This window comes from Pteronotus mesoamericanus, unplaced genomic scaffold, assembly GCF_021234165.1.
Source record: "Pteronotus mesoamericanus isolate MK-2021 breed Mesoamerican mustached bat unplaced genomic scaffold, CSHL_Meso_final scaffold_54, whole genome shotgun sequence".
Lineage (NCBI taxonomy): Eukaryota > Metazoa > Chordata > Mammalia > Chiroptera > Mormoopidae > Pteronotus > Pteronotus mesoamericanus.
Window position 1 is genome coordinate 28,558,641 of NW_026555321.1, and position 56,388 is coordinate 28,615,028.

The 56,388-nt window shown below is 53.7% G+C and overlaps 1 protein-coding gene and 1 pseudogene across 1 annotated transcript; one reads left to right on the top strand and one right to left on the bottom strand.

Annotated features, from left to right (window-relative positions):
* Positions 1–652: 652 nt before the first annotated feature.
* On the bottom strand, positions 653–41,842 carry GRIP2 (glutamate receptor interacting protein 2). The gene is made up of 24 exons (XM_054595206.1): positions 41,739–41,842; positions 27,644–27,724; positions 27,236–27,371; positions 26,196–26,341; positions 25,412–25,498; positions 24,788–24,863; positions 23,409–23,554; positions 22,428–22,575; positions 22,148–22,317; positions 20,975–21,100; positions 20,491–20,640; positions 17,768–17,954; positions 17,154–17,299; positions 16,462–16,542; positions 14,024–14,090; positions 13,776–13,921; positions 12,739–12,883; positions 10,529–10,668; positions 9,725–9,904; positions 8,550–8,718; positions 6,750–6,855; positions 3,170–3,298; positions 2,247–2,393; positions 653–1,244 (listed from the first exon to the last, which is right to left on the bottom strand). The coding sequence occupies exons 1-24, from the start codon at positions 41,776–41,778 to the stop codon at positions 1,086–1,088; spliced, it is 3,108 nt and encodes a 1,035-aa protein (XP_054451181.1). The 5' UTR covers positions 41,779–41,842; the 3' UTR covers positions 653–1,085.
* An 11,333-nt stretch (positions 41,843–53,175) lies between these two features.
* Positions 53,176–53,918, top strand: LOC129088063 (ubiquitin-40S ribosomal protein S27a-like; annotated as a pseudogene).
* The last annotated feature ends 2,470 nt before the right edge of the window (positions 53,919–56,388 follow it).

A 56,388-nucleotide genomic window follows, 5' to 3' on the forward strand; every position in this document is an offset into this window, starting at 1 on the left:
TCTCTCCAGTCTGTCTCTCTCTCCCCATCTCTCTGCTTCTCCCTCATTCTGCAGCTCCACTGAGCTGGACGCCATATTTCCGTGACTTCCCATCTTCACTGAATGGCAGGTGAATGGAGCCCCAATTTTGTCCCCAAATGACACCCTCCTCAAGGAGGGGCCTGTGCTCAGAGGGATGTATGCAGATGGGTCAGTGGCCACACAACCTTCGAAAGAAGCAGGAAGGGCTGAGAGACCAAAGCCTGCCACCAAGCTGCCCAGTGGGTCCAGAACAGCAGTTTCACAGCTCAGAGGCTTCAGACCAGAGACGCCAAAAATGAAACAATCAGTGAATTTCATAGCAAAGGGCTGGCCCTTCCCAGATTCCAGAGTCCACAGCTCAGAGCCTTCTAAGTGGGGACATCAGAATCAGAGAACCTCGGGACCAGCAAGCCCCAAACACTAGAATTCGGGAGAAGGAGGTGGGCTCCTATCCCAAGCAGCACCCTTCCTGGCAATCAGCTCTCCAGCTGAAGCGGCGCCCTAGCTTCCCCCTGAACACCCCTCCACCAGGAAACTAACCCTCTGAGCACATGTGGATGCATCACCAGGATGCCTCCCACCTCAGTCCACAACCCACTGGGGTGTCCAGCTCCTGCTTGCTTGCCTCTGGTGACGAGGAGCTCATTCCTCTGTGGCAGCTCATTCCAGCTCCACCACTCTTCTGGGAGCAAGTGCTCCCTACACGGAGCTGGGCTTTCCCCACACCAGTTTCTCTTCTGAGGAAGCCCTGTAGGGACCAGAATCCACCTCCAGGCTCCACTTCTTCCAGCTGAGCAGCCCGTCTCTACTGAGCCAGGCACCCCTGGGCATCTTGGAGACCCAAAGAGGAAAAAGGCCTTGATGCCACTCCAACTGGGACAGGGACCTCACTGCCTGGCACCCCAGTTCACAGAGCTGGAGAATAGAGACAAGGTCCTGTCCACAGCTCAGAGCCAGCCAGAAGGACAGATGGATGAGTGGGTGGCCACGTCTCCAGGCCAGCTACAGGTCTGGGAGCCAGGATCTACTGGAGTGGCCCTTTGGGTGTCTGGACCACGCCGACCTCAGAGCATCCGGGGGCTGCTGGGGCCTGGCACTCGTGGGGTCCGGTTGCTCTGTGCCAGTGGGTTGCGGCTGATCACCAGCTCCAGCACATCGCCCGCCTCAACCAGGAGCGGCACCGCCAGGCAGCAGTCAAAGTCCCGCGTGCGAACGTGGTTGACCTGCACGGTGCACAGCCAAGGGGACAGACTGGCCTCAGCTCAGCCAGGGCTGCAGGGGTGGGAATCATGGGATTTCCCAAATGTGGGCCCTGCCCCGACCGAGACACCAGCAAATCTGGAGCTGGCACACAGAGGAAGTCATTCTTCATTTAACTCTTTCAGTCCTCCCGGTAGGTTTAGTCAAAGAACAGGTGCCAGCACATCCTTTACACCCCCTGACACCTGCTTCTCTCCCTTTTTATGTGAAAGGGCATGCATGCACTTAGCCTCTTGCCTAGAATTTTGTAACCACACCTTGTTTCTATTTTATTTGTATTTTATACTGGCCTTCTATTTCAAGCAAACAGTTTTGGGGTATTTCCTAACTGAGTAGAAGAGTTTTCTTTTAAAATAAATTTAAGTTGAAAAAACACTGTCAATGTAGAGAAAACATATTCAGTAAATTTAGCACAAATATGGCAGAAATCACAGCAAGGGAACAAAAGCAGCTAGGGCAGGTGGCTGGGCCAGGATGCCCATAATTTCCATCTGCTCACCTACATTTCCCAGCCTCCCTTGCAGTTGGTGAGGTCACATGACTAATCTGGCCAATAGGCCATGAAGGCAAGAGACAGGTGAAGGCAGAAAAAAACCATATGCGATTTTCCAGTCTGGTTTTCCCTGCTGTGGTGTCTGAGGCAATGACAACAGTGTAGAGCCTCCATCAGCCCAGGTGGAGCGAGGCTCATGCCATTCTGCAGTGGACGCATGGTGTAAGCAATAAATAACTGTTCCTGTGTATTAAGCTGCTAAGATCCAGGGGTTGTAACTTACTGCACCAATACTGAGCCTAACCTAATACAGCTGGTGTCATCATTCCCTTTGCACAGATGGAGAAGCGGGGGCTCAGATTGCAGAGGCGACCTGCTCAAGGCCGCCCAGCCAGCGTAGAAGTGACGGTCTCTCCCTGCCCTGGGGCTCGGAGAGAGCACTGCGTCCGGGGCACCCCTGTCGCAGCATTACCTGGAGGACCTTGTCGAAGGGCTGGAGGCCCCCGCGCTGGGCGGGCCCATCAGGACGCACAGTGTGGACATAAACACCCTTCTCCAGGAGGCCATCCGAGACGCTGAATCCAAAGTCATTCCTCACAGGGTCCTTGTGCAGGGTCACCTGGGAGCAGAGGAGGAGGAGGTCCCTTGAGTGCTCAGATTTGTCCCCAGCTCCCACAGTAGCCGGAATCCCTCCGTCTGGCATTCACAGTCTCTGGGACCCAGCCCCGGCCCCTTGCCCAGCCCCATTGCCCACGCTTTATTGCCTGTGCCCGTGTGTCACGCGCTGCCTCCCCTCTGCGCCTCAGCAGTCCTGTCCCCAGTGCACAGCGCTCGGTCCCCGAAGGGGCCCCCAGGAAGCGCGCTCCTTTTCAGCTCTTTCCAGTCCTCCCAGGAGGTCTCAGTGCCCGTGTGTTTTCACTCCCCCCAACGCTTGCTCATCTCCCACTTTGTCACATCGCTGGCTCCACGCTCAGAGTTTTCTGAGGGCTATTGGGTGAGAGGCTTTCTTTCTCCTCTATGTTTTTTATCTGTATAATAACCTATAGATGGCAAAAAATGCTGGCTTTTTATTTAAGGTAGTAATAAATATATACACATAATACACATAATATATAGAAGCTTTTATATTTTATATATAAACATATACACACATACACACAATAACTGAAGTTGGGAGAAAGTGAGTTTACTTAAAAAAAAATTAGTAAGAGCCCAGTGTGTAATCACAGGGGGGAGTGTGTGCGATGGAAGTTTGGGGAAACCAGTGCGAAACCCCTCTTTCCTGGTGGAGGAGAACAAGGGCCAGAGAGGGGCAGGCCCCTCTGGAACACAGGGCGAGTCCCGGCGGCACCAGCACCCTTGCCCAGGCCTCCTGCACCCACGCCCAGCACCCACCTTGTGCATCTCCAAGGGTGTCGGCATCTCTTCGGGGGAAGCTCGTCCCTCCCGACCCCTCCGCCGGGGCCGGTGGCCAGGCCTGCCCTCGAGGGCCACGCTCTGCACGGTGCCTGTCATGATGGATGCCTGTGAGGACACAACCCTTCACTCAGAGGCTCAATCTGTTCGCAGTCAGCGTCTTTGGGCACCTACTATGCGCCAGCCCTCCAGGCCACAGTGGTGAGGAGCACAGGCATGATGCTGCCCTCCCGGGCTCTCAGGGTCGATCGATCACAGTAGCAATCAGAAGCGTCACCACTGGCCCCGAACTGGCACTAAACTCTATGCTAGGCTCAGTTCTAAGCATCTTATGTACAGAACTCATTTTATTCTGTGTGATGTTACAAGACTAGCAAACACCGTTATTATTTTTCTTTTTCCATTTTACAGATGAGGAAATAGAGGCTGAGAGAGATTAAGATTTGAACTTAGAGTCTGGCTCCAAAGTTGAGGGTCTTAACCACTCCGCCACCTTGCTAATTGCAAAAACAAATGAGATTAAAATCACATGCGGCAGTAAAAGTCAAAAAGGCCAGGTACATGGAAGGTAAGGGCCTAGGACAATGAATCTGGTCCAGTATGAGGAGTCAGGGCAGCTTCCTGAGCTGAGATCTAAAAGATGAGCCAGGAGGGCAGTGGGGAGGAGGAGAGAACCTGGCTGGCAGAGGGAACAGCGTGTGCATAGTCCCTGCGATGGGGGATCCGGAGGAAGGCTGGCGAGGGTGCACGCAATGAGGCTGGGAGGTGAGGGCATGGTCCCGCATGGCCTGTGGACTGCAGTGAGAAACGTTAACTGTATCCCGAGAGCAATGGGGACGCTGAAGAATTTCTGCGGCGGAGAGGAGTGTGGTGCAGGATCAGATTTGTGGATTTGGTAGCATCTTCCAGCTGCTGGGTGGAGACCGGACTACAGAGGTGGGCATGGGAGCCAGGAGGGAGACCTGTTAGGGACCATGTAGTTGTCCAAGCAAAAGATGACTGGGGTCTGGATAGGGATGGTGACAGTGGGGAAGGACAGGAAGGAGCAGAGTTAGGACACGTGTCAGAGGTGAAGCAAAGGCATGTTCAGGGAAGGGCCAGCAGTCTTCGATGCTGTGCTCTAAGCTGAGAGCAAGGTGGTGGTCCTCAGGGAAACTTACTCATGTTCAGACTGGGAAATCGTAGATGGGAGTAGGGGGTGCTTTGGGGGCTAGTGGGTTGGGAGGATGTATTTCTTTCTTTCTTTCTTTCTTTCTTTTTTTTACTATTTTATTTATTTACTTTCAGAGAGGGGAAGGGAGGGAGAGAAGCATCAATGTGTGGTTGCCTCCTGTGCGCCCCCTACTGGGGACCTGGCCTGCAACGCAGGCATGTGTCCTGATTAGGAATCAAACCAGTGAACTTTTGGTTTGCAAGCCAGCACTCAATCCACTGAGCCATACCAGCCAGGACAGGATGTACTTCTTAGACATGATATTATACAGTTTCTTAGGCACAGAGGTATCTCCCCTGCCTAGAAACTTCTTTCTTCCTGCCCATCACATTATCTGAGTTTCTTCTGTTAATGCAAGGCTCTATCTGACATTGGGACTGGGAGTTGTGGTCTTTTAGAGATCCCCTAAGGGAACACAGATTATGGCAACAATTGTCTGGGGGCCAAAGGGTTGGGTTGGGGTAGGAAGGAAGAGAGGAGAATGGGAGAGGACATTGAACAAAGAGGCACAGAGACACCTTTTTCAACTCCTACACCTGATCTTCACCTGCCTGGAGAGCCAGGGCCCAAAAGGAAAGACGAGATGCTCAGAATCCTGGGGTCACAGAATCATTAAAAAAATGAAATCAGGGTGCCATAGTCTCTTGGACCCCTAGAATTGCAGAATTCTAGAACCTCTAATTAAGATGCAGACTGAGCTCAAACAGAAAGCTCACATCTCCCTCCAAATCTTGTGGTAAATTAAAAATTTAAAAATAAACACTTTCAGCCCTGACTGGGTAGCTGAGTTGGTTAGATCATCATCCTGATACAACAAGGTTATGGGTTCGATCCCCAGTCAGGGCACATAAAAGAATCAACCAATGAGTGCATAAATAAATGGAATAACAAAACAAAAGTTGGTGTTTCTCTCTCTCTAAAATCAATAATAAAAATAAACACTTTCAAAGCAAGAAAGAAAAATTTAGAGACAGGCACAAGCAGGAGCAGAACCATTTTGGCCTGTGGAACCAGATATGCATGTTAGGAGTGGGGGTACCCATTCAGGGAAAAGCAGAGAGCTAGTGGAGTGCCATCCCCTTTGAATGAGGACTAGAGGTGTCTGCCTGCCAGCACAAGGGTTCAGCAAGGAGCCACCAGGACTGGTCTGGGCTGGTAAAACCATTTATGAGAAACCAGGTACCCTCACGTGACCACTGCATAAGCATGGGCCAGCATCTGACTTCCATAAATAGCATAATAGAAACATTGAGCTGAGAAATTAATGTGAAAAACTGGTCTGGAACTGATGAAGATCCAAAGCCCCAGCAAAGACTTGTGAGACTCTACCTCAGACATGCTTCAACAACATCCTGCCTTCAGGAGCAATCACTGCTGAAGGTAAGCACAATGACGAAATACAGAGTCCACCTGCTCACAGACACAACAAGCAAATAAATTTGCACCGAAGAAAAATGAGGAAAAGGAGACATCTAAAGAAACTTTAAAATAAGTCTGCTTAAAATGTGCAGAAAAATAAGAAAATGAGACGTTAAGAAAAAAGACTGTGAAGGGTTGAAAAATAATGAGAAATTATAGAAATAAAAGATATAGAAATTAAAATACAATATTTAGGAAATGGGGTTGAGCAGTAGGCTAAATACAGCCAAGGAGAGTATTAGTGAATTGGAAGACACTAAGGAAAGCAACTAGAACACAGAACAGAGAAAATGTGAAAGCACAGCAGGAATTTTCATGATTGCTCTCCGAGTATGAAGGAGCTTCTGAAGGGACCCAGTCAGATCCTCCCTAGATTCTCCCAGGCAGCCTGTTCCATCGTGGGCAATGCTGACCTTGCACAAAGTTCCATTCACCTCTCAGCTCCTCTGGCTCCTCAGCTCCCATGTTGTAAATGATGTTGACATCCACACGCTTCTAAGGATGTGCCCACAACCATACCCACATATGGCACATGCACACACACACCCCAAAACTGCCCCTAGGCATCCAAATATGCACACTTGGCACACATAATCTAAAAAGACACTCCACAGTTGTGCATGCATGAGCGTGCTCACATGCACGCATACGTACATGGTCCCAATGCACACAGTGGTGCCAGGCATGCTCACGTGTGCACATACCCCAATGTGCCACCACAATGCTCTCAGTCACACTTGCACACATGTCCATGCACATTCTGTACGTGTGTGAAGACACCTTTACACAGAGGGGACTGGGTGAGTGCACACCTACAATTTACACGTGAGCACAATCCCATCAACATGCTTGCCCCCCACAGGCACACACACCAGTGTGCCCAGATGCAGGTGACCCTACACAGGCCTGCAGGGCAGGTGGCCCTACCTCCAGTTCCCTCAGCAGCTCTGACTGACCACACGACTCCAGGTCTTCGAGGGCTTCCCCAAACACACGCCAGAAGCCCTCCTTGTGGGCAGGGCCGGGGGCCGGGCTGTAACGTAGGAACCAGAGAGCGTCAACTCCTGGTGGGCGGGTGGGCGGGCAGCAGGCTGGGGCCTGAGGAGTCTTCTAAATGGCCATCAGCGTTGGGCTCCAGGGGCCAGAGGGTGGGCAGGCAGGCGGGCAGGCGGGCATCCTCGGTGGCAGTGCTGGGGCCCCGGGGCAGTGGTTGGTGACACAGAATGGGGGGAAGACGCAGTTAGGGGCAACCAAGGCTGCCGGTGGTCAGTTAGAACAGGGGCAGATGAGACGGGGTGGAGAGCGGTGACACAGGACGCCTGGGAAGAGAGACAGAGGGACGGACAGACAGACAAAGAGGAGATCCATGGTGTAGCCCCAGAGGACAGCTTCCGGACCCACCCAGACACATGGCATCATAGGACAGTGACAGGGACAGAGCTGGAGCCAGCAAGGACACAGATGGACGGGGAGGATGGAGTATTTGTGCTGGGGGAGGGGTTGAGACCACTCTGTAACTTCCATCACGGGTTGTGCGAGCCCATTATCTGCCCTGAAACTGAGTCTCATTAGAAAGGTAACAAGTCATATTTTCACGTTTCAGGGTTCACAAAGCCGTCTGCCCTCTACAAAGCCCTGGCTGTTTATATAATATGCTCTGGCTTGCAAAGTGCTTTCTCTCTTCCGACGGCATGCAGGCTTTCCTCTAGGGAGCCTCGGAGACAACGAGGAGATACAGTTGCCTCCTACCCTTCCCATGTTAAGATGAGAAGACTGAGGCTGAAGGACATTCTCTCCACTTAAGTCAGTTGTACAAACAATTGGTCTGTGGAGGTGAATGGGGGTAGCCTTGTTCTCAGGGAGCCGAGGATTTAATCACAAAGAGTGTATGAGCACCTACTGGGTGCCAGGCACCGAGCTGGGGTGCCACGTAGAAGAGCCAGGTCATTAATCAGGTAGACACAAGGCGGCCAGTGCCACTAGGGGGCTCACCCGAGCAGCTGTGAGTACGGTGGGGGGGGTGAGGGTGGGCGGGGGGGGGGGGGGGGGGGGGGGCGCGGAATGTCATCTGCCTGAGAAGGGAAGCATTCCCGAGGCTGGGGAACTGGGGCTGGGTTTTGAAGGATGAGCCAGCGTTGGCAGGAGAAGAGCGGGAAAGGTGTTCTGGGCAGAAGGAACTGCCTGACCCAAGCACCGACGTGGGAAGCGGGTGGCTGAGGTGAGACAAGGAACAACGTTCCTCCTCCACAGGCTCATTCTTGGCAGGAGCCTCCTCCTTTCGGGGGAGAGGCTGAGTCCTTCGAAGCCAACATTACAGAAACCACCATATCCACGGCCCAGGGCTGGTGCCCATGACCCAAAGGGTCCTCGCAGAAGGCCACCAAGCAATCCGGGCTAAGTCAGGAGGGTCTGGGTTCGAGTTCTGAGTCTGCTGCTGCTCTTCTGAGAAGTGGGGACTACCAGGCTTGGGAAGGGCACACCGGGCTGCTCCCCCCACCCCCCACCTGTGCTCCTGCTGTGCCCCGGGCCCGCAGGCTGTTCCACCATCGCGGCCTGGCTGAGACAGTCTGCTTGATGCTTCCCCTCCTCCCCCGAAGGGCTCCTCCCTGGGGGCCAGACAGCACTCTTCCATTGCCTCCACTGCGCTGGCTCAGGGACAGGCTACCCTCACCCATCCCAGCCCGGAGACCACGGCTGTCCCTCCTGTGTGGCGATCCCACCACAGACCTAGTCGGTGGCTCCCAATCCTCCTCCTCCTCGGGGAAGCTCTTGTCAGCAGGGGCCGGGGTATAACTCGTCCTCCGGGGCTCGGTGGGTGGGGGGCTGCTTCTCCTCCGGCTGGGCTGCCACTCCTGGGGGGTTACAGTCCGGGCTGTCATCTGCGGAGTGTAGGGACCTGGCAGGTGGAGACGAGGGATGTGTGCGTCCTCTCTGTGCCCTTAGCTCGCCCTCCTTCCAGGTCTGTTTCCAGCAGTGCTGGGTGGTCCTGAATAGATCTTTGTCGTCTCGGGGCCAGCACGGCCACCTAGAGTGCCCTGAGGCCTCCTGCCACTGAGGTTCCTACGCCAGAAACCCCTGGAAACCCTGATCCTGTGGCAGAAGAGTGAATGCTGTGGCTCCAGGGCCCTGTCTCAGCTCCACTGGGCTCGGCTGGGCGGATCCCCTGCCTAAGGGAGAGACTCAGTACATCGACCGCCCTTCCCTCCCCGCCTTTGAGGGCTCTGAAGGTCCTCCCTGGGGCTGAGCTGAGACATGCTGACCAAGTGCCCAAGATGGGGAGGCTCAGGCCCAGAGAGTGAAGACCAGGGCTGGGGGCCACCCAAGGTCACATAGAGGCCTCACTCTACTAGTTCCCTGAGCTGGGCCTTGAGGAGTCCCTGTGGCTCTGGGTCACAGAGGCCAGGAGGGCAGCCACCGGACTCAAATGCCCCCTGCTCCTCCTGAGGCCACCCCTGGGTCTCAACATGAATGGACAGGGGGATCTGTGTCCTAGGTGGGCACCTTGGAGGTCTCCACCCCAAGCAGGATTTTGTAGGATGGGACGGGATGGGGCCTTCTGCCTTCCCATATTCAATGGGGTGCAGGAATGGTGACTGAGCACCTGCTGTGTGCTGGGCACCAGGCAAGTGAGATGAACGTGGTCTCTAACTCACGGTGGGGTGCCGTGGATGCTAATCAAAAGACGTGTGAAGGCCTGTGGTCTGTGCTTTGCAGAGTGAGGGTCTCTGAGAATGGCTAACAGGGCCCAATCTGGCCTGCCTTCAGGGAGAGTGTCCCTAAAGGATGGAGCTAGGAGAGAAGGCGTAAGGAGGACTAGGCAGAGGAAAGAGCCCTGCAAAGGCCCGGCAGCTGGGGAGACCCGGAGAGAGCGTGTTGCTTGTCCAAGGGCTCTGAGCTGTTACCTGGGCCCCCGAAGCCACTCTCCGTGGCCGAGCTGTCCCAGGACTCCACGGCGCTGTCCACACTGGGCACAGCAGGCGAGAACCGGGCTGCCAGCAGTCCTCCTTTGAGCGCCTCTGGTGGGTCCTCATCTGCGTCGCTGGGCTCGCTGAAGCTGCCTGACTTGCGGGGTGGGGGCGGGCCTTGGGGGAAAAGGGGGTGTCACTGCCACTGGTCTCCAACCTTGGGCGTACAGAGATGCTTAGCAAGCCTCAGTTTCCCCATTTGAGTCTGGTTTGGGAATTCACAGGTGCTGAGCCCCACAGGCCCGCTGCTGGGCAGTCTGACATGTGGGAGGCGCCACATGAATAGACTAACCCATTTCACAGATGGGAACACTGAGGCTTGGGAAAGCTGAACAACATGCCCATGGTCACACGGTGAGCAACAGTGGAGCCCAGATTAGAAGGAAGACCCCAGAGCTCAGGTTCCTTCCACTGTACATGGTGGCCTCTCTACAGAGGCACCGGGGACAAATTCAGGGGAAGCTGAGGAATGTACAAATTATGACCACGAGGCGCAATAAGCAGTCTGATGAGGCAGAAAGTGATGAAGAACAGGGTTCAGAACCAGGCTCTGCCCCACACCAGCGGTGTGACCTTGCGCCCATCAATCCCTCCCCTGGGTCTTGTCTCCTCAGCTGTCCCCGGTGTCCTCCCACCTCCACAGTGGTTTCTGTGAGATGCCGCACCATCTGACACAGAGGCACAGGGATACCTCCCTTCCTGAATGGGCTGAGTGGCCCTAGGGTGTAAGGTGAGGCTCACGGTCTAGTTGCTTCTTGATCTTCAGTGTGACAGTCTCGCCAGCCACCTGCAGGAGGTGGATGGCCTCGCTCAGCGGCCTGCCCTTGAGGCTAACATTGTTGATGGCCAAGATACGGTCCCCAACATGGATAGCGCCGGTCCTGGGAGGAGGGAGAGGGCAGTGAATGGGTGTTAGACACACAGGGTTTCCAAGGAGGTGTCTATGCTTGGGAAGCCAGAAACCCCAAGGCAGAAGCCTGGCTGGCCTCAGTTAAGCCCAGCTGTCACAAAAAGAGCAAGTGTGATCTTGAGTTGCATTAATAGAGGTATAAAGCCTGGAATCTGGGAGGGGATTATCCCACCTAACTCTAAAGTTAAGTTCTGGAACCAGTGTCAAGCATGAATTTTGAGTGTGGTTTGAATCCCACAAACTAACTGCCAAATTCTAACTACATGATCTTGGCTTAGTTTCTTAACTTCCCTCAGTTTCTTCATCTGTAAAATGGGGGTGATAATACTTATTTCATCGAATTACTATTAAAGGGTGGATGAGTAGAATAGATTCATGTTCCCATCCAGCAGAACTACATGGGCAGTTGCCCCCCTCCCTGGGCCTCAGCTTCCCCACCTAGAGAATGAGCACAATCCTCGGGCCCTGCGGTTTTCTACCTCGATACTACTAGGACGGCCTGAGGAACGTTTTAAAAAAGGCAGATGCCTGGGCCCACCCCTGAGCAATTAAATCTATGGGACTGGGGCTAGGGAAGGTGATTCTGAGGAGCGGCCAGGACTGAGGTGGGGACAGAAGTTGCAGCATCTGCTGAGAATGCGCTTGACCCAGGTAGGGGGAAAGAGGCAGAGGGTTGGGATGGGAAGGCCTTGAAACCTAAATGTAGATGTTGCTCCCAGGTGGGAGCTCCCAGAGGGTCCAGCCCCTTATCCCCTTATCTCTAGCTTTGCCCAGCAAGCTCCCCTGGGGACAGGGGAGGGGGTGAGTCAGGGAATGGCAGATTCAGGGGAAGGAGGAGGTCAGAGCTGGGCCACCAGCTGCCTGTCGGTCCTGGGCCCCTGAAATGTGCCAGCCTGAGTTAAGATGTGCTGTAAGTGTAAAATACACACCAGATCCTGAGGATACAGTATGAAAAAAAGAATATAAAATACTTTGTTAATTTTTGTGTTGATTACATGTTGGAACATTGAAGATTTATTTTGTTTCTTTTTACTTTTCTAATGTGGCTACTAGAAAGTTTATTCAAAATGGGTGGCTCGTATTATATAGCAGTTGGACAGCCAAGCTAGACCGGCCCGACAAAGGCAGGGGAAAATGTGCAGTCCCCTGCGTGGATTACTCAGTAGGTACCAGTAACTGTGGGAGTGAAGACGTTTGAGGTCAGAGCCGTCCACACTGGCCTCTGCAGTCTGCCATATGTCCAGCAGGGGGCGCTCGAGGAGCAGGGACACAAGCAGGGAGCTGTCCTGAGAAGCGTCAGCCCCAGAGCCCTTCCCATCCTCCTGCCGCACCCTAGCACCCTGGGACCCCTCCGGCACTATGTCCTCCTCCAGGGACCTATCCTGCCCCTGCAGCCTGGCCTGTGTCCCCATTCACAGCCAGCTCCTCTCAGGGCTGGGAGCTCACTGCACAGCTGAGCAGGGGAAATGCTCCCTCTCGGCCAGAGGATCCTGCGGGGCACTTTTCACTTCTGGGCCTCAGATCCACCTGGTCCCCCCAAAACCAGAGAACCTAAGACACCCCCCCCTTTTCACAGCTTTCTCAGCTGCCACAGTTTGGAGGACACTGTCCAGGGGAGAGGACAGCAGGGGGCAGGCCCCCAGTGTGCCAGGACAAGCCGCAGACTGTGCCGGGACCCCAGGGCTGGGACCCAGGTCCCGGACACAGCCCCTGTACTATGAAGGCACAGCAGGTGCTCCAAAAAGCCTTGCAGTGCTGATTTTCCAGAAAGGTAAAATCCCCCCTCCAACTCCAGGCAGGGAGTGAGCAGAGGGAATAGCACACATTCACCCAGCCCTGATCTGGAACTGGGAGGTCTGCAGGGCGCTGGCCCTCCTCTGCAGAAATGAGACTCAAGAGAGGGAAGGGACAAGCCTGACGTCCCTCAGAGCATAGGGTAGGAACAAAGGTCAGAATCCAGTTTGGTTAACCCCCAAACCCAGCTCCTGCTCCAGGAGGGTCCCTGGCCCACCCTGTGTGTCCCTAAGGAGCTCTGGCTCACCTCTCAGCCAGGCCACGCTTGGTGAGGCCTGAGATGACAATGGGGTCAAAAGGCTCCTCCGTGCCTGAGATGGTGATGCCCAGGGGGCCCCCGTAGCGTTTCAGCTCCACTGTGTAGCTGATGGCACCCGTGGTCTCCTGCTCATCTGCAAGGGTGATGCTGATCAGGGTGGGGTCCAGCAGGGCAGGGCCCAGAAGCTGGGCACCCACAGCCCCTTGAAACCTTGACGCACTTACTCACTTATACTCATACTCATCCATTCACTCATCCATTAATTCACACATTCATTGGTGCTGTGACTTCAGATGGTGCCATCTGGGGAACCTGAGGCCATCTTCTGCCTCCAGAATGTTTTTTTCTACCCAAACACCATTTAGAAAAAGAAAAGAACCACGACACAAACATTTTAAAATGCAGATTTCACACACCACACAAAATAACAATAATGATGGTGATAATGCTAATCATGATAAGAAGAAACCAAATTTCCAAGTTACCTTTAAAAAAGAAAAAGAAGAAATGGGCCCACAGGTGACTGTCTTTCCCGGGGTAGGGGTTGGTGACTGTGCTTCTGAATGAGGGATTTGTCCTCCAGTGGCCTCAGTTCTCACCTCTCCCTTTTGCCTCCTGAGCTGTGCCATTTTTCTTACCTCCTGTCAGGTCACTCACTCACATCAGCTGTCTGGCCTCAGATGTGTCCCAGTTTACAACAGTTGCTTGTTCACTCACACGCCCACCCACGCAGTGGTGCATCCCGTCCTTCATTCACGCCCCACCCCTGGGGTCACAGCTACTCCCTGGGGGTCTCCTCTGCTAGGCTTTGTGTGGGACATGGGGATCCAGGCGGTGACTTGAATCCCTCACAAGAGTCCTAGAGGCTCAACTCCAGGGACAGGGAGAAGCCTGCAGTGCGGTCCCTCCCTGCATCTGTCCATTCCAGGAGTCTCCACCACCAACACCTCTCCGCCAGAGGGAACCCTGAGTCACGAGCAAGGAACCCGCTGGTCCAGAGGGTGGCAGGGATGAGCGAGCCATACCAGAGTTGTCCTCGTCCTTCCGGATCTTCAGCTTCACCAGGTCCTCACACTGCCGCAGGATCTGCACGGCGTCCTCCATGGCACAGTTGTCCAGGCGGATATTGTCGATGGCCAGCAGCTTGTCACCTGGCTCAAGGGTGCCGGTCCTGCATGAGCAGGGGCAGGGGGCGTGGTGGAGCCTGGCACGTGCCAGTGCCCTACCACCCCCATTGCCTACTCACCCCGCCCGGGCCCAGGGGCACCCCTACCTGTGTGCCACACTGCCTTTCTTGATGTCAGAGATGGTCAGGGGCTCCCCTCGCTTCCTGCTGGCCGCTGGAGGAAGAGAGGCCGTGTCTCTGACCTGGGAGGGTTTCGGCCTCGGGCGGGGTGACCCAGGATTGGGGCATGGACTCAGAGCCACAAGCCCTGCTCCCCCTGATGCCTGGTTGGCTGGCTATGAGCAAATCGGCTCACTTCTCTGTGCCTCAGTTCCCCCTCTGCAAAATGGGGATGATGCCGCAGACCTCACAGGGCTGTCGTGAGATTAAACTAGATAACGCAGGCTCCTGGCACATAGCAGGCGCTCCATCCGCATCAGCCATTTTTTCCTCTTGCCCATCCCCCAGCAAACCGTGAGCTCCTTGAGGGTCCGTGTCTGGCTGGTGCCTGTGTCCCCAGCCCAGCACCTGGCAAAGGGCTGGGACCCAGACCTGGGTGATTCTGCCCCAGTGGAGTTCTTCCTTCCCTGGCTGCAGGGAGTGTTGGCTGCAGAATCCCATTCTGGGAACCACCTTTGGCTAAGGGAGCGGCCTCACCCAGGGTAATGCCCCTCCGGGGTGCAGCTCACAGGCAATGACTGGTCTGTGAGCTGATGCAAAGGCCTGGCTCCCAGCCTCAGCTCAGGACCACTTCCAAAGCCCCCGCTACGACAGCTCTCCAATGGGATTGGCTGAGCCTCCATTGCTACTGCATCGCAGCCCAGCTTCTCTCAGTGCCCCGTCCTGTGTCCCTCATCGCTCATGGCTGTTGACCTCAGGAGGTTTCCTCAGTAAACTTCCTGCATGTAACTCCTTGTCTGAGAAGCTGTTTCCTGGGGAGTATGACCTAAGTTTTCATGAAAAATAGAATCCATTTGGGCTAATGGGTTTTCCCATTAATGACCAGGTAGTAGGATCCCCTTTTAGCTGTTTTGGTATCTTTGCAGGTGAGATAAAGTGCCCCTTCCAATCAGTCTACTGAGAAAATGCAAGAAAATTGTATGTTTACCTTGAATGGGCACCCTTGTCTCATGTACAACCTGTACAACTGCAGCCGGTGGCCCTGCCCAGAGGTTCCTGGCCTGCAAGCAGCTTAAACTCCCACTTCCGTGGGCTGCAGAGCCTGGGGCTGGAAGGAGCTGCGGCAGCAGCCCCTCTGGACAGTTGCCCCTCCATCAAGCCCTGGTGGGGGCTGAGGCGCATCCCACACAGGGACCGCAGTGCTGGTCATCTGGCCTCAGAGACGGTCCTTGGGGAATGGTGTCCCGGCATCCCCTGTCTGACCTGGGGTGGGCACACCCATGTGTGGGTGCTGCCCTGGCCGGGGGCGCACCAACCAGGAGGCCACCTCAGCAGGGCAGTGGGGGTAGTGACGCTGTGGCCAGGTGGGCGGGGTCTCCACTCCCCTCAGGATCCCCAGGTGAGAGTCGGACTGAGCCAGGCTCTCAACGCTCGGGTTCTAATCAGCTTCATTCTCTGGACTTGTTAATTCATCCTAGAGTTGTTTATTCGTTCATTTATTCAATAAAAATTTACTGAGTCCCTGCTATGTGCCAGGAAGGAAAAACAGCAGTGAACACAACTGACAAAGATCCCTTGCCTTCCTAGAGCTACCCATCTAGTGGGCATCACAGATAATCAACAAAATTGAAAAGTGGTCTGTCAGATGAAAAAGCGTGCTGTGGGGGAAAAGAAAGAAGGGCAGGGACTGTGTGTGGGGAGGGGGGGGGCAGTGCAGTTTTAAACCAGGTGGCAGAGAAGGCCTGCCAAGGTGACATGTGAGCGAAGACCTGAGGGGGGAGGGGAAAGGGGCAGAGGGAACAGCCAGTGCGAAAGCCCTAGGCCGGAAGGAACACAGCCTGTTCGGGCAACAGCCGGGAGGTCAGCAGTGGCTGGAGGAGTGTGACCGAGCGAGAGGGCAGGAGGCAATGTCAGAGGTCACGGAGGGCGTCCTGGGCCCTGAGGACTCTGGCTTTTGGGCAGAGTGAGATGGGAGCTCTGGGCGGGTCCCGAATGGCCTTCTGCTTATGGAGCCCACTTTTTGTCTTTCGTTCTGCAGTCCTCACTTTTATTCCTTTGACAAATGTGAATTTAAGCACTTGCTGCGCCTCAGGCCTTTTCGGGGCACTGGACCCACAGAGGCAGACAGAAAACCAATCCTGGCCTATGTTTTGGTGCCTTGCAAGCCACTTCACCCACTGGAAGACCCACAGGGCCTGGAGGCTCCCACTGCGCAGAACAGGACAGCGAGGCTTTGAGATGCTCCAGTTTTGCTTGAGGAGGGAGCTGGGCAGCGCGGGACGCAGGGAACCCATGCCAGCCAGTCCTCCCGCTGGGAACCTTTCCCCTGGGCCAGGAGGTGCATTCTTCCCCCCAGGAGGTTGGCTCATTCCCAGGGGCAGGCAGGGACAGTATGGAGGGGACAATATGGCTGGGAGGGGACTCACAGCTGATGGTGATGCCCAGCTCCACACCGCGCCTCTTAGGCAGCTTCACGTGGAAGGTGCCGCTACTCGGGATGACAGACTCTGGGTACAAACAGACATGGGCCCCTGTGAGACCCAGCCCCACAATCCTGGGCCAGTTGGGAGGGGACCCAAAAGGTCACTGTCCCAAACCCATCCTCCTCCTTATACCTGACAGGTGAGAAAACTGAGCTAACAGATTGGGCCAAGACAATCGATCTGCCCCGACAGAGTGGAACCCAGATCTTGTGACTGCCAGCCAGGGGTTCCACCCAGAAAAACCCAACCCCGTTTGGATCCAGTGACAATTTCCTGAGCACCTACTATGTGCCAGGCCTCAGGAGGATGTTTTCACGTGATTTCTCTCATTTAACGCAAGAAACATCCCCTATGGTGAAAAGATTCTATTCACTGTTTTACAGTTGGGGAAACTGTCTCTTGTCCAAGGTCACAGATTGTCCCAATCATGAGACCAGAATCCTAACCCGAGTTCCGGCGCAGAATCCCTCATCCACCCTGACACTGGTGTGTGGAATTCCTTCCTCCCCGGCCAGTGCCTTCCTTCCCAAGGTTAGTGCTCGGGCATGCGCTTTAGCACCAGGCAAGAGCAGGATCAAGAGAGGAAGAGGCGTAGGTTCCAAAGCGTGAGGAGGAGGTGAGGAACATTCACTCACCCGCCACATCGAACTCAATCTCCAGCACGACCTTGCGAGCCAGCGCAGCATCCCGCAGCAGCTGGTTGGCTTCCTCCAGCGTCCCATCCTCAGTGGCAATGCCGTTGATGGACAGGACACGGTCCCCCACCTGCAGCAGCCCACACCTGAACCCCAGGCAACCCAGCAGAGAAAAGCAGCTCCATCACCATCACAGCTCCACTGAGAGACAGGAACACCGCGCCGGGGTGTGACTCAGCCCTGCCCTGTATGAGCTAGAGATCCTCTGGCAATTTACCATGTGACTGTAGCAAGGGCGTCACCTTGGTGGACCTTAGCTTCTCTGTATGTTCAATGGGAATGATGCCGTGTCTTACGAGATGTTTCATAGAGGACTCCAACCTCAGACAGACAGGGCGTCAAGTCCTGGGTTACGTATGAGCTGTGTGACCCTGGGCACGTGAATCAGCTTCTCTGTGCCTCAGTTTCCTCATCTATAAATGGGGCTGATGATGGAGTCGATGTGATGGTTAAGTGAGATAACTTGTAAAGCCAGGCTTGGTGTGTGACTCAGTTTCCCAGACTGTCATGAGTTTCCGTTGACGAGTGGCCTGCCCAGTGGGGAGGGGACTCACCTCTCTGCAGGGCTGTCAGGCTCAATGAAGCGCACCAGGGGTGGGGAGGACAGGGTCTCAGTGGCGAAGATGCCACCCTGGAGCTGGAGGCCGAAGCCGCTGAGGGGGTCACCGCAGAGCACGACCTCCGTGATCTCTGTGTGCACGATCTGCCCGCCTGGCCCCACTGTGCTGGAGGCCAGAGACACTGTGGGGCAGGTGGGCACGGCACTCAGTGAGGCCGAGCCGGCCAGGTCTGCCCGTGGCAGCCAACCCACCCCCGGGCCAAGGACCTGGAGTCGGAGGGGCAAGGGGGTGGGAGTTCTGGCTCGCCCTGGTGCCAGCCAAGTCATGGCTCATTCTGAGCCTCAGTTTCCTCATCTGCACAACGGAGTTGTGATTCCCGCTTGGCAGGGCTCTGGCAAGGATTAAGGGAGACAACTCCTGGGATTGTCATGTTGGAAAACAGCAGTTCTGAGGGTCAGTGATATTGTCATGTCATGCTATGTTAGGTTAGCTATGTTATAATGCTATTATATACTACAGTATGCAGTATGTTATTTTTTGTAACAGCTTTTTTGAGATACGATTCACCTCCCAAAGTATTCACCGATTTAAAGTATACAATTCAATGATTTTTAGGATATTCACCAAGTTGTACAACCATCAGCTCAAAAAAGAAGCCCTGTTCCTGTTCCTTTTATCTATAGGCCCAAATCCTCCCATCTCTCCCAGCCCTAAGCAACCACTAATCTATTTTCTTCTCTAGAGATTTACCCATTCTAGACACTTCATATCAATGGAATCACATAATACGTGATCTTTTGTGTCTGGCTTCTTCACCTAGCACAATGTTTGCAAGGTTCATCCATATTGCACAGTAGCATATATCAAAACTTTATTCCTTTTTAAGGCTAAATATCCCCTTGTATGAATATACCACGTTTGTTTATCCATTCATCTGTTAACAGACATCTGGGTTGTTTCCACCTCTTGGCTAAAATGAATCATGTGCTATGAATATTCATATATAAGCCTTTGTGCGGGCATGACATACAGCTTCCCTTCTCCTGGGCAAATGCCTAGATATAGAGTTGCTGGTTCATATGATAACTTTATATATAACTAACGCTTGATATATTATTTAATATATATTGTTTTATGTTTCATATATAAAATCCATTTGGGTTATTAATATGGATATTGGAAGGGACTAAGAAGTACAAATTGGCGGTCACAAAACAGTCCCGGGGAGGTAAGTACAGCGCAGGCAGCGCAGTCAATAACATTGCAGCGACTGCGCGTGGTGTCAGAGGGGGCTCGGCTTACCGGGGGGTCACTTTGGAAAGTACATGATTGTCTAACCTCTGTGCTGTACACCTGAAACCAACACAAAATACTACTGAATGTCAACTGTCATTGAAAAAAAGAGTTTTGAATTTAAAATATGGGCATTAAATACGATTTATTAAATAAAATTTATTTTTGGATTTCATTATATTACTAATCATATTATACTATTATGTTTTTATACAGTATTGTGTTATGTTTCATATTACACATTACAGTATGGATAATATATTATGTTGTTGGGTATATTGTGTTACTATATTTATCTTTATAATTTTTTTACTATTGTATCCCTCATGGTAAGAATGGTGCCTGATACATACACAGGTGTTCAAAAATGTCATTTGACTAGTTAATTAATTGTTATTATCAAGAATTAACAATGGTAGTTTTATGAATCACCCATTCTAGGAAGCAGGTAGCTGAAGGGTCCCAAAAGCCCCCACATCCACATGCCCCTACCTGTAAACAGTGTACCTGAATCTTTTCCCTACATACCCCTAGCTTTGCCGGTGGACAAAGGCGGTTGGTAAAGGTGAGCTTTACTTCTCAGTGGACTTTGAAACCTGCTTCCCTTTCACTCTGGCTGCCAGAAACCTCACAGCCAGAAACCTCAGGTGCCAGGTGACTGGACTCCTCCTTTCCCTCCCCTGGGTCCGCTCCAAACGGCCCACTTTGACCTTCCATCCTTCTCGGAGCCTCTGCAACTCACGCGGCAGGAGGCTGGGTATAATTTTTACATCAACGAAGGAAAGATTCTACCCCTAGGAAAGATTTTAAAATTCTGGGTGTTCTTGTGATTTTTGCTACTCCACATGACTCCTACATTTTCAGTCACTACTATTTGCCTTTACATTTATTCACTCTTTATAATATTAAAATACCTTCATAAATAAAAAGTCTCTAATCAAAAGATAAGTAGAAATATATACACAGATATAATAAAAATTGTTACATTCCGGATGGTTAGTCTCAGGCCTTTGTGTCTTTGTCTTAGGGAAAATGTTTTAAATGTCAGAGAAGTGATAAAGACACAGTTACACCACGCAACTGAGTAGATCAGAAAGGACTGAATGAAAAAAATGAAACAGAGTTACTGTGAGACCTGCTTGCAAGTCTGAAAAGGCATCCTGTCCTCAAGAAAACACTTTGTCCCCACCTGCTGGGAATTTTCCCTAATAAACATACAAGACTAAAACGTAAAAAGTAACTCGGACGTGTCCTCGTGCAGCACACAACCTGCCCGACCGTCTGTGTGTGCCATTCATGCTATTTAACGACTCCCCACCCCACGCACACTCCTAAGGTCCTGCCCAAAATACACCCGCCCGTCGGCAAACCTCTCTCTCAGGCAGGCAGGCAGCCCAGAGGGGAGGGAAGAGAGCGTGGCTTACGTGAACTCTTGTGTTCCCTCCTTCGCTGCCTCCTCCGCCCCATTGTGGTCCGGGGGCTCATGGGCTGGGATCCGCGGGGAAGGGTGCTGGGGTTGGTGCAGGAGAACGTGTGGTTTGTGATCGGCGAGGAAAATGGAGTCGAGGATAAGGCTGGGGAGGTGAGAGCGCAGGCCCGTGAACTCCGGCAGGGCCCTCCCCCGGACAGCACAGTGGGCGCCAGGAAGCCACCCGACCACAGGGACACAGAGGGGTGCCTTCCCCCATTCCCCTTGACCACTCGCTGTATGACCTCAGGCAAGTCTCTCCCCTTCTGGGCCTCAAAGACTGTGGGGATCTCATGGACCTGGAGAAACCCAGCTGCCAGGACAGCAGCCCCTCTCATCGCTGATGAGCCAGGGGACACTGGGCAGACCCCCTGATATCTCCGAGTCTAGGTTTCCTCCCCTATGACACATGCACAGCCACAGCGGAGTGGTCATGTTACATCGGCTCTGATCTTGGCCGGCAGGCGTGGCCCAGGTGGGTGTCCTGTAGAGGCCGGGCCGGGGGCTGTGGCAGGAGGGCACACAGGGGTCCCAGCGATGTGGTTGCTCACTTCTCTGCACCTTCACTGTGGCCAGCGGAGAAAGAGGAGAGAGAGGTGCAGGGGTCAGGGTCTGAGCAAGTCTGAACTCACCTGACCCCAGGCTGCACTCCCCTCTGCAGATGAAGTGAGGAAAGCAGGACCAGCAGATCCTGAGCTTCCCTGGAGCCAAGGGAGGCCGTCAGGATTCTGCTCATGTGTCCCCAGCGCCTGTGATGTGCCGGCTGGGCACTGTGTTCGGGGCTCAGCCTTGCAGCAACAGGGACGGGGGAGGAAAAGCAGGCCCAGCCAAGGCCCAGAGCAGGAGGTGGTGGAGAAGGATTTGAACCAGGCCGACTGGCCCCGGAGCCTAAGAACTGACCTGGCAGCTTTGAGGAGTGCAGCTGGTAGAGGGCATCTGGCCACAGCATCTTGGGAACCTGCCCCAGGGCCATTGTCCGGGCAGCCTCGGCTGGGGGCTGAGCTCTAGGGGTCCCGCCCTGAGCCCTCGGCCAGGGCCTGGCCATTTCGGCCCCATGCTGGGCTCTCGGGGGCGGTCTGTGTGCCAGGGCTTCTGGTGGGTTGGCTGATTCTTGCTCAGCTCGGCATCGTCCCCCTTCAACCTTTCACAGGCCTCCCCCGACCAGGGAATTCTTCACACTCACACTCCATCTGGGCACCTGCGTCCCCGGGGACGCCAGAGAGCTGCCTCCCCACCTGCCCGACCTGATCATCCACACTGGCTGCCATGCAACACTTCCTCCCAGACAGCCCCAGGTCCCATCTGGCTCTTCCTTCTGCGGCGGGGCTTTGAGGGGTCCACCCGGGGACGACGTATCCTTGGAAGGAAGGGTGAGGACCCAGCGACTCAGCCCATGGAGTCTTCCTCCCAGTGCAGCACCTCCGCACTCACACAGGGCGTGGCCGACTCTGCAGCCAGCTGCCAGGTCACTGGGACAGTCACTCAGCCTCTCTGCGCCTCACTGTCATTATCTGTACAATTGGACTAAGACAGTGGCCACCGACTAGGATAATGGGGAGGATCAGAAGGAGTTAATACACACGATGCTCCTGAGATCCTCCAAGGGGACCCACCTGCCTCGGAGGGCTTCGGGGGCCGTCGACTGTGGGGCGCAGGCAGGATCTCCAGCTGCACTTTTTCTGACACATTGGCCAGGAGCTTGGTGGCCTCAAGCAACGAGCAATGTTCCGTGCTGGTGCCGTCGATGGCTAGGATGTGGTCTCCAGCATGCAGCGCTCCACTCCTGGCCGGGCAGGGTGGTGAAGCGGGAGGCTGGTCTGGCCAGGCAGAACCCGGGTGGCCTCTCCTCCTGCCTACCCCCTTCACTGTGGCAGTGCCCAGGGTGTGCCTCACCTGTCCACCACACTGGCAGGCTTGATGCGGTCAATGGTGATGACTGGCTTGCTCCGGTAGGAGCCGGAGGTGAGCGAGATCCCCAGGGCGGACCCCGGCGTCTTGGTTATTTCCACTATCAAGGGCCCTGAAGCATTGGCCACAGTGTCTGGCCCATGGAAGGAAAGAAGAGTTTAAAATGCAAATAGTGAGAACTTTCGTCCCTAGCCTCACTCTGCTGCCTCTATTTAATCCTTGTTGCCAGAGAAAGACCACTGTATCCATTTTACAGACTAGAAAACTGAGACATGTGGAAGTAAAGGCTTTGTCCCAGTCCACAGAGCCACTGTGCAGCAGAGGAGGGCAGGGATTCAGCTCTGAGGGGCTCGGCCGCAGGGCCGTGGGGGACAGTGCTGCTTTGCTCACATTGATTGAGAGCCCGCTGTGTGCCAGCACTGAGCTGTAGTGTCCACGGCAACCCTTCCCCACCTCGGAAACTGCCGCCCTCATGGACCCGCCCAGTGGCTCAAAAACAAGATGTAGTTCTTTCTGCTCTCAGCCCCGCCACCATGTCCAAAGGTCAGCACATCGGGCCAGCTTGACCTCCACCACGTTTCTTGAATCCGACCCCAACTGTGTTCCCCCCCAGGCCCCAGCCTGGTCCAGCCACCATGGCCTTTCTCTCGCCTGATGGCTGCAAGTCAGAGGGCACTCCGTAGCCCTTCCCATCTCTCTCCCTAATTTTTTATAGCACTACTGCCATCTGACACTCTACTGTCCATCTCTCCCCACCACGAGAACAGAGGCTTTGTGTGCACTGCCCTCAGCAGAATCCCCCAATGCATCAAATAACGCCTGGTACATAATGTGTATTGCCCAGATAGGCTCAGAGGGGCTGAGCGACTGGACCAAGGTCACTCAGCCTTTGCAGCGGTGAGGACCTAGGCCCACTATCTCTTTCTCCCGTCCTCGGGCCTCCACCTCCCCAGGCCCCCAGCTCACCTGGAATGGCCACATCGTACTCCACCTGGAAGAGGGCCTCCTGGCTGCACTGCCGCAGAGCGGCCAGGGCCGCAGCGTGGCTGGCCCCTTGCAGTGGGATCCCATCAACGCTGAGCAGCCTGTCACCCACCTTCAAAGAGCCCTCCCTGCAGGGAAGGGCCTGGTCAGCCAGCCTGGCCCAGCGTAAGCCCTGGGCACAGCCCTGCCAAGAGGGCATTGGGAGAGGTGGGCACAGAGGACAGAGGAGGGGCGGGGAGCGGGTGAAGGAGAAAGGGACGGAACAGATGAGCGAAGGGGTGCACGAGTGAGGGGAAGAATGAGCCACTATGAATGTGCCGCTGAACGCGGGAAGCAGGCGAGTGAGGATGGGCGTCGGGTCAGCTCTGACATCTCCCCCGCCACTTGGTGCTCGAGAAATTCAGTCCTATCTCACCCCTGCAATGGCAGAGCTTGGGATGGCCCTCGAGGTCACCACCCCCCTCCTGCCCTGGACGTAGAGGAGAGTGCCAGGGTCCAGAGAGGGTGGCAGCCCTGCCAGGGCCACACAGCGCCCGTGACGGGGTGATCGGGATGCTTCTCACTGCTCACGGAGAGATTCCCTCCCACTGTCCCCACCCTGGCTGCTCAACAGTGATTCTGTCCTGGTGACAAATGTGCCTGGGAACCAATTCATCAGGGGCCCCAGGGTGGGGCCCGAGATGGGGTTCACTTTGGTTGAGTCAAATCCCTGCCCTGGAATGCCTGCCCCAGCAGGTGGCCAAAGCTATTCTGGGAGGTTCTATGAATAGCCTGTCACAGGGCGCTGTCCCAGGACGGATTTAGATTTCTGACAAGGCTGTTCCAGGCTTCTCTTAAAATGGCCAGGAATCTCCCACTGGGGACATCAGGGGCTGGGAACTGGACACATTCCTGCCCCACATTTTCTCCTCCTGGCGTCTCTGGGCAGGGCCGGGGCGGCAGCGCAGCCAGGACTCGGGGAGGGCGCTGAATGCACAGGGCCACGGAGACACGGATCACCGTGCCCCAAAATCTTTTACAGCAACTCTTAAGGGCTTCAGTGTCAGGCCCAGTTCCCGGAGGGGAAACTAAGGCCAGGGAACGGAAGAGCCACGTGCCACCAAGCCTTGCTTGTCCCCTTGGCCCCCCGAGACAACAGAATGTTGGGGATGAAAGAGCTCAGGGTCTCTCTCATTTGGAGTTTAGTCCTGGCTCCACCAACCACTCCCTGAACGACTATGGGCAAAGGGCGTCCCCTCTCTGGACCTCAACTCTCTCCCCCAGAGAAAGGGCACGATGGCCGCTGCCCTGCCTCCTTCCCTGGGAATGGGGGCTGGTCAGTGCAGTGCGAGGCTGTAAGGCTTCCTCTGGCTCAGGCTCACCTGTCAGCCGGGCCCCCGGGCCGCACGTAGGTCAGGACAAGTGGGCGACACTTGTGGCTGTCTTCATGGGCACCTCCTGGACCGAGTTCAACGAGACGCGGAAAATCATCTATCCTCGCCTTCCCTGAGGCCCAGAGGCCCTGGCCCAACCTCTAAGCAGGCCCCTTAATTAAAACTGTTTGAGGACCCTGTCAGACCCTCATGTGAGATACCAACAGCGAATCCCTCCTGCCAGCCAGAGCTGGGGCAAAAAGCAGGGAACGTGACTAAAGTCCTCTCCCTGTTAAATGGTTCGCCCGCCTCCTGCCATCTCATCCTAGTTCCCTTTTTGCCCTCTTGGCTAGACAGCTCCCAACGTTGTTCCTGACCCCGGCGGCAGCTTTCACCATTATTTTCGGGTACAGTGTTTCCCTCACACTCCCCTTAACCACGCACACTTCATCGCTTGACCAAATTTTCCATTTTATACTTGGCTTAATCGTGCTGGGTTCTTTACGGTCAGAAACAAGATATATATGATATATCAGATTTATATATAGATTCATCGAAGCAACACAGAACATACACAGACTTAGAATTAACCACTTTCCCGCCCCCTGGCCCAAGGGTGACTGTTACACTGACCTCTGAGGACAAAGCCAAAGCTATTGCCCTCCTTGCAGAGGGAGACGTCCACTGTCTTTGAAATGATCCCCGGGGTGTTCTCAGGGGCTAGAGAAAGATGCAGGACTCCTTTGAGTCTCTCAGTCCCGTCGCCAAGCTGGCCGATGTCCCCACAGCTCATTCCGGGAGAGTTGGGTGACCAGTCACAGAGATTACAGGGAGGGCAAATTTTCCCCCATTTAACAGGCAGGGTGAGTGGGGTCTAGAGGGACGCTTTTCTAACACCCACTTAGCCCGTCACCTGGAGAGGGGAAAGGGCCTGCCCCAGGCTCACGCAGGGACGATGACAGAACTCCAGCTTGAATCCATGGCTGGTGGGCCCGGGCCGGGCTTGAATTCCAAACAGTTACCCAATTTCAAGACTTTAGACCAACTTTGAAAATTCAGAGCTAGGCCAAACCCTAGGCCACTGTACTCAGTATAGGATGGTGGGGAAGGGAGCGCGGTAGGGCAGGGAACAGTTTATTCAGGCAGTGTTCTCAAAACTTGTCCCCATAAAGGGAAAAATCTGGAAACTAAATATGCAGCATGACGGCGGGTTATAAACAGGGCCCTGCCACCTCCCGGTGACAGCACACTGAGGCTGCGGGCAAAGGCCCGAGGGGGTATGGGCATTTGCAGCCAGTCTCCAGGTGCCACCGACCCCATGTGGCACCATCCCCACCACCCAGGTGCTGGCGGGGAGGCAGATGTGTCCACCCACAACCAAGGCAGTGGAGAAAGTTCCCTGTCCAAGGGCACCCACCGGGCGGGGGCAGCTCATACTCCACCTCCAGCACCACGCGCTCGCCCACGTTCTTGAGCAGGGTGATGATCTCGTCATGGCGGAGCCTGGTCAGGTGGATCCCGTTCACTGACCGAATATAGTCCCCCACGTTCAGCAGGTCGCTCCTGGGAGCAAGGAGGCCAGAGCACATGCACGGTGACAGGTGCCAGCATTGACACCCGCCCTCCACTGAATCCTTATGTCCCCTGGATCCTCATTTTACAGATGGAGAATTTAGGCTCAGAGAGGTCAGACCATGTCCAGGGCCACACAGGGAGTGAGTAGGAGAGTGCGGATTCTAACCTAGACCTGCCAGACACCCAGGCCCGACGTTTCCCCTGATGCTGGTCTGTCTGCTTTTCCTTCTGCTCGGGGGTCACCCTCAGAGCTCTAAGCAGCCCCAGCAGAGGCCGCAAAGAGGCCAGATGATCCCCTCCTTTGCTAGTCCCTAACGCTGTTCCAGGCTTTCCACCACTCACCCTTCCCGTTCAAATGAACACTTCCCGGCACCTGCCCTGTGCAGACCCAGAGAAGCAGCGACAGAGAGGCGAACTCCCAGGTTTCATGGGGCTCATGGTCCAAGGGAGCCACAGAGGCAAAACAGTAAGGAAACCCAGGGCCACGTGTGCAGAAGTGGCACACGGGGCTGTGCCGGCAGAGCGGCCGCCCCAGCCTGGGGGTGGCGGCTGCCCAGAGGCAGTGTGGAGGGGTGGAGGGAGGGCTCCGCCAGGGGGGTGTCATGGGGGAATGGGACCCCCAGGCAGAGGGAACTGCATAGGCAAAGGCCTGGAGGGCCTGGCAAGATGGGGCACTGTGGCCAAGTCAGCCAGGGATGGAGAGGGAAAGAGGAGGAACCGGGGCCTAGAGTGATAGCCCCCACTGGAGGGCTTCCTTCTGCAGACACCAAGCTCTTGGGCGCTTCTGGAAACAGCTGCCTGATCACTTTACCCAAAGCCCGAGAACATTTTCCACTGGTCTCTAGCCCCCTCCTGCTGCCCCCACCAAGCCCCACGTCTCACCTGGCCGCGAGCCCCCCAGGCCTCAGGTTGGAGACCCTGGGCTTCCCATCCTTGTCAGTGCCTCCTGAGATGGTCAGGCCCAGCGTGCTGCCTTCTTTCTTGATCAGCTCCACCATGGTGACCCCTCGGAACTCCTCTGCTGACATATGGGGGGCGGTGAGGGGGCAGCAGGGGGCAATTTTGGGCCCCTGGTTCCAAGACAAGCGAGGCTAACACTCAGTAAGCAGGGTGCTCGGCAGCGTTACGCTGGGTGAGATATCTCCTTTTTACAGAGGAGGATCAGAGAGGTTATGTGGTTGCTCTAAGGTCACAGAGCAAGTTAGCAGCAGAGCCAATGCTGTCTGACCCCCCACCCAGAGCCTCTGTGCCTCCAGGACAGAGAAAGAGGAAGGACAGGGGGTTCGTTACCTGGAATGCTCTGTCTGCGGCAAGCCAGGGCCACATCGGCCCCTCCTGCATCCTTGCCTCCTTTGGAGTAAGGCCCATCGTCTGCAGGCAAGAGGGACAGAAAAGGCCCTGAGTTCCATTTTCACTTCCATTCAGGCAAACCTTTATGCTTTGGGAATCCTCCACATCGTGGATACGGCCTGTAAGGGGGGTTCCTTCCTGCCACCAGCTCCACCTATGTCTCTGCTGGGGGATTCTTGGGGGTTCTGCTCCTGAGGGAGGCTCCGTCTCTTCTCTTGGGCTTAATAATACTCTTTTGAACACTAACCATATACTGGAACCTTCACAGCTGTTCTGCATTTAACCATCTGCACAGCCCCACGGCTGGTGTTATTATTACGGGTAATATTACCCCACTGCACGCATAAGGAAGCTGAGGCCCAGAGAGGGACAACTCACGCCCATGGTCACACAGCTGGGGAAGTGTGCAATGTGGGTCAGAACCCAGGTCTGCTGACTCCCCACCTGGAGCTGTGCTGGGACACCTGCTGGGACAGGGAGCTCTCTCACATCCAGGTAGGTGCCACAGCACATGTAAGACAGTGCTGACCATGCATGAACTCAATCTGGAGTGGGCCAGATTCATGCTCCTTCATGAGGACAGCACTTCACAGTTTACGAGCCATATTCTCAGACATTCTACACAGCCCCAGGTAAGTCTGTCTCCTTCAGCTTTAATTCTAGACAATGTTCTCCCATTATTTCTTCAAGTATTGTTTTCTTCATCTCTCCTTTGAAACACTTAAGAGATGTACTTTGGAATTTCCACTTTAGCCCCCACAACCCTTTACCCACCTATCATATTCCCTGCCCTTTTTTCCGTCTTGGGAAAAAGATTTTTCTAATCTTCAATGAAATCTATCATTTTGGGTTTTTTAACTTAGAAATTCTTCATACAATTCAAGCATAAGTACTAGAATTATATAAGGCAGAGGTTCTCAAAGTGAGGTCCCAGACCAGCAGTATCTAGCATCACCTGGCAAGTTGTCAGAAATGTAAATTTTTGGGCCCCACCTAAAACCTAGTAAATTGGAAACTTTGGGGATGAAGTCTAGCAAGCTGTGCGTGTGTGTGTGTGTGTGTGTGTGTTAGTATATTAATCTAACATTTTCCTCCACTTTTAAAAATGTATATGAGGTCTGTCCAGAAGGTATCCAGCCATATATTCTGAAAAATAGAGACATTTATTGAAGAAGATACATGATACAAGAAACACTGTACATAGGACAATGACGTCTCAGTCCCCCTCAAAGTAGGCACCCTAGGACCTCACCCAATTCTCCCAATCACCTACCCAGTTGTATTTTCCTGAACCTCATCAATGGTTTGATATCGCCTCCCTTTCAAAGATGATTTTAGTTTTGGGAAAGGCCAGAAGTTGCTGGGTGCTAAATCTGGGCTGTAGAGGAGCCGAGTCACCTGGGTGATTTGATGTTACACCAAAAAACTCTGCATGAGACATGATGTGTGAGAGGGCATGTTGTTGTGATAAAGTTGCCAATCACCAGTTGCCTGTAGCTGCAGACTTCTGAATCATCCAAATAGTTTCCATGGAGGAATGTTCAAGCTTAATGGAAAATTTGATGCAGATTTGTTGCTCTACTCGATCAGTCATTTTGAACGAGATGGCCACACAAGTACATGTGCTCACTCAATGACGTCTACTGCCCCTACTGACCAGTACAGTGAAGCCATCATTGTTCACGCATGCGCATTCCAGTCCACCCTCCTTGGCTGCCAGGCTACATCGACATCCTGCAAACCTTTCTCATCATATTAACAATGGCTGGACTTTTTCTGGACACACCTCATATACATTAAAATTAATTCTTTCTGGTGTGTATTTCTGTGGGTTTTGGGAAATATGTCCAGCAATCAAATTTTAGAACATTTCTATTGCCTCCCCCCCAGATTCTCCTTACTCCTGCTTCGTATCTAGTCCCTCCCCCAATCTCAGCCCCATAAGCCCCGATCTGTTTTCTGTCTATATAATTTTGCCTTCCCTAGAATGTCATATAAAGGCAATCATATGATATGCAGATTTTTGAGTTGAGTTCCTTTCATTTAGCACAATCTTTCCAGACCTATCCATGATGTTGAATGTATCAGTAGCTTGCTTCTTTCCATTGCTGAGTAGTGTTCCATTGCATGGATGCATCAGTTTGTTTGGCCATTCTCCTTTTGAAAGACATTTCTATGGTTTCCAGTTTGGGGTGATTTTTAAAGCTGTAAGGAATATTTGCATAGAGGTTGTTGTTTGACTATAAGTTTCCATTCCACTTGGGTAAATGCCCATGAATGGGTTTCTGAGTCATATGGTAAGGATGAGGTTAATTTTGTAAGAAACTGCCAAACTGTTTTACCAAGTGGCTACACTATTTTGCATGCCTACTAACAATGTGAGAGGGTTCCAATTGCTTCACATTCTCACCAGCACTTGGCAATGTCAGGATTTTATTTTTTAATTTTAGTCATTTTAATAGATGTGTGGAGATATTTTAATATGGTTTTAATTCACATTTGCTATGACTAATGATGAACACTTTCCCTTATTTGCCATCCATATATCTTCTTTGGTGAAGTGTCTCTGCAAAGCTTTTGCCCATGTTTAAATTGCATTATTTATTTTCTTGTTATTGAATTTTTATGTATTCTGGTTACAAGTGTTTTGTCAGATGTACTAATTTATGTTTTGAAAATCCAAGTGATTCGGTGTCACACTGAAGTCTGAGAGCCACTGGTATGAATTGTATTTACCCAACATCTAGTTTTAATAATTATTAACAATTTGTCATGTTTACTCCATTTATTTTTATCTATGCTGAAATATTTTAAAGCAAACCCTAGACATAAAAAAATTATACCTTTAAATATTCCAGTATGCATTAAAAAATAGGAACATATTTCTTACATAGCAAAATACCATTATCACACCTTACCACATTAAAATAATTCTTTAATTATTAATTTAAGACCCATTTCATTTTCAAATTTTCCCAATACAAATGAATTTTTATTTTTTTTAAAAATTTTATTTATTTTTAGAGAGAGAGGAAGGAAGGAGAAAGAGAGGGAGAGAAACATCAATTGGTTGCCCCTTATATGTGCCCTGACCACAAGCAAACAGGTGACCTCTCGCTTTGTGAAATGACGCCCTACCAACTGAGCCACATTGGTCAAGGCTTGGTGCCAGTGAACTTTTAATTTTAACAAGTAAATTTTTGGTTTTTGAAAGTTCTGTTTGCTTATTTCCTTGTTTTCCTCTTGTTTTCCTATGTTGTTCCTTCCTTGTCTCTTACTGTTTCTTATGCACTTCTAATATTAAAAAAATTTTCAATATTCATCTATTACGGTATGTTTCTATTACCTCATACTCTTGAGAAGTACTGCTGCTGTCTAATGACACTCCCTCACGATGGATTGCTTCTTCCTGTGTTTGGTAATTATTGGACTATGAGCTCATCTCTAGTGGAGCTTTATCTGTGGGAATTTTATTCAGCCTAGTTAAGGGCAGGTCCCCCCAGGGTCCAGAGAGAATTCGTAATTCCTTCCCCTGGGTGCATGCCAAAGGGTCATTACTCTGCCACCAATGTTCATATTAAGTTGTTGGCTCCAAGATTCTAGAGCCATGGAGGTGGTGTAAATTATAACCTTCAGCAAAAACAAAGGGCAAACCCCAGATCAAATTCTTAAGGGAGTCCACTTGGGGCTTAGTCAAGATGGAGAAGCTTTTGTTTTATCTCCTCGGTAGATGAGTGGATATTTTCCAAGTCCCCCTTTCACTAAGGGTATACCATTTTTAAAGTTCCAGCTTTAGGCTGGGTTATCAGTTCCAACTAGGGAATGCACAGGGCATCCTCTCCTGTTTCCCTAAACTATTAAAACCCCGGCCCTTGGTTATCGGACCAGAAAACACCCCCATGCATGCTGCTACCCCCACAGGGAAGCATCAGCATCAGCTTACACTCATCCTGCTGGTTTTCAGTTTTCTTTTCAGTTTTTTATTGGAAATGCATTGAATATGTAGATCAATTTGTAGAAAATGAACATCTTTAAATATTGAATTTCCCAATTGATAAACATAGTATATGGTATCCTCCATTTATTTTTGTTTTAATTTCTCCCAAGAATATTGTGTACTTTTGCAGGTGAAGGCCTTACATCTTTTTCATTAAATGTATTCCTAGATATTTGCAGTGTTTTAATGTTATAATAAGTGGAATTGTTTTCCAAGTTTCATTTTCTAATCATTTCTAATAATTTTCTAATTATTTCTAATTACATAATAGTAGTTGATTTTTATATTCTGGCCTTTAAAATCCACGTATTAACTGTAATAGTTTATCTATAGATTCTTTTGGATTTCCTGTCATCTGTGAATAATGGCAGCTTTATTTGTTACTTTCTAAATGTTATACTTTTTATTTCTTTTGCTTGCCTTATTGCACTGGCCACACCTCTGTTACCAAGGTGATAGAAGTGGTTACACAGACAATCCTTATCTCCTTCCTAGCTCACTCTTTCCATTTCCTGTGAGTGCATCTGTGCACTTCCAGAGTCTGAAGCTAGTTTTCAAGCTACCTGTTCTGTGACAAGGCCAGTGCCTGACTCCCTGCAGCAGCCCCTTGTTTTATGCACTGTGCCCTGGATTCTCCTCTGTCCCGTTGGGACAGAGGAAGGAGACTCGTGTGGTGTACCAGCCAAGCCCTGTGCACACCACCCACACTGTCTCCTTTTTCTCCTTCCCTTCTCACAGTGACCCTGGGAGGAGGTAGGTGTTCCCCTCACGCCCATTTGACAGATGAGGACAATGAGGCTCAGAGCAGCACAGCAAAGTCATCGGCCAAGGCAGTCTTTGCAAAGAGCCAGGGCCAGACCCAGGCCCTTTTGCCCACCCCACCCCGTGTCAAGGCTTCTTTGACCAGCTTATTTTTTTCATATTCCTTCTCCAAGTCCTTTCTCAGCACTGGACTAGATGGGCAAGGACAACTATCAAACCATCGAGCTGATGAGCTTCCCATGCTGCCTCAGGGGACCACCCCTCCCAGCTACCAGCTCTACATCATGGGCTTCTGCTGCTTCCTCAGGTCTCACCTGAGCCTGGACAACCCCCCCAGCCAACTCCCTGGCCCTTGAAGAATAACCTGCCTGCCACCTCCAACCCTGCAGCTCCAGCTGGGCCTGGCCTTGTGATCATGGGCTCAGGGCCCAATCTGGCCTGAGCGTATATCCTGGCTCAGTCATTCACCAGCTGTGGGAAGATCACTCTTCTCCTCTCTGCCAGCCTCCTGGCCACAGCAGGACCTAACCCACAGGACCCAGCGCCCCTCCTCCCTTCTCAGAGGGACATGAGAAAGAAGGGCTGGAGAGGCATCAGCCCTGGCAGGGGGCAGAAGCTACTTACTTACCCATCCCAGCCAGTCCTCCCCTGAAGGGAAGATCAGATGAGAATTCAGTCAGCAGTGGAGTCAGCCTGGGTCAGGATCAGGACTCAGCCTGGGTCAGGGTTGGGGCTCCGTCAGAATCAGGAACAGGGTTCAGTCTAGAGCAGGCTTCTCAGCCTCCACACTATTGACCTTTTTTGCTGACATTCCATGTGGTAGGGGGCTCTCTTCTGCCTCCTAGGCTGTTTAGCAGTATCCCTGTCTTCTGACCACTAGATGCCAGTAGCACCCCACCCCAGTAGTAACAACCCAAAATGGCTCCAAAGGTTGCCCGGGGCCACTAAGGGAGCAACTTTGCCCCCCTCTGAGAATCACTGCTCCAGAGGCAGGGTTGGGGCTCAGGGCAGGGTCAAGGTTGCAGCTCAGCTGGGGTCTAACAGCCTAAGTACTTCTGCCACCTGCAGCTCTAACTACTGAGAAACGATCTCTGCTCCCCGCTCACTCCACTCAGTGGGATCAGGTCCAGGCTCCCTTTGCTTGCCAGAAGGTGGTAAACAGCAAATCAAGCAGCAGTTAAACCCGGGATCATTTCTAAGGATCCTAGAGTTGGGCCCCCAGCAGCTCTGCTCCCTCCCCTTTCCCCAGGCCCCCTGTTCACATCAGCCAGCAACGATTTAGGCAACACCCCATTAAGTATAATGCCTCCCATTACAATTCTCTAACTCGCACTTCATTTGGATTCAACAAGATGTTTCTGAGCTAATAAAATTAATAAGACTGGGTTATATCAACTGTGTGATAGCGAACTTCTCTGCTATTTCATGAGAGCAATTCTGGAATGAAAATCTGTCTTGCCCTGACCAGTGTGGATCAGTTGGTGGGGCATTGTCCCGCAAAGCAAAAGGCTGCAGATTCGATTCCCGGTGGGTTCACATGCCTGGGTTGTGGGTTTGGTCCCCTGTCAGGGTGCGTACCAGAGGCAACCGATCGATGTTTCTCTCACACATCTATGTTTCTCTTTCTCTCTTTCTCCCTCCCTTCCCCTCTCTCTAAAAATAAATAAAATATTTTAAAAATAAATGAAATAAATAAAATCTGTCTTATCCGGTGCCAATGAGATTCTGCCACTGGACAATCCCTCTGTCCCGGGCTGTCCTGGGAAGATTAAAGGTAACTTTGCTGGCTCCAGGTTTATGAGCCTGGGGATTGGGGAGGGGGAGATTATCTCTTAAGAAAAGAAAGAGGAAGCTGTGGATCAAGTTTGCCAAATTCAGAGCAGTAGGATCCCGGAGAATAGAGTAGAAAAAACAGTGGGTTAAAGATGGAGTTTTGAGACCTGATACAAAAAAAAAAAAAAAAAAAAAAAAAAATTCAGAGACTTAGACTGAGGAGCAATGGGATCTCCAAATGCAGAATTCTGAAGCGGAAGATGTTGGATGCTGGCTGCTGAAGGCCAGGACCCATCTCCTGAGGTGTCTCTGTGGAATCCCCCAAGAGTGTCCTCGTCCATCTTCCCTCATCCCAGCATTCAGATCTTGCTCTAGTGAACTACTCAGTGTGAATCGAGCTGCAATGATGCCCTCGGGGCAGCTGAGGTGCATGGGTCTGCTTGTCTTAACACTGAGTGGCCCCAACTCCCTTCTACAGTTTTGCTGGCTTTGAGCTCGGGCTGTAAGCTGTCTCTTCTCCCAGCAGCCAGGTGGGCCTGACAGGGTGCTACAAACCAGGGTTCATACCCCTCTGTGCAAGGAGCCCGTGGGCAGTGAGTGAGGGCTTGAGAGGCTCTTCCCTAGGGAAGACACATGCATTTCGGGGCATGGCTTTGATGACCTCCCCAAATAAGACTTCTGGATATCAAAGACCCGCCACCACATTCTGAAAGTCACCCATAAGATGCTACAATGTTTGCTGAGTCCTGTTCAGAGGAGACAAAGCATCCCGCTGTCACCAGCATCCCCGGATGTGGGTGAGGCAGCCTGTAAACCAAGTATCAAAGCAGGGCCAGCGTTACCCACTGGCTCTGTGACTTAGGTCTCTATTTCTCCACCTGTAAAAAAGGGTGTTTATCCCCACTTCCCCATCACTGGCTCTAGCCAGCCTATGCTTGAGAATTTTGAAGAAATTATTTTATTTATAGAAATCCCCATGGGGGTTCAGGCCCCGGTCCCCCTCCCTCAGAGAACATGCTCACTCTTTCCCACTCTCTCTTTTTTGTTCTGGGACCTGGTAATTACATGCTTAAAGATGAAGGCTTTTCAAAAACATCTTTCCCACCAATTTTCAGCTGGAAACATGCATAAAAAACAAGAGATATTTTTATCCCCATGTTTCTTTTTTCCTGTCTCCTCCTTCCAGCAATGGGCAATTATGAGCTTTTGCCTTCAGTCCATCCATCCAGTGAGAACTCGCTTCAGAGGGAAATTCATTTCCGCAGAGATGCCAGCCAGCCGTCCCGGCAAATGTGGGCTGGGTGAGTGGGGGCGCAGGAGGGAGAGGTGCTGTACCCTGCACAGCCCTGTACACCTGGTCCCCAGCCCCACGCTGGGCCCAGGGTGGGTGGGTGGGTTTCTTTTTCATTTCATTTCTCCTGAAAGCGTTGCTAATTTGCCTTCATTATCTCCATCTCTCTGGAGCCCCAGGGAGCTATTGAGCTTTGACAAAGGAAAAAGGAAGTCAGCCCCCGGCCAGGCTGCCTCTGCCCCGACCCGCCTAAGGAGGAGGGGGGTGCTGGGAGCGGCTGTAGACAGCCTCGACTGACGCCTGATTCTGTGGGCCTCCAGAAGTAGCATTCTGGGCGACCTCTGAGAAAATAAACGCTTAGAGGCTTAACTTGAAATGAACAGGAAATGACAGCGAGCCACCGGGAGGGCCAGCCTGTCCCTCTGTACTGATGAGGAGCAAGGGGCTCCCTGGTCGCCCCTCGATCCAACCGTCACAACTGTGCACCGTGACCCACTGCTGACTACTCTCCGAGGGAGCCTGCTACAGCACTCCATGCGCTCGGCCACTGCTCGTTCAGTGGAAGGACAGACTTTGGACTTAGGCCAACTTCAGGTTCTGGTTGGAAATCTGCTGCCGACTGGCTAAGGGATCTGGGTCAAGTTACTTCCCTCTGACCCTCGGGCTTCTCCTCTGCACAGTGGGGGTGCCAGTTGCCCACCTGAAAGGTTAGTGAGAGGAATAAAGGAGATACCCATGCGGTACCTAGGAGCCATGAAACATGACAGTGCTCTCTTTGCCCCTTTCCTCCCAGCGTTAAGAGGGTTTTCCTAGATTAACAATGGCGATGAGGCAGGATAGTAAGAAGCTAGGGAAATTTCTTGGCAAGTGTAATGGGGAAACTGAGACAGAAGCTGGACAAACTGGTGGGGCAATTTATAGCCAGATACAGAAAATAACATCCAGGCCTCAGTTGTCTTTCAGCTCCAGACCCAGAAAAGCAGCAAAAGCCAGGCAGTGATGCCACGGCTGACCTCAGGACCAGCTTCGAGGACGAATGACCCCCTGCCTTGTGCCAGCCAATCAGCGGAGACACAGCCCTGAAAGGACACACCTGAGAAGCTGATGAATAGTCTCTTGAGATGCTCCCCAACACCTCCCCTAAGCTACCAGCATTTAAAACCCTCAAGACAAGGACCCGGCTTGTGCTCTCCCTGCAGGGTGCACACCTGCCCCTTTCCCTGCCCCCTTTTCCTCCCCCACAGGCATGCATCCCCTGGACTCTACGGGACCCCACGAGACTTGCAGGCAGGGGAGCAATGAGCACCAGCAGCTCCTCCTGGGCTACCCCCCCCCCCCCGCCCTGAACCTGTCTCCAAGCCCCCTTTTCTCTGACTTCTTCCAGCCACACCAGCGGCCCTGCCTAGTCTCTCTCCTGTTGCTTCTTCTATCCTAGGCCCTTCCTTGTTTCACTGCCCCCAGCTTTAATAAATGTCCTCTCAAAATCACCTGGACTTGCGTTGTGAAATCTTTCCTGCACGAAGAACCCACAAACTACAGGCCAGCCCAAGGCAGACCTGCTAAGGGCTGGGTCCCCTTTCCGGTAACAGTAACACCTCCGACTGATTAAATGCTGGGTATTGTGCTATGTGCTTCATAAGCATTATTCCATTTAGTCCTCACCACTTTCTGAGGTGAGAGATGGGGAAATTGAGGCACAGAGAGGTTAAGTGACTTCCCACTCTAAGGAGCAGGGCCAAGATTTGACCCTAGGCCATGGTCTAAGAACTTTAAAATTATTATTACCACTTTATAGACATGATATAGACATGATAATCTTATGCAGTAGGTACCCTTACCATCCCGATGTTACACATGAAGAAACTGAGGCACAGAAAGGTTTACATGCCCAGGGTCCCATAGCTCCGAAGTGGCAGAGCCAGAGGGCCCATTCCTGCCTCCTCCCCGCCTCCCCCCCGGGAGACACCCCTGCGCAGACTCTGGGAGAATGCCAGTGGGCTCAGCTCCTTTGGGGACTCCTCATGAATAACGTCCCTCTGGCCATCACAGCTGGGCCAGGGCAGACAGCTGGATGGAGATCTATCTTAGCTGGTTCTGCTTAAAATGACAGCCACCCCCCACCCCAACCCCAGCCGACAAGCCTCCCTATAAGCCAGCCTCCCGCGGGAGAGGGAAGCATGGAAAGATCAACGATGCCACAGGGTGACCCCTCATTCTGTTCCATGTGTGCTTTTCAGGGAAACCAGAGGGAAAAATATCAATAGGTTTTAAAAGTAGACTCCTGATCCACTCGGGGCCAAGGAGTGCAAAAGAAACTGAACATGGAAAAGGGGCACCGGGTGCGGGGCCCTTCCCTGTGCCAGGCCCGCTCTAAGCACGTTCCGTGCCCCGAGCACGGTGGACTGCACTGGGGGGGCGGGGGGGGCTGTCTGATGGTCCCGTTTACCAGCCGAGGAGACTGAAGCCCAGAGAGGTCACTCAGCTGGTGAGCTGCAGAGGGAGGACTGGGATTCAGGACTTTCTGGACCCGGCAACAGACCACATCCTCAGCCCTCAGCTTTGCTCTCTCTTTTTCACAGTAGCGTAAGGGATCCCAAGTGCAGGGCACCCTGGAAGACAGCGCTGGCCTCCAGGAGGCCCCCACCCACCTCCCGCGCCCCGCCAGGGCTCAGGCACACACAGGCAGGGCACGGCGGGGCTACCAGGTGCCGTGGGCATGACCGGGAGAGCTTGCTAGCCCGGCAATCCCCCATCCCCAAGGTGTGTGGAGCCCCGCACACTGGGCCCAGAGCCACACTTGTGCTGACACGCCCCTCTGTGGGGCCACAGTGGCCCCAGCATCATGTGCGATAAGATGCAGGCTCAAGTCAGGCCTTGGCCTTCTGCCTTCTGAGTCTGTGCTCTTCTGCCTCATTCTGAAACCAGCAATATCAAGGACATGACCTCAAAACTGAGTCACCACGGGATTATTTTATTTCCCAACAGTGGTCACCTGGAGCAGTAAAAAGACTCAATTCGCTCCACTGAGTGTGAAAATTCTCATCCCCTCAGCCTCCCTGACCTCACCTCCTCATAGTCTCCCCTTGACCAGCCCGGCTCCAGTGCACGGTCCCCTCCCTGTTCCACATCCCACATGCATGCCCATCCCAGGGCCTTTGCACTGGCTCTTCCCTCGGCCCAGAATGTTCTTTCTCAGACATCCGTGAAGCTGCCTCCCTCAGCTCCTTCGGAAATGTCACCTCCTCAGGGGGGTCGTCCCCAGCCAGGCCTGCACGCCCACGCCTCCCCCACCTTCCACATCTCCTCCCATCACTTCCCTTCCCGCTTTACTTTTCCTAAGAACATTCAATGCCAACGAACGGACCTCATTCTTTGTTTGTTTACCTCAGTGATCTCATTAACTATCTGCCTCTGCCCCACTAAGGGATCAGCTCCGGGGGCGGGGTGTTGTCTGCTTGTTCACTGCTACGTCCAGCACAGAGGGTCTGGCGCACAGCTGAGTGCCCAGTAAATGGTTCTGAATTCGATCTCACAGATTAGGAGAATGGGAATCCGACAGGTAGAATAAGTTCTTTAAGGTTGTAGAATCAAGAAGAGGCAGTGCCGGGACGCAAACCCGGGCCTCGCTGCTCCAGGCCGTGGCCTCCGCAGTCTCTGTGGTGTGGCGCCCGGGGTGTCCCGTGGCTGCAGCCCCCGCTGTTGGAAGAGGAGGCTGGGCATGCCCAAGGACCCAGGTGGTTCTGATGAGAGTTCCCTGAGATGAGTGGGAAGCGCAGGCCACAGCAGAGGGACACACACACACACACACACACACACACATACTGCCCAAGCCTTTGTGCTCACTCAGGCCTGGCAGGCTCTGGGAACAAAAACCACTTTGTGGCCTGGAGTCAGAAAAAGAGTGAACACTCGGAAGGAGGAAGGAAGTTTCTGCCCAAATCTGTGTTCATGCCCCAGCCCCGGTCACCTCCTTTCCTGCAAGGGCTCGGGGTAGATGGGGGGATAAACAAGACTCCCAGGAGCAGGACTGGACGTGGTCGGGGTATGGGCCTGAGAAAGGACTCGCGCCGGCAGGAGTCCTCCGGGGCGGAGAAAGGGCACTGGGCAGGGCGGCCCACGGACCGCGACCCCAAGCCTGGTGCTCACTGAGGAGCCCGGTGAGTGGCCTGACTTCTCAGGGCCTCAGCCTTCTCTGCAAAGTGTGGGGGGCGTATGGGGTAGCCACCTGTTGGCCACCCTGACCCCTGTTCTGGGGGGAGCCACATGAACAGGTCTGACCAATCGGAGATCCAGTGATTTGGCAGGAGAGGGTGTGTGATCCAAGCTGGGCTGACAAAAGCAGGCCCTGAGACATTTGCTGAAACTACTGGAAACAGTCCTTCCTTAGGGAGAACAGAGCTAGTTAACCTTGAGCTTGAAAGTGGAAGGGCCCTCTGGGGAAGAAACAGTCTGCCTGGAAATGAAACTCACCTAAAGAGAAGCAGAAACCTAGAGTCCTAATGATGTTAACTGAGCACCTGGATCCCGCTATACCTGAAGCTCCATCTTTGGATTTTTCTTAAAAAGAGCCTTAGCACTGACACCAACTGAGACAGGTGTGACCATGAGTTTCTGTGACCGGGGGAGAGACCTAGGTGTGGGCTGCAGTGTGAGGGTGGGGGATCAAGGAAGTCATAAGCGAGAGAAAAAGTCAGGGAGATCACAAAGGGCCTTGAATGCCAGGACAAGGAGCTATAATCAGATTTGCGTTTTAGCAAGCTCCCTCCCAGGGCAGCATGGGGAGAGAGGAGGAGGCCAGGAGGCCAGGGAGGAGGCTGGGCAAAGGTCCAGGCAGGTGACGCTGAGGCCCGAGCCTGGGTGGAGGCAGAGGCCCATGAGGAAGGAGGGTGACGGCACCTCCCTGCCCATGTCCTACTGCCCTTGTGGCCCTGACTACTGCAGGACGAGGTGACCCCACTCACCTGGGCCGTAGGTCAAGAGGACAGACGTGCGCAGGCCAGGAAGGCACTATCTCCATTTACAGCGCAGTCGCCAGGAGGGGGCAGGAGTACCAGCTTTGCCACTTCTGGTAGCCTTGGACAAATCACTGAACACTTCTCTGCCTCAGTTTTCCCAATTGTAAAATAGGAGGAATAAATAATCCCAAACTCATAGTGTTGTTGTGAGGATTAAATGAGAAAATGTACAGAGAGAGCTTAGAAGAGAGGAAGACCTGGCTGGCAGAGTAGGCTCTCAGCCGCAGTCGGCTATTACGGCTTGCGTTATTATTACGGGGGGGCTTGAGGGCAGCCTCGCCTCTGCTCCCTGAGGTGGGGGCCTCCGTTCACTGGGCCCTCAGGAGCAGGGTGGGGAGCTCTGCTGTACTCACGCGTGTGCCAATCGCAAGTCAGTCTCTGTGTTGTAGCCCTGGAGCCTTGGGGAGACCCCCGGGTCTGTGCCTTGGTTTTCCCACCTGTCTACTGGGACCGCAGTCCCTCCCTTTGGAGTTGTTTCGAGGCAGCAAAGTCAAAAGTATATGGAGTATGAGAAGGGATTGACAAGGGTGGCCCCAGGGCACAGAGTGAGGGATGACCAGGTCCTAGCTCCTGACAAGTTCCCTGTTGGGGGGTTTGGGGAAGGAAAGCCAGCCCAGCAGGCTGAGGCTAGAGAGAGAGATGGACAGATAGATGGATGAAGCAACTACGTCGCCCAAGAACCCTTCCCTGAGTCCCAGCCCTGGCCCACCCAGGAATGCGGCAGCTGTGTGGCACCCACCCCTCTGCATCCCCAGAGCCCCACCAACAGACCCCCGGTCAGGGCTCCTTCCTCCTGCCGCAAAGTCCAGGAGGTCCATCCACGCCACCCGGACCTCAGCCTCTGCCCTCACACCTCTGCGCAGGGAGCACACCCCTACCAGTTCAAGCGGAGGTGGACGCCCGCCCTGGGGCACCTCCAAGGGGCTGAGCACTGCCCTCTGGAACTCCAGAGCTTCCTGCTGCCCTTGCCATGCTGGACAGCCCAGGGGACCTCAGCCCCTTGCTGCAGGACAGCAGCCCGGGTCAGACAGCCCGCCCTGCCCCTGCTCCCCCTGGCCAGATGTCTGCCCCTACACTCTCTCTAAGCTCTGGGTCTCTGGGGAGTGGCAGTCCCAGTCTTGGCCGTCCCAGTTCCCTTTCAAGTGGTAGTTTGAGGAACAAGCCGGACCACTCTGCTTACAGGTCCCCATTACTTACCGGCCTCTGCAAGGCTCTCCCGGTTGAGCCCACACAGCATGTCTGCTATTGTCCCTGCTGCCCACCGACTCCCTCAGGAGCCACGCTGCTCGGCCCCTCCCACACCCTCCCCAGGGAGGGGCTGTGGGAGGGAGGCTCACAGCTCCCACTGGCTGGGCACTGAGTCCACCCACTGCAGCAGGCGGCTCTCTGCTTAAAGGGGACATGCTGCTGTCAAGTCTGCCTCCTGGATGGGGTTCAACACCCCCACCCCCAAAGCCTGGGCAGGAGATCTTTGAAGATGTCACATCTGGGGTCTCCCGCCCCAGACCCTCAGGCAGACACACCTTAGGTCCAGTTCAGCTCCTAACTTGCCCTGGGACTTTGGCAAGTGATTGCCTTCCCCAGGCCTCAGTTTTTCTATCCAGAGAAGGGGAACAGAGCCTTTCGAACTTTTTTTCTTTAAATAGCAGACTGCAACAGAATCTTACACAGACTCCCAAGATGAAAACCAATGCAGTCAATGGATGACGTCAGGGCGCATCTATAGTTCTCAGGTTAGAAACCCTTGCGCTTGGAGCCCCCCGGGGCCCTTCCTCTGACTTTCTAAGCAGATATAACTACCTCCCCCAGGCCTCAGTTTCCTTTTCTGTAAGGTGGAGCTTAGGAAAGATGACCCCGGCAGCCTGCCACATGGAGCATCCCCCCAGCTTTCAGGGAAGACTGAGCGAGCTGGGCTGGGATCTGCCTGCCTCTGGGCTTGATGGGCAGGAGCAACTGGTCACAACTCCGGCCCCAGCTGGGCCTCAGCCCTGCGCACTCCTGGATTCCTCCATCCCAGCTCAGGACTGACCCTGACCGCCCCGACGGACTCCCTCCTGCCGCTCCCCAGCTGCTCCTGCTCGCTGTCCCACCCAAGTGTGCTGGCACCCACTGAGAAGGGTGGGTCAAGGTGACACGGGTTGACACAGCCTGTGACTACACGTGGCATCCAGTTGCACGCAACAAAGACTGAGGCAGACGGGGTCCTGGCTCCCCTGGAGGTCTTGGATGCATGGGAACGAGCAGGTCTCACACTAATTCTGCAAGCAAGTAGGAGTGTGCTTCCCAGTGGTTAGGGACCAGAGGTTTCTTCTGGGTTCCCTCCTGAGCAGGGGTGTCCACCACAAAATCTATCCCACAGTTGCTGATCCACCCATGCTAGCCCAGCCCAACACTGCTGGCACCCTCAAAACAATCCGGTCCCTAAATCTGGGTGGGGCCACATATACCCTTGTATCCATTCGTTCCTGTTCTTCCATTGTGGCCGACTTCCTAGGAGTACTTCCCTCTTTGGGTGACTTCAGGTAGGTCTCAAGGGGCAGGGACCAGGTTCCAGGGTTCAGATCAGGTTCCTTTGGACCAACGGTGAGGCCAAAGGTCAAAGAAAGATGATAAGATCTCAGCCATGGGAGGTGAGGGAAGGTGGGTCAGAGAGGGAGCTCCTGTAACGGGGCCAGCACAGAAGGGGCTGCAGGCTCTCGATGTGGTTCATGGTGCCAGGCAATGGTCAGGACAAGGCTCTCGATAAAGACCCTGACCCTCCCCAGGGTACCAAGGGCCACTTGGGCCCATTCCCAGCTCCATGCCAGGCAGGAAGGACTGAAGCCTTCTACGCATGTAAATTGCTCTAACAGATGCTTACCCTCTTCCCTCTGCCCCCCATTTATAGCTCCTTCCTGGCACACAAGGCTTTAGAATCTGCCTCCTCGCATAAGAAAATATTTGCTCTCCATACAGATGTATTTAAATGAGCTATTAAGATGGACTGCTAAAAATCTCACCATGTTTGTCTCTCTTCTTGCTCCTTTGGAATTTACTTTTGTGGATGAGAAGCTCCTGGAAAGGTCACACCGTGGGTTATGAGAAAGTTTCCACTTTGCATTTTTCTGAGTGCCCGCTATGCCGGGCCCTGGGGACTGAAACGCCAGGAGACGGGTGGGAAACAGTGTCTTCCCTCCGCCCTCTGTCCCCATCAGCCCACTAAGCACATTTGCATTTGGTTTTATCGAAGAGTATGTTTGGAAGCAACTGTTAGTCCATTTTGGAACAAGGCAAGGCTTAAATAAATAATCAGCATAGAGAGGTTAAGTAACTTGCTCAAGGTCACCCAGCTGTAAGGGTGGATCCAGGTTCACATCTAAGAGGTCTGTTCTAAAGGTGTCGATCTGGGCCTCTCAGAATTTCAGGGGCTTGTAAAGGGGTCCAGGAGAGCAGATGAGGAACAGCTAGCTCTTTCTGGCAGTCCACTGAGGAGGTGCCTTGGAGCCTGACTTTGAAAGATGAGAACATGTCAAAAAAGGAAAAAGCCATTGCAGATGAGTATCCATGGACGAAATCCTGTAACAGTGATTGAAAAAAAAGAAACTATAATATACTAATCAAGTAGTAATTATAGAATAGGTTGAACGAATAGACTCATAGAAAAATCATGTATTAAAAGTTTCCTTATGAGTAATTTGTAGGTATCAGCAGTTTCAGTTCCTGCCTGACCAAGGAACGATCCTACTACAAGAACGGGACAAGCGTCAGCAATTCATATCAGAACGAGCAGAAACGCTGCCCGCACCTCCTGTCCCTGAACGTCTGCAGTGAAACTGGAGATGGAGCAATGGGACTACATGACGACACCTGTAGGAGACAACAACGAGATCGCCAGAGAGCGGAGCTGAGCAACTGCACATGGCCAGAAATTCCTTAGCCCCCTCTTCCCACACTTCTCTCGTATAACCGGGCCAGGACACCTGAGAGGCTAGGATGGTCTTGGAGGCATGAGTCTGCCATCTTCTCAGGTGTCGAATCCTGAATAAACCCCTTTCCTTCTCGACCAGAACCCACATCACAAGTTTGGCTTTTGTAGCATCAGGCAGCCCGACCTGTGGGTCATTTTCCTGGTTTCAATCCCACATGACTAGTGAGGAGACCAGGCAGGAAGCGGAGATGGAGCCAGGTCATGAAAACTCTACTGCGGTCTCACTCCTATAAGTGTGATCTGAGGACTAGCAGCCCCACCTAGGCCTGCTAAATCCAAATCCCAATTTTAACAAGGTCCCAGAGGATGCAGATGAAGTTTCAAAGCACAGTATTAGGAGTTTGGCTTTCCTTCTGCAGGCGGTGGGAGCCACGGATGGTTGTAAAGTACTGCATCTTGCCGTGTATAATGCACACCCACATTTTCTGTGCATTGTACACGGGATTATTATACCCATGCACAATGTGCATCTTTATTTTTCCCTCAAAAGTTTGGGTAAAAAACTGCACATTATACATGGCAAAATACAGTAAGGAGGTAAGAAGGCTCTGCAAGGACCTCAGCATGGAGCTCAGCCAAAGAAGACGGGAGAGGATCCCCCTGGGAGGAGGCCTGAGAGCCGCAGTAGCTGCTGCCAGGCCCCAGAGACAACGCCCCCCTCCAAGGCTGCCATGCCTCGAGGAAGAAGAGGAAGGGGGGCAGAGGGCAACTGCTGGGCCTATGTGGCTGCTGGAGGCCCGGCCTGCTGGGTGCCCCAGTGGCCAGCAGCTCCAGGTCACGGAATTTGCTCTGTTTCCAGTGCAGTGGATGGTCTGTGAGAGCGATCAGGGACTCCTAGAGGAGCTGGCAGGGCCGCTGAGCTGGTAGGCAGCCCTTCCACGGTCAGGAAAGGCCCTGCCACCTTTGTATCCTCAGGCTTTGCGAGACAACTGGAGGATGGATTGCTGTGTGACCTGGACACATACCTAAAACTCCCTGGACCTCAGCTTCCTCACCTGTAGAAGAGGAATAATAAAACCACCAGCCCCTAGGGTTGGGAAAACCACATACTGGTGAGTCAGAAAGCATTCACCTATCTTTCCTGCCACGCATGTCACACCAACACTGCGAAAGAGCCAAAGAGGAAGAACTTCAATGTCAGACACACTCAGGTTCAAATCCCAGCTCTGCCAGCTACGTGATTCTGGGTGAGTCACTCTGTCAGGGCCTCTATGCTCCCCCCACCCCCACCCCACCACAAGGAACGAGGGGCAGAGAACTTGGAAGGGCTTTGCAGCCTGTGACTGTCCAGCACACACTCATGACGTCCTCTCTACATGGGGCCCGGCCTGCGGGCCCTTCTTGGTGCCTCGTAATGGGGCACCATTGGCACCACTGGTGGGGACATTCTCTGGTGTGCTGGGCTGTGTCCTATACTGAAGGACCCCTGGCGTCCATGACCCTCGCCCGTCCAGGGACAGTGACCACTACAATTAGGAACCAACTGACCACAGGCCACACAGACGGGAAAACTGAGACCCAGAGAGGGCCCCCACCAAGGCAAAGCAGGGGCCTAGATCCCGGCCTATTTCCTTCGTCGCAGGCCGCAGGGCTGAGTCCATCATACTACAGGCAAGCCGCGTCCTGAGCCCACCGGGGGCCCTGAGTGGCAGCCGGAAATGAAGTCTGGGTGAGGAGATGGGGATTTGAGGACAAGAGATAAACCCTTTATTGCTGTTCAGTTGCTTCTTCCTCCCTCTCTCCTTACACCAGGAGGTCAGGCCATGACAATCAGTCCCCTGCCTGGTGGTTAAGCTTTTCTATAAGGTGGGCATTATTGTCCCCATTTTACCAATGAGGAAACCATGATTCCACCAGCCGCAGGTGAGGGGCACTAGGTGATCCCTCATAGGGGGTGCTGTTTGTCCGTGGCCCCCACTTCAGCCAAGTTGCCTGACACCTCCCCCCAGACCTCCATGCCCCTCACCTGACTTTAGGGCAGGCCGAGCTGTGCTTCAGGGGTAACGCCACACCCACGGGCCGCTCCTAAGCTGTGGCCCCGGACTGACACCTGCCAGTTCCAGCGCCCCTCACCGCAGCCTTCCTCCAGCCCTGCAGGGCAAGGGGGCAGGTGAGGTCAAGGGGTCTCAGGTGACTGACCGCAGGAGCGCAGCCTGGCAGTCTGTGTGCACAGGCCAGGGGAGAGGAAGCCTCCGGGCTGGAGGGGAACCCAGCTGAAGCTCTTCTGGACCAGGCAGAACAGGAACTCTGCATGCCACGCTTTGCTTTCAGCATTTTTACATCTGTTTTTTCATTTCATCCCCACAACATCCCCACTTCAGAGATGAGGAAACAGGGCCCAGAGAGGCACAGCCACTTGTTCTTAGTCACACAGCACATGAGAGGTGAGCCGGGATTGGAACCCAGGTCCTCCTGATGCCATCTACACAAGCACTCCATCCAGTCTCCTGAGAAATGCCCACACAGAAGTGCTCTCACCGGCCCACTTGTGCACACGCAACAGGAAAGACAGAGGGACTGTGGGGTGGGGGTCGTTCCCAAGCTGCTGTTCACACAGGACCTACTCTGTGCCTAGAACATTACACACGATGTCAAAACACCAGTGTCTCTTGCAGAAAGGTCTATACCCAAAGAGGCTCTGCTAGGAGCCCAAACAACAAAGGGACCAAGAGTCAAGGCGGCTCAGGGGAGAATTCTGGGCAAGCTGCCTGGTGGAGGCAGCATCTGAGCTAAGCTTCGAGGGATGAAAGAATCAGACTCAGAGAAGAGATGGGAGGGGCATTCCTGGCAGAGGAGACAGCCTGGGCAAAGGGTGGGAGGAGGGAAAGTGCACAGTAGGTGTATGGAAAGACATCAACCAGCATGGCAGGTCAGAAGGCCCCAACAGGGCAGGTGGGCTGGACAGGCAAGTGGGGCTGGGTCCTGAAGGTACAGAGACCTGCTTCAGAGGAGGAAATGCATTGAATGGGGCATTCCTGGCACTGGGGCCACCATGTGGATGGCAGCTTAGGAGCGGCGGGCTCCCCTGAGGCCCTCCAATGAGATGAGGTGAGGGTGGGACCCACAGAAGGCCAGTGCAGCCACACAGAATGGAAAGGAAGCTATTGGAGGCAGTACTGGAGCCTCAGCATTTGGGAGTCTGATTACAGCGACGCCCCCTTGTGGCTGGTGATCAATGAGGCTCTGGGAGAGGCGGGCACAGGCTTTTTCCTGTGCCTTCGTGCCCAGTGGAGAGGGAGCGTGACCTTGGGCCAAGGTTCAGCCTGATGGCTAAGACTGTACCTGGGACCCTACCTGCTACCCTCTAGGCCAAGCATCACCCTTCAAACAAGCACAAATGCCTCCGGTTAAAAGGGAAGGGGCTAACGTGGAGAGCCTACTGGGTGCCCAGCACTTTATGCGCAGGGTCTCTTGGAATCTTTAAAAAGTCCTGCCAACCCCGTTTTACAGAGGAGAAACTGAGCCCCAGAGAGGAAAAGGGCCCTGACCAAGGCCTCCAGCTAGGGTGGGCTGAGGGTCAGGTCGTCAGAATCAGCTGCTCCCTCCTCAGGTCCTTTACGTGGCTTCTTCCTTGTGCCCAGAGCCCTCCTCCCCTCTGGCATCCTTCAAACCCAACCTAAACACTGCCTCTACCAAGAAGCCCACACTGACTGCAGCAAATGGGTTCCCTTTACCCTCTCACAGCCTTTCCTCCAATGCCTTTGCTCACCTGTTCTTTCCCACTAAATGGCAGATCCTTGACTGTCCTGCTCATCAATTTTGACCCTATGCCCAGGACTGGGCCTTGCACACAGTAAACGCTAAGTGTTTGCTGAATGAGTGAATGAGAAATCAATGACAAACACACATACTCTCTGGATGGCTACATTGGAAAGAAACCAATAATGTATCCCCTCTAACACTTCAATCTGATGCAGGAAGTCCCCTGTGCTGTCTGGTACAGCTTGTGCAACTCCACGAATGGGAGCTCGCCGCCTCATGAACAGCCCCCTTTATTCCTCAACAGCTGTGAGGGATGAGACTCACTTCAATATCCTTAGCTGGAGCCTGCCTTCCTATGGCTTCTCCAGGCCCCAGACCCCCTGCCCCAGGACTGCCCTGCGGAGTCTCAGGGCCTGTGTCTGGTCCCAGGTCATGGCCTCTGAGCCCTGGCAGGAGAAGCCTCAGCTCAGAGTCTGGACGTAACTTCAGTGGGGACCCACCAGCTCCTGAGGGCCTCTCCTCAACATGTGGCTGGAAAGAGTGGGTGGCCATTCACCCCATCGGTCTGCGGTGGTGCTCACATGTGTGTCTTTAATCCCCTACAGATTTTAGCGTGTTGTTCACCTCTGGTGGTGTTTGCTTCAGGCTGGAATAATCTCTTCACAGGTGAGGAAATCGGAGTTCAGAGGACGAGAGACTGGGGAACTTGGGTGTCTGGCTCCAAAGCTTTAATCACAGTTCAGCAGACACATGTCCTCAAAAGGGCTTTGTGTGATAGTCTTATCTGATTGCGTGCCCTCCTGGTGGACGCCAGTATTCAAAGAGAACCCTGGAGCTGTGGACTGATGGCGGAAGCTCAGGCAGGGCGCTCATTCGGGAGGCACCCTGCACAGCCCAGTTCAGACACACCAGTACGATCCTGGTGGAGGTGTGGGGCGGGGGCTCCGCAGGGTGAGAAGTGGGCCCTGGCAGAGGCCACTTGTTTGGGAACAAGGCCTGACCCTGAGATTTCTGGGCCAGTGCCTGCTGCCCCATGCTAAGGCATCCTCAGTGCTGTTCAGTTAGAGTCATTGGGAGGCTGGCAGCTGGTGTCCAGAAGCAGCCTGTCTGCCTCTCCAGCCTCACCGCCCCAGTGCCAAGCCCTGAGCCCACTGGGAAAGACTTCCCAGCCTTTATACTCAGGGCCCCTCCCAGGAATGCGGTCTCTCTAATCCCTCACCTGTCTGGCCAAATCCTGTAAGTCCTCCAAGATTGCCCCACTGACCCTTCCTCCAGGAAGCCTTCCCTGATTCTCCAGCTGGTTGATGCCTCATCTGAGTCCCTAAAGCCCTCAGGCAGCCCTCAGTCCCACTTTTGTCAACTCAGCAGATGCCCCTCTCCCTTGCCCATCTGCCTGGCCCCAGATGAGCCTGACACCAAGTAGTGATGAACATTCTAGTCTGCCCCCCGCCAGTCGGTTAGCACCCCTTCCTCCAGCGGCAACACCACAGGGGGCCTTAGAGGGGTCCTGGGTTCAAGTCCTGGCTCCACCTTGAGTAAAACTGGCCTTGACCTTCCCGTGTGTGAAATAGGGGTGCCTATGTGGGCTGGGATAGCAGTAAGGCCTGTGGTCTCTGAGGGCTGCTTCAGCTCCACCCTCAGCTAGCCTGGGATTCCCTAACCTCAGTCCCCAACTTGGACTCCAAATGATCCCCGGCTGTTTCCAAACTTCAAACAAACTTTCCTCGACAGACCCATTCTGCAAATGGGGCACTAAGACTCAGCAACGGACAGGGACCTTCCCCAAGGTCGTCTGCAGGGACTTCAGCTGTCCCAGTCGTGTGGCTGAGAGGTTGCTATGCATGTGCCCCCCCCCGCCATCCCCCCACCTGCCTACACATCTGCTTATGAGTCATTGCCATCTCGGCCAAGATGGCAAAATGCGGGGGCTGGAGAGACAAGGTCAGCTCAAGGAGAGCAAGTACGCAGATATGGAGAGGCCAAGAAGAGGCATCCAGGCAGGGGAGAACAGAGTGAGAGGCCCAGAAGGGAAACTGAGGCCAGGAGGAGCAGGGACCACAGACAGTGGGGTCAGCCTTGGTCTGCTGTCTGATAGACATTCCCTCCACCCCCTCAGACCATCTCCCCAGACAGGGAGACAGGGCCAGCGGCCTTCACAATTATCTGGGCAATTAAGACAGGCAGATGGTCCCACTGGACTGAACATTCAAGCTGACGAACGGAAACAATGCTGGGACATTAGCTGACAAGTTCAGTGCCGGTTGTGGTGGGTGACGTGCTGTTGGGACTTTCACCCTAAGCGTGGGCCTGGAATCCGGGAGTGGACGGGCTTGTCTGCCTGCTCTGTCCAGCCAGACTTCCCCAGACCTGAGCTCACCTCTGGGCTCACCTCTGGGCGCTGCCCTGGGAGAAGGACACGGGAAGGCCGGGACGTGGACAGAGGCGGTGACCACGGCGGGGGCGGGGGGGCTCTGGGAAGGGGGGCTGCGCAGCCTGGCGCAGGACCTTGGGAGCTCCTATCGCTCCCTCGGCAGGGCTGTCCCAGGGCAGAGGAAGCAGAATGAGGGCAGAGAACCTTGGGGGAGCCTGGAGAAGACAGACCAGGAGCCACACACGGGGGATGCCACACAGGGGTCCCCTGCTCCCTGCGGTGGAGGTGGGAAAACCGGCCACTGGGGAATGCCCCGCGGTGAGCCACCTGCGCTTTGAAGTCAGTCGGCGTGGCTCTGAGGCCCACACTCCACCATCGCCTTCCCAGCTGTGCGACCTTGGAAGGGCCCTTCTTCTCTGAGTGCCCTCACCTGCAAAATGGGGCCATTTAGCTCACTGCTCACAGGGCTGTTGTGAGGATGAGAAACCCCATGTCAGGTATATACTTAGCATAGGGCCTGGCATACAGCAAATGTTCAATAAATGCTTGATGAACAAAGAAGAGGTCCAGGGGTTGACTCCAGGCTGCCCAGATTCCAGGAGCAATTCCTAGGAGGACAGTTTATTTATCCCTGGCTCCTTAATAAAGAAGGAAACCCCACGGCCTCTGGGACACCATGGCTGATCCGAACTTCTAGGGCCGCCTCATGGGGGAGGGGGCAGAGGCCTGGGAGCAGGCGATGCTCTAGCACTGGGGGAGGAACTGGTTTCCACCTGGGGAGTCAGATCTGAGACCCCACTGCAGCTGCTGCAGAGTGAAAAATGCCAGGAGCCGGATGTGGAGGCGAGTCCGAGACAGAGGAGAGCCTCATTACGGAGGGAAGGAAGGAGTGAATAATTCATCACAGAGGAGAACCCTGGAGGGGGTGGGTGGACAAAGCTAGGTCGGGGGGCGGGGCACAGCACCGACCTTCCTTGTGCCCAGGAGGCCCCACACTGCAGGCAGAAGAGATTACTATCTTTAATTACCTTGTTATCCGTAAAACTGCTCATTGTACCTCCAATACATCACTCTGCTCCCCCTGGCCTGGGAAGGCAGAAACAGGCCCCTGCCCAGAGTCTCCCTGAGCTCATCTCCCTCCTCCTCCCCCTTCACCCCCTCTGCTCTAGCCTTGCCGGCCTGGGAACACCAAATATATTCATACCCCAGGACCTTTGCACTGGCTGTGACCATTGCCAGCCACATTCTTCCCCTGGATAGCTGCATGGCTCCCTCCCTCATCTCCGTCTGGGTTTTGGAGCCCTATGTCTTCTGGCGCTTTTTGGGCTTTTCTTTCCTACTCTTTCTCTGGGTCTCTCTAACTCTGTCTCTCCATCTTTCTCTCATGTCACCTTCTCAGGGTGGCCTTCCCTGAACACCCCATTTAAAACCATACCCCGCTACCCACATACCCCTCCCCCTCTTTTGGCTTTATGTTTCTCCACAGCACGCATCACCACTACAATGGTATCTTGCTCCCTCGCTGTCACTCCTACAGTGTCAGCTCTAGGAGGGCACGGATCTAGGGTGGGCTTGTTCCCTGTTGTACCCCCAGCACCTAGAACAGTACGTGGCACATAATAGGTACTCAGTAGATAGCTGTTGAATGTGTGACTGGCACAGGGTATTCTGCTGCCTGAGCATCCACTGATTCTGCCTACCCTGTAGCCCTAGCTCCTCACCTCTCACCAGCACTAAAAACTCAATTGTCCTTGCAGCCACCCAGTGAGGAAGTTTCTAATATTAACCTCGATTTAAAGATCAGAAAACTTGGGCCCAGAGAGATAAAGCCACTCGCCCCTGTTGCGTAGCTGGGATTATACCCTGCAGTTGGCCTGTGCTTTTCGTATCCTGCTCCCCTTCACATGAACACCCATGAAATCAAATCCCTCACTCTTGGAATTGAACGTGACCGTTTTATGCCCCCAGAGGCCAAAGCACAGCACCTTGGGAAGTCTCACTAATCTGATCTTCTAGGATCCTCAATTCCACTCCCCAGGGAGACACTGTCATTATGCCTAAGCCACGGAGGAAGACACAGTGACGCAGGAGGGTCTGTGTCCTCCGTGGGCACCGAGGTCCAGCCCATGGGTGTGAGTCAGGCCCTCCCCTCCGCAGGTCTCCATTTCCTCACTGCCCCAACGCAGACCATGAATGACATTGCCAGGAGTCTCCGAGGTCAGCCGTGGAGGGGGGCGTGGGGGAGTACCCTGGGTGTCTGGCACAGCAGAGATGCTCCCACCTCTGGGTGCACACAGAGGTTCTCCCCCTGGGTCTTGGACCTGGGACTGAAACTGGGGAAGCTTAGCTAGGACTGAACACTTCCTTCCCCTAGCTGTGGCCCAGGCAGGGAGTGCTGCTTCTGGATTTAAGCCAAGCCTCAAATCTCAGTCTGGGGGACACAGGAGGGGGCTCAGCTGGCCATGTGGCCCAGGGACCCTTCCTCAAGCAATCACAGGGTAAGGAGCTTTGGGGTCCTACCAGATAAGATGGGAAACAGTAAGGCCTATTTAAAAATAAGGGCTGGCTTCTTTTTCGGATCTGCCATCTGCGGTGGAATCACCGCCAAGATGCAGATTTTCATGAAAACCCTTACGGGAAGGACCATCCCTCTCCAGGTTGAACCCTCGGATACAATAGAATGTATAACTCTGGCTGGTGTGGCTCAGTGAACTGAAAGGTCTTCAGCACTGGCCTGTGAACTGAAAGGTCTCCAGTTCAATTCCCTATCAGGGCACATGCCTGGATTGTGGGCCAGGTCCCCAGTTGGAGGCTTGCAAGGGGCAAACTGATTGATGTTTCTCTCCCTCCTTTTCCTTCTCTCTGAAAATAAATAAATAAAATCTTTAAAAGAAAAGTGTAAAGGCCAAGCTCCAGGATAAGGAAGAAATTCCTCCTGATCAGCAAAGATTAATCTTTGCTGGCAAACAAGTAGAAGATGGATGCACTTTGTCTGACTACAACATTCAAAAGGAGCCCACTCTCCATCTTGTGTTGAGAATTTGTGACGGTTTTAAGAAAAGGAAGAAGTCTTACACCACCCCAAGAAGAGTAAGCGTAAGAAAGAAGGTTAAGCTGGCTGTCTTGAAATACTACAATCTGGATGAGAAAAGCAAAATCGGTTGCCTTTGTTGGGAGTGTCCTTTGGATGAATGTGGTACTCAAGTTTTTATGGCTGGTCACAGTGACAGAGGTTATTGTGGCAAATGTTGTCTGACTATTGCTTCAACGAACTGGAAGGCAAGTAATTGGGTCAATAAAAGATATGACCTAACAAAAAATAAAATAAAAATAAAAATATGGGATAGAAGTGAGGAGACACGTCCTCAGACATTTAAAAAGTATTTTGGAAAAGAAGACCGAGAAAACACCCTCCCTTCCTTCTCTTTCTTAAATCCTTCTCCCTTGAGCTTTCATGTTTTCACAAATGGATGCCCAGGTTCACTGTCTGGGCAAACAAGTTCAAGTGCCCCCTATAGAGCCCTCGCAAAGGAATGGAGAGAGTCAGTGCACAGTGTGCCTTCAATCAGTCAGTGCACGCTCCCTTCTGTTTTCTTTATCTTGTTAGGGGTTTCCTGGCCCCAGGCACCCTGGGGTCAGTGGTGTGTGCATGGGGCAGGGATAGGGGCAGGCGGTGAGGGGCAAGAGGAAGCAGGTGGCTGGGCCTTTGACAAAAAGATGGAATTCAAAATTACCAGGTGTCTACTGCGGGCCCGGCCCTGTCCCAATCTTCCCAAATCATCTCTGCAGTCTTGGGAAGGTGGTTTTTCTTGGGTCCATTTTACCAATAAGGACACTGAGGTTCTGAGTGGGCCGTGCAGGAAGTGAGAGCCAGGGGTGGGACTGAACCCAGGTCTGTTGGGAGACAGGAGAACTTCTTGCATCTCCGCAGGAGGCAGAACCTGAGCCACAGCATTTAGTTGTCTGTTCGCCAAATCCTGGGGAAGCTCACATCTGGGGCAGCGCTTGATGTGACAGTGAATCCCCCTCCTGCCTAGGGGGATCCCCCTGGGTTCTCAGGGTCTGCGAATCTAAATAGGACAACAGCCTTGATGGGGGAGGGGACCTTCCCCAAGGGAAACCCTGTTTTTGATGCTCTCCGGGCTTTGGCTGCCCTGTCCCTGTGAAAGGGGTTTCCAGGGACCTCTAGGATATCAGACCACCAGCTGCCATGGGCCGGCGCAGAGCCTAGAGCCCTCTGTCTCCCCATGGACCCTGCTACGCCTGATGACTCCTGGGGTGACCCCTCCCAATGTAAGCCCCTCAAAGTCTAGAAAATGCCCATGGCAGTTATGAGAGCCTCTGTATGTCAGCGATGAGACCTTGGGCAAGTTATTTAACCTTTCTGTGCCTCAGTTTCTCTCTTTGCACAATCAGAATAAGAATGGGACCAACCCTTCAGGGCTGTTGGGAGGAGCTAATGAATTAATGCATTGTCTGGCACACAGTGGTGCTGAATTAATATCAGTTACTGTTGCTCTTGTTAACAGTGTGATTATTCTTAGTTCTGAGGCCTGAAGCACAGACCCTGTGACCCCACCACCTCCCACCTCCCCTCCACGCTGTAGGTAGAGAGATGGCAGCACAAAGAGGCCATGGGTGAAACCTGGGGTCACAAAGCCTGGGCGGGTTGGCTCCCAGCGGCAGCCACTTGTCCTCAGCCCTACTTCCATCCCAGGTTATCCCCCACCCTGAGCCCCCTCCTAGGGCTCTTAGGCACTGGGCATGTGTCCAGGGACGGGACCTTGCACATGCTGGGACTCAGCTTCCTCAGTCTCTCCCAGGGCCAAGTCCTGCCTTCGCCCTCAGCCCCACCCCACCCCACCCCACCCCGACTCCCCACAGAGAGCCCCTGCTCCTCCCCACCCCATGCACACACAAAGCACCCCTGCCAGCCCAGCTGAGGTAGATAGTGCCATGCTCCAAACAGGGAGGAAAGAAGAGACCATCAGGGACAGGCCATGTGAGGGGGGCAATGAGGGGGACCAGCACAGAAAAGTAGAGAAGGAGGGAGACAGACGCACAAGAAAGAGACCATGGGATAGACAGGGGTGGGGGAGAGGACCACAGGACAACGAGACAGAAAGGGAGAAAGAGACAGAGGCAGAAAGATGGAGAGAGAGTTAAAGAGACCCAGACAAAGAGTAGGAAAGAAAAACCCAAAAAGCGCCAGAAGGCACAGGGTCAAGGTGAAGCAAGGAGAGACGGAGCAGGGAGGGGAGGCCTGGGCGGGAGGTCCCCCTGGGCCCCTCAGCCTGGCGCTCCACCCAGACACAGGTCCCTCCCAGCCCCTGGGCAGGCAGTAGGATCTGCCCCACGTTCCCATCGGCTCCTATTGCTAGCTCGGTACCTTTGGGCCGCCGCCTCACCACGCCCAGCCGCCACTTGAGTGACACAGCCAGCATCGTCCCCTCTTGCCCTCGGGTCCCAGGGCCAGGGACACGACCTGCCCGAGGTCCCAGCGTTCCAGCAGCCCAGCGCTCCTCGGCGCTCCTCAGCGCTCCGGAGCTGCCTGCAATAACTGGCGGAGGCTGGGAGCTCCCTGCCCCCTCCCTCCCCGAGTTGCTAAAATAGATAATCCTCCCAGGAGCCAGCAGTGCTGGCATCCGCGGTGGCAAGGCCCTTCCTCCACTACAGCCCTGGCTGGAAAGTGAAGCCCTGGGGTGTCCTGGACCCTGAGGCAAACTCCCACGCCCCCACCCCCAAGTTCTCTTCCTCCCAAAGCGCTCATGTTGCCCACCCCTTCTTTTGCCCCAATCTACCAATCC

What these genes read in the sequence shown, in the direction of transcription:
- GRIP2 (XM_054595206.1), bottom strand. Translation starts at nt 41,778, where the DNA reads ATGCTGTGTGGGCTCAACCGGGAGAGCCTTGCAGAGGCCG. An exon ending in CCTGGGGGGCTCGCGGCCAG is followed by an intron (nt 26,342 to 27,235) that starts GTGAGACGTGGG and finishes CCTTGCTCCCAG; the next exon opens with GAGCGACCTGCTGAACGTGG. An exon ending in AAAGGCAGTGTGGCACACAG is followed by an intron (nt 13,922 to 14,023) that starts GTAGGGGTGCCC and finishes CTGCTCATGCAG; the next exon opens with GACCGGCACCCTTGAGCCAG.